This window comes from Pseudorasbora parva, chromosome 4, assembly GCF_024679245.1.
Source record: "Pseudorasbora parva isolate DD20220531a chromosome 4, ASM2467924v1, whole genome shotgun sequence".
Lineage (NCBI taxonomy): Eukaryota > Metazoa > Chordata > Actinopteri > Cypriniformes > Gobionidae > Pseudorasbora > Pseudorasbora parva.
Genome location: NC_090175.1, coordinates 3,081,524 through 3,134,607, shown reverse-complemented (window position 1 = coordinate 3,134,607; position 53,084 = coordinate 3,081,524). Strand labels below are relative to the sequence as shown.

Below are 53,084 nucleotides of genomic sequence, written 5' to 3'. Positions count from 1 at the left end.
AAAGCATTGGACTTCAGTTTCTTGAGGGAAAGGGCTTTCTTATGACTTTTGAAGCATTGAAAATATTATAAAAATGTATTATCGGATACTGTAGTGTATAATAGACAATGAATATTAACACAACAACATTGATATGAGTAAAGAGTAGTTTCAAATACAACATGTGAGGCTATAGGGATTTTCTGACATCTGTTTAATATTCTTCTCTGTTACAGGTATGAAGAAAACCTAGAGGGGTGGGGAAAAAGGGTGGGGGCCCAAAACAAGCCCAACTTTATCCACCAAGTTATTGACATGAACTTGACACAAGCAGGAGAATATGTGAGTGGGAATGTACTGAATGCCAATGGAGTGCAACGACATTAGGGAGAGTAATTAATGAAATAATTTTCATTTGTGGGTGAACTAACCCTTTCTGTGATTTTCTAGAGATCCTGAAGACCTTGATTAGCTTGTTCAGGTGTGTTTGATCAGGATTGGAGCTAAACTCTGCAGGGCAGTGGCCCTCCAGGACTGGACTTGAGGAACCCTGCCCTACGTTATGTGAACAAAATGTCCCCACAAAAATGGCAGTATCAGAAGTCCTTGTTGGGACATTGTTTTGGTCATAGGAGACTTCAGTGAGTCAAAGGTGTTGGTTTGTAGAAACACTCCTTCTTTGGTGTGATCTTATAAAATCTGCTCTAGATGTTGTCACTGTCTCAAAGGATCCACAGGCTCAGTTTCATCATGTTGGATTGTCATAAACTGTTACTGTTTGGTCAGTGTGTTTTCTCGCTCCATTCAATATGTTAGGCAGATGAAATCGGTATAAAATATGTACTGTTTTGAATGAGGTTTCAAACTTTTTTCTTAGCACTTGTGCGCTTGTTCTTGTGTTATTGCCTCCATAAGATGAATTGTTTGTTGTATTCTTCATGTGTAAGTCATTTTAGATAAAAGTGTCTGCTACATGAATAAATGTAAATGTGGACAGAAGTCATTCTCACACACTGTCTGATCTCTTCAATTCTTGCGTCTGTTTTATTTCTTCATCTTCAATGGTTCCTCTCTCATGTCCTGAATGGATGGAGTCGCTGTCTCTATGAGTCTGTGTGTCCAGGACATCCATCTCTCTGTGGGACATGGCCAGAGTCTGTCCCTATTCTGTCTGGATCATCTGATCGCTGTGAGCCGTGAGTGAAAGACCATTGACACATGAAGAACACCGAGCTTTAAGTATATATGGTATATTATAATTTCTAATGAGTGTGTTTGTAGTTTGTTCATGTAAGCTGCATGCTCTCATTCTTGTTGTGTTCTTCTGAGCATATTGGCCAGTAGGTGGCAGTAGAGGTTTGAGTTAGGGTATGTTGAAAGAAGAGAATAAGAAGCCAGAGTGAAACCACCTACTATTGCATGCGCTTTACGGCTATACTACCTGCTGTGGTTAAAATAAAGTGTTCTTGATTTTCGAATGCCTCCTCATTACTTCGTATCAAGGATATAACATGTTGCATGTTCTTTAGTGTAATTGTGTCATTTAGATTCAAACTCTCCAGACTGAGACACAGACTCAGTTCTGAGGGAAACATGAATACACTGATTGAGTTCATTTCTAGCACCATCAAGGCGACTGAAGAAGAGATAAAGATTAATGATAGAGATTGTCACACATTGTTAAATAAATATAAATAAAACTTTGCAACTCCCTAGTAACAGTCAAAACATCCACCCAGAATGTCTTAGTAACTGCATAGCTAGCCACATCTAGCAACCCTATTACCTATAACCACATCTTTTATCTATTTTATCTAGAGCAACCGTCGTCTATCTATCCTGATTTTTGGATGTTGTCCTATAATATGAGAGTGTAAACAGAAGCCAGAGAAGCTGTTTGGGTATCTGAATAATTTCCCTGATCATGTGACCAATATGAAATTCATTGTGGAAGATGATGTTGATGGTCGTCACCTATAGTGAGTGTGTGTGTGTGTGTGTGTGTGTGTGTGTGTGTGTGTGTGTGTGTGTGTGTGTGTGTGTGTGTGTGTGTGTGTGTGTGTGTGTGAGTGTGTGAGAGAGAGAGAGAGAGAGAGAGAGAGAGAGAGAGAGAGAGAGAGAGAGAGAGAGAGAGAGAGCGTAAAACATAAAGTATATGTTCATATATTAATAAGGATTAATCTCTGTCTTAGTTTGTAGTGTCTGTCATTCTGGATCCCAGCACTGCATTATCTTCCCTGTGGATTTCTCCTGGTATTAATCGAGGAGTGCCAGCCTTTTCTTCTCATAATGTGCCTGTTTGGAAAACACTTGATGAACACTTGAAGGGACAGATGCCACATCTTTTTAATCTCTTTATCTCTTCATGTTGCTTCCCCTTCCCGTAGCGTCCTTCTGTGATTGGATTTCACCAGAAACAAAAGTGAAAGAAGAAGAAGAAGGTAAAGGGGATTCTGAAGCTTTAAACCTGTTAACACTGCATTGGACAGCTGCATATTCTGTGGTAAGTTCATAAATTAATCTTCATGTAAACATGTTGTCATATACAATTATTAGTATTAGTTAGTTTTGTTTTTTGCTTTTCTTTACTTGGGATTTTAAAATGGATCATTACATTTTTGTCATTTTTCCTCAGATCTTTGCTATATAATACCTTATAAAGATAATTATTAAAAACATCATGTATAATTGTTTTATATACATATACTTCTAGATACTGTGATGTTAAGTGAAACTGTAGTGGGTTTAACTTGTATTGCACTAAACTTTAGCTTGAGCTTTCTTGATGTTAAATTGTACCAGATGACTTTTTTTTGTTTGTCTTTTTGTCAATAGCATATAACCTATATATATATATATATATATATATATATATATATATATATATATATATATATATATATATATATATATATATATATATATAAGGTTCCAAACACCATGATTTGAAATATCTAAATAGAAATGTAATGATGCTATAAAGAACATTTTTACATCAGTTTTCTTATATTAACATTACTTTTTATCTCTCTTTTTTTTAAATTCCAAATTAGAATGACATATCTGAACAATAATCTTTAGTTTTTTCATTGCCCATCGCCCATGTGACTGTATCACTTCCTCTTTGCAGATGATATGGTTTTGTCATATGATTGTCTGTCTGAGCTAAAATACACAATTGAGGTCAAAGTCTAACATTTAAGTAAAATCCCTTAAAAAAAAAAATCCCTTATTTTCTTGACTCCACCTCCAAATCATGAAGTGAAACGCACAGAAAAGTGCAAAGGGGAAATGGTATCACGAGCACACACTTGACTGAAACACAGAATAAAAGAAATGTTGCAAATTAACTAAATCAATATCTTTGATAAAATAGGATCAAAGTTCTTAAGCTTCTTTTACTCCTGTCATTGTTTTTTGCAATTAATTATATATTTATTTTTGCAATACTTTATTTTATTTTGCAAATCTATGTGTTATAGTTTTGATTCCATTGAGTAGGATCAATCACAGAACTTTTTTTGTGAAAAGGAAGTGGGAGGGACCGTGCCTTTAAAATGAGTCTCCATGTCAAGGAAGATGGTGATGGTGCTGCCTCTAAAAGGAGTTCTTCATCTCCTGTATCAAGCTGTGTGTCTCTGAAGAGTAATCAGTCCATGGAGACTAATCCTCCTTACCTCAGTGATGAAACAGTGACCTCTGACCCGAGGTAAGGAAATATTTTTGCATTTATCAGACGTTTTAATCCAAAGTGACATTCCAGAAGCCTTGTTTTTGTTGAGTGACGCTTGATGTTCATCACAAAGAAGCACAAAATCACTTTCCTGAACTTTCACTGTCTCACCAGTGGAATGAACTTCTCAATCTTCCTAAAAAAATGTACCTTGGAATTTGCAAAAACTGATATTTTATATTATGATATACTATTTATTTACTCAAAAGGAAAGACACTACACTACAGAGTTAATTGACATATATATGAAAATTTAGTTAATTAACTACCCTGGTTTTGTTCTAAAGCCATATGCCCTTTCTTTTTCAGACTGTTTGTGACATTATAGGGCATATAATTATTTTGAGTATTTAATTAATTAGTTCCCTTCAAAATAAAAATGTCCATATCATTTTCTCACCCCCATGCCATTCAATATGTTCATGATTTTCTTTAGTCATAAAGAAATTCGATTTTTGAGGGAAACATTTCAGGATTTTATTTCATATAATGGTCTTCAACGGCAAAGTTTGTTTGCCCTTCCATTGTGCACCTGTAACTCATCTGTAATTCACTGTAGTCTTGCTAGGATTTTTTTTTTTTTTTTGGTGTCAACAGGGCACAAAGATCAGAGACTCCAGAGCCCAGTGATGTGCATTTGAAGAGCAACAGATCCATGCAGCAGTCATTAAAATTCAGTGAAAGAACAGTGACCTCTGACTTTTTGTTAGTAAATACAAGTAGTTGCTGTACTTAACAAAAAAAAGTACTGTACAGGGGTGCAGTTTGAAGAGAAGCACCAAAATAATATCTGGTAACTGATATATTTCTGAAGCACTCGGACAGTCATTGTAATTTTGTATTGCTCTTTTCTTTGTAATCTCTGCAGGAGAGATACAAAAGGGCTGATCAGATCTGTGCCGTCCTCAACACCCCACTCTCAGACTCCCATCAGCCTGATCAAAACCGAAGCAGTCCTGCAAACACACACATTGGAGACTGGAGAACTGCAGAGAGTCAAAAACCAGCACAAAACCAGCATGAAGGACAAGTATGAGAGATTATTTGAGGGAAACAAACTCCAAGACAATGAAACCCTCCTGAACAGGATTTAGACACAGCTCTACATCATAGACGGAGAGAGGGAATTAGTGAATGAAGAACATGAGGTTTTACAGATGGAGAAAACAGCCAGAACACAACACTCACAAGACACTCCAATCTACTGCAATGACATCTTTAAAGCCTCACCTGAACCAGGATGTGAGGAGAAAGACCAAATCAAGACTGTTCTTACTCAAGGCATCGCTGGAATCGGAAAAACCATCTCTGTGCAGAAGTTCATTCTGGACTGGGCCGAGGGAAAAGCCAATGAGGAAATAGATTTCATGTTTGTGCTTCCATTTCGAGAGCTGAACTTGATCCAAGATCATCAGTACAGTCTTCACAGACTTCTGCTGGACTTTCATCCTGAACTTCAAGATCTGGACTCAAAGATTTATAAAGAATGTAAAGTTTTGTTCATCTTTGATGGTCTGGATGAAAGCAGAATCACACTGATGTTTTCAGATGCTCCGAAAATTTCTGATGTGACTGAGACTTCATCAGTGGGTGTGTTGATGTCAAATCTCATAAAAGGAGACTTGCTTCCCTCTGCTCTCATCTGGATCACCTCCAGACCAGCAGCAGCCAATCAGATCCCCTTCAAATATATCAACCATTTGACAGAAATTCGAGGATTCAATGAGCCTCAGAAGGAGGAGTATTTCAGGAAGAGAATCAGTGATGAGCATCAAGCCAGCAGAATCATCTCACACATCAGAAGAACAAGAAGCCTCCACATCATGTGCCACATACCCGTATTCTGCTGGATCTCATCCACTGTGCTTCAAAAGCTCTTGGAAGAAGATCTGAGTGCAGAAATCACTCAAACTCTGACTGAAATGTACATCCACTTCCTGCTGATTCAGATCAACATGAGGAATCAGAAGTATGAAGAGAGAGATCCAGAGAAACTCCTGCAGTCCAACAGAGAAGTGATTGTGAAACTTGCTGAAGTGGCTTTCAAACAGCTGATGAAGGGCAATGTGATGTTCTATGAGGAGGACCTGAGAGAGAGCGGTATAGACATCACTGATGCCTCAGTGTATTCTGGGATTTGCACTGAGATTTTTAAGGAGGAATCTGTGATTCATCAGAGCAAAGTCTACAGCTTCATTCATCTGAGCGTCCAGGAGTTTCTTGCAGCTTTCTTTGTTTTTCACTACAATTCTTGCCCAATTATGGAGACACTAACCTTTTTTGAGCTGCATAATTTGCTTACAGGAGCAGTAGATGCAGCCATAAAAAGTGAGAATGGTCAGCTGGACCTGTTCCTGCGGTTCCTGCTGGGCATCTCACTGGAGTCCAATCAGAGACTCTTACAGGATCTACTGACACACACAGAGAATAGCTCAGAGAGCATCAGGAGAACCACACAGTACATTAAAGAGAAGATCAAATATGGACATGGACTCTCCACTGAAAGATCCATCAATCTGTTCCTCTGTCTGCTGGAAGTGAAAGATCAGACTCTGTCCAAAGAGATTCAGGAGTTTGTGAAATCAGACAAACACTCAGAGAAGAAACTCTCTCCTACTCACTGCTCAACAATCGCCTACATGCTTCAGATCTCAGAGGAGGTGCTGGATGAGCTGGACCTCAAGAAATACAACACATCAGATGAGGGGAGAAGAAGACTGATACCAGCTGTGATCAACTGCAGGAAAGCTCTGTGAGTGATTAATTATGAATAAATATTCTGGTTAAAACATTGAATTACCATCTTATTTCACTATATCCCACAGACTTGCTTGCTGTAATCTCCCAAATAAGGATTGTGAAATTGTGTCATCAGCTCTAATATCCTCAAACTGTGTCCTGAGAGAGCTGGATCTCAGTAACAATGACCTGCAGGATTCAGGAGTGAAGCTACTGTCGGGTGGACTGAAGAGTCCAAACTGTAAGCTGGAGATACTGAGGTGTGTAAAACATGTTAACACAACATTTTAATTATACATTGAATATTTAAAATATTAAAAAAATTAAAAAATAAAAAAATAAATAAGATCAAAACCTTCTACACCAATATGTGTTTGAATATGTGCATTTTTGACCATTTTAACAAAGAGAACTCAGTACCACGGTTGCAAATGAGAACCTGTTCTCAACTGATTAACCTGGTTAAATAAATGTAAAATAAAATAAATAAAACCACTGTCTTTGAGTTCTCTCGGGTCATATAACATGGTATTGATAAGGCTTACACCAAATAATGCTTAAACTAAATGTCAAAACACTAAAGCAATTTAAAGATTAACTAGAGTACAATTAAATGTAAATGGCATATAGACAATATAGCCAACTTTGTGAGAAAAAAAATCAGGCTTGTGCAATATTCCTAATTTCAGAATTGGCCTCCATTCAATTTAAGTAATTTTATTTAAGTAATTTTATGGGTGTTTTTTTTTTTTTGTGGAATCCACCTGAATACATTAAGTAAATATTCTAGATTATTTAGTTTTTAGCACATGCTGAAATTAATATTATTAGTGGAATGTGCTTTTTAAATTTAAGTTTAAAAAAGGGTATAAACAGAAATTACCAGTTTATATTTGACTTTGAGTTATGTTATACAATTAATAGACTGCTTGCTGCTAGCACAAGTAGAAACAAACTTGGTATTGCACTAGCATTAGCAAAGTTATTGTTCATTGAACAAAGCAACATGCTTCATAATAATGATACTTGCAGTTATTCACATATAATTTTATTTTTTTCTTCTTAATTTTATCATCTTATTTTGTTCTTCGAGTCATGATTGCTCACATTTCCTTAAAAAAATAGGAAAATGTATCTCTTGGTTTTATTAGTGAAATGTTCTCAATATTTTCTATACAACACTGAACTACAATTTTATTAAGAAAATATACACTCTATTTTTAAGTATCAACTTAAATAAGGATAAAGGTCAAATTCGTGAAATAAATTACCTCCTCAATGTTGTTTAATTTATTTTGTTACAATGTTATTTTTCAAAGAAATTATTGTAAATGCAGGTATTATTTATTCCAGTGCAAAACTCACTGAGCAACACTTGCATATAATTCTCAATAGCTCCTCAAATGTTTTATCATTGAGTCTTCAATGTTCTGGTCTGAAGATCTGCAACACAATAGATTCTCTCAACAGGTGCAGAGGAAGCTGCTATGGCAAGATGGACATGTATATGAATTACTTTGAATTTTTATTGAATTTAAATTCCTTTAATTTAAATTCAAATTGTAATTCAGGAGTCATTCTCAATTCAATTCTGAATTGTGCACAAGCCTGATATAGTTGCACTCCCTGACCAGTAGGTGACATTGTTACCTATTTGGGGGAAAAAGCGTTCTTGAGATATAAGCTCAAAACAACTTAAATGCATTTGGTTCCCTTTCAGTCGGTCACGTTCGACGTACGTCAGAACTGAACCGACGAATGGGATCTTACTTTAGAGACCAATCCTACTTCGAGCATCTAACAACGAGCCAATGAAATTTGGCATGCGATCACGCATTCCACGCTCCGCCCCGCAGCGCGGGTATAAATAGGAAGTGGAATGGTAGATCAGCGCTTTTCTACTTCGGAGCCGAGCAGTGCTTACTGTTTCCTACGAAGAGTGTCTGACTACGAGTCAAAGAGTGTTGAGTGAGAGAGTCTGCCAGTGCGGGTGATACGGCGCGTCAGTGAGAGACCGTCTGATCAGTGATCAAGCGATCTAAAGGAGCTTGTTGGTTCGCTGAGCGTTTCCCATACAAACTGTTGGTTCGCTGAGCGTTTCCCATACAAACTGTTGGTTCGCTGGGCGTTACACACACAAATACACATCACTGAGAGCTCACACAGGCTTGCAGAACGAACTGTGTGGAGCCGCGGTCATCTCCCTGAGTGCTTCAGCACACTAAAAGAGCAGCTTTCCATTCACAAAAGAGCAACACGGTTTGACCCTGCGTCTTTTTCAAGATGTCATTCAAACCGTGTATTCCTGGTATGCAACTGTTTCCTGTCCTCTTTGACGGCCACGAGCGCATGTGAGATTGCGATCGTGGGTGATTCATGTTCTGGTAAAGAACATGGTCACGTCGGCGCGTTGTTCGTCTCCCCCTTCTCATAAAGGGCTCGAGTGTTCAGCGCGCCGTGTGCCGTCGAGCGACCGGCTGACAGCGGTGGTTGTCACAACAACCGGCGCGCGTCAGTCGGCGCTCTAGATGCGCGGTCGAGACTATGAAACCTCAGATGGGGTCGAGTCCCTTCGCCTATCCCCCGATCTAGTTCATTTCTAGTGTTACTGGAAAAGGGCTACTTTGGCTGATAAGCGCTGGTGGCCTGAGGATTACAGTGGGGATTCCCCGCCGGGTAAATCCCCTCGGGCCCCCACTCCTCTATCGCATCAAAAGCATGCTGAGACTCTGTTCGTGGGTGGTACGGATTCTCTCATGAGAACACGACCACGTCAGGGCATTGTTCGCCTTGCCTTCTTCATAGAGGCTTGAGCGCTCAGTGCGCTGTGTGCCGTTCTGACGGCCACGTTCACTGTCTCGCATGCCTGCTGGTAGTTGAAGGTGGAATCGCTGATCCTAAAGAGAAAAGGGCTTAGCGTTTCATTTTTGGCTCTGGCAGAGGACAGATGTCAATTGCTGCATCGGAGAGAGGGAAATATGGAGGGTCAAAAGGGCCAAAAATGAGACAAAAAAAAAAAAAAAAAAAAAAAAAGTGTCATTGGTTTCCCTCTCTCACTGCCCTCTGCCCTGCACGCACGAGGGTAGTCCCAGCCCAGGGGTTGTGCAGGAACTGCGTGCGGTGTTGGACCTCGCCCTATGGGCGGCGAAAATCACTGCACGCTCCCTGGGTCAGGCGGTGTCCACACTAGTGGTCCAGGAATAGGGGGCTAACCTGGCAGATATGCGCAAGAAAAGCCTGTCTGTCGGGCTGGCCTCCTCGGCGGCACCATCGAGAACTTTGCCCAGCAGTTCTTGGTGGCCCTAGAGCAGACGGAGGCGTTGCACCAGGGTGCCGACGACCAGCTGCTCGGTCGTCGGTCGCAGCGCCTCTGCCGGCTCGCCGCCGAGGGCATCCCCTCCTGCGTCCGCCTCCACCCTGCTAGAGCCGAGCAGCAGCCTCCACTGGAGGAGCAGGGTGCCGGACGCGAGGGACGCCCAACCCGTCCAGGGCCCGCTAACCGGCAGGCAAGCGCAAGGGGACGCGGCCCTGAGACGGGCCGGCTAGGGAGAACAGGAGCTGCTCGGGGGAGACGATGTTCGCATCCCTCCCCCACCCCCCCGGAGGAGGACCGGGGGGCCCTGACTGGTTTCGGTTCTGCCACTGGCTCTCCGGAGTCCAGCGGTACCCACATTTTAAGAGCAGTTTCCTCTCTCTCTGGGCCCCAAGAGGGTCAGGTTGGCAGTGTGCGACGCCCACGGGCCTTGTCACTCCTTTCCTACCCTCCCGTCGCCAGGGGGCAGTTGTGTGGGCCTCGAGGACGCCCCCGGGCCTTCTCACCCACACACTTCCTCTCTCGTGAGCACTCAGTCAACACTCCGGGCCGCCCACGGGCCTCCCGGGTCGGGGCTGAGTGCTTCACTTCCCTGCCTCCGGGCAGTGGGCAGCAGAGTGGGCTCCGAGGACGCCTCCGGGCCTTCTCACCCACTCTCTGTCCAAACCAGGAATGCTCAGGCAACACTTCGGGCCGCCTCCGGGCCTCCCGAGTCGGGCCAGAGTACTCCGCTTCGCTGCCCCACCCCGGGCACGTCTGTGGTGCGGTTGGTCCCGCTTGCACGGTCTCTGGGGGCCTGGCTAGGTCTCCCCGGGCCGTCTCGCTGGCTCATCCGTACCATCAGACTCGGCTACGCGATTCAGTTCGCACGCCGGCCGCCCAAGTACGGGGGCATCCTCTTCACCTCTGTGCGAAGCAGCGATGCTCAGGTCTTGAGGTCAGAGATCGAGGTCCTACTGGCGAAGGACGCGATCGAGCCGGTTCCTCCAGCCGATATGAAGACGGGGTTCACAGCCCCTACTTCATTGTGCCCAAGAAGGGGGTGGGTTATGACCAATCCTGGACCTGCGAGTTCTGAATCGGGCCCTGCACAAGCTCCCGTTCAGGGTGTTGACGCAGAAACGCATTTCCAATGCATCCGTCCCCAGGATTGGTTTGCAGCGATCGACCTGAAGGATGCGTACTTCCGTGTGTCTTTCTCCCTCAACACAGACCGTTCCTACGTTTGGCGTTCGAGGGGAAAGCATATCAGTACAAGGTCCTGCCCTTCGGGCTGTCCCTGTCGCCCCGCGTCTTTACGAAGGTCGCGGAGGCAGCCATTGTTCCACTCAGAGAACGCGGCGTTCGGATTCTCAACTACCTCGACGATTGGCTGATCCTAGCCCAGTCGAAGGACCAGTTGTGCGAACACAGGGACCTGGTGCTCAGTCACCTCAGCCAGTTGGGCCTTCGGGTCAACCGAGAGAAGAGCAAACTCTGTCCCACACAGAGGATCTCTTATCTCGGTATGGAGCTGGACTCGGTCAACCGGACGGCGCGCCTCACCGAGGAGCGAGTCCAGTCGGTGTTGAACTGCTTGAATATGTTCAAGAGCAGGACAGCGGTCCCACTGAAATTCTTTCAGAGGCTCCTGGGGCATATGGCATCTGCAGCCGCGGTCACGCCGCTCGGATTGCTTCATATGAGACCGCTTCAACGCTGGCTCAATGGCCGAGTCCCGAGGTGGGCGTGGCAGAGCGGTCAGTACCGGGTCCCAGTGACTCCTTACTGCCGCCAAACCTTCAGCCCGTGGTCCAGCACTTCGTTTCTCCGGGCCGGGGTGCCCCTAGAACAAGTGTCCAGGCATGCTGTGCTGTTCACGGATGCCTCCACCACAGGCTGGGGGGCCACGTACAACGGGCATGCAGTTGCTGGTCTGTGGACGGGGCCGCAATTGCATTGGCATATCAATTGCCTCGAGTTACTGGCAGTACATCTGGCACTCCGCCGCCTCAAGGGGCCGCTATGTGGCAAGCATGTACTGGTCCGTACGGACAGCACCACGGCCGTTGCGTACATCAACCGTCAGGGTGGTCTACGCTCCCGTCGTCTGCTCCAACTCGCCCGCCACCTCCTCCTGTGGAGTCAGAAGCAGCTGAGGTCGCTTCGGGCCATTCATGTCCCTGGTGTGCTGAACCAGACAGCCGACGAGCTCTCTCGTCAGCCGACACCTCCGGGAGAGTGGCGACTCCACCCCCAGGCGGTCCAGCTGATATGGGACCAGTTCGGGGCCGCACAGGTCGACCTGTTGCCTCTCCGGACTCGACCCATTGCCAGTGGTACTATTCCCTAACCGGGGGTACCCTCGGCACAGATGCACTGGCGCACAGCTGGCCCCGGGACCTACGCAAGTATGCGTTTCCCCCAGTGAGCCTTCTTGCACAGACTCTGTGCAAGGTCAGGGAGGACGAGGAGCAGGTCTTGTTAGTTGCGCCGTATTGGCCCAACCGGACCTGGTTCCCAGAACTCACACTCCTCGCGACAGCCCCTCCTTGGCCGATTCCCCTGAGGAAGGACCTTCTTTCTCAGGGACGGGGCACGTTATGGCACCCGCGTCCAGACCTCTGGAATCTTCATGTCTGGTCCCTGGACGGGACGCGGAGGTTCTAGATGGACTACCACAAGCTGTCGTAGATACCATCGCTTCAGCTAGAGCCCCCTCTACGAGGCGCCTCTATGCTCTGAAGTGGAACCTGTTCGTTGAGTGGTGCGCTTCCCGCCGGGAAGACCCCCGAAGGTGTTCGATCAGTGTCGTGCTTTCCTTCCTGCAAGAATGGGTTGGAGAGAAGGCTGTCTCCCTCCACCCTCAAGGTATATGCTGCAGCAATAGCAGCGTACCATGATGTAGTAGAAGGTAAGTCCGTGGGGAAGCACGACCTAATCGTCAGGTTCCTCAGAGGTGCGAGGAGACTAAATCCTCCTCGTCCATCCTCGATACCCTCTTGGGACTTAGCTCTAGTGCTCCGAGCACTACAGAGCCCTCCCTTCGAGCCTTTGGCGTCTTGTGAGTTGAAAATCTTGTCAATGAAGACAGTGCTCCTGACGGCATTGGCCTCGATCAAGAGGGTAGGGGACCTGCATGCACTTTCGGTCAACGAATCGTGCCTAGAGTTCGGGCCGGGTAACTCTCACGTTGTCCTGAGACCCCGGCCCGGATATGTGCCCAAGGTTCCTACCACTCCCTTCCGGGATCAGGTGGTGAACCTGCAAGCGCTGCCTTCGGAGGAGGCAGACCCAGCCCTGGCTTTGCTGTGTCCGGTCCGCGCTCTTCGCGCTTACGTTGACCGGACCCAAAGCCTTCGGACCTCAGAGCAACTCTTCGTCTGTTACGGAGGCCAGCAGAAGGGAAAGGCTGTCTCCAAGCAGAGGTTAGCCCACTGGATAGTGGATGCTATAGTCTTGGCCTACCAGTCCCAAGACGTGCCTTGCCCGTTCGGTGTAAGAGCTCACTCCACTCGGAGTGTTGCTTCTTCCTGGGCGCTGGCTCAAGGCGCCTCGCTGACAGACATATGTAGAGCTGCGGGCTGGGCGACACCTAACACGTTGGCTAGATTCTATAGCTTACGTGTAGAGCCGGTATCTTCCCGCATCCTCGCCCCCAGGGGCCAGGAGCGCTAAGTGCCCGTTCTAAGTGTCGGCTTGCGAAACGCCACTCCCGCCCTCTGGGCCGGATACGTGCGTCTATTGTCTCCAGTTGTGTTCCCCGGGAAACCGGCTAACCCTGTCGAGCTCCTCCGTCACCCCTCCGGTGTCAGACGTTGCGGACCGTCTGACGCCAGGCCTGCACCCGTATGCTTGTGAAACGTGGCTGTAGGCTGGGTCCCATATGTAGCGGTTCCCTCACGGCAACCCCATATGTGTATTCTTCCACGGTTCCAGCTACCCTTCGGGCTAGCCCCGTGTCTTTCCCTCGACAGAGCCCGCTCTGTCGTCTCTGGGCGTGTTCTTTCCCCCCTTCAATCAGGCTGGAACCACCCCAGAGACTGCCATATGTTGCACTACCCTGCCAGGTTAGTCCTTATGTGTATTCTGCCACCTCTCCTTCCCTGAAGGACGTGGCCCCGCAGCGTACCCTCTCTCTCTCGAGGTAGGCACGCTTTCCCAGCGTTATCCAATAGTCATTCTGAGTGGGTCTTGCAGAAACAGCAGTGACTGTACTCCCTGCTTGGAGCCCTGACTTCCGTACCATACTAGACGGTGCAGTGCGCTCAAGCAGGACGCTGGAAGGGCCAGCATCCTGGCGTTTTCCATAAGGGATCCCATTCGTCGGTTCAGTTCTGACGTACGTCGAACGTGACCGACTGAAAGGGAACGTCTCGGTTACGTATGTAACCCTCGTTCCCTGAAGGAGGGAACGGAGACGTACGTCCCGTCGCCAGATGCTGTGCTTCCGCTGGGAGTCCGGTCACCTTTCGGCTCCTCAGCAGAAAAAGCGCTGATCTACCATTCCACTTCCTATTTATACCCGCGCTGCGGGGCGGAGCGTGGAATGCGTGATCGCATGCCAAATTTCATTGGCTCGTTGTTAGATGCTCGAAGTAGGATTGGTCTCTAAAGTAAGATCCCATTCGTCGGTTCAGTTCTGACGTACGTCTCCGTTCCCTCCTTCAGGGAACGAGGGTTACATACGTAACCGAGACGTTCACAAGAGAAACCAGAAGGCAAAATTGTCTCTACACTCTAAAAAGAGATGACGTTTTGTCAGTTTCAACACATGTAGTGAGTGTGCTCAGGGACAACACAGCCGACTTGCGGCAAAAGAGTAACCCTTGACCCTTAAACTCCTTTTATTATAATTACATACACAGATATCATTTTGAAAATAAGGCAAAATGGACAGATATTAAAAATATTAACCATTTAATCAATAGATGAGTACAGAATGCATGTACACAAAGTACAAGACAATGTTTCAAACTCAATGACTGTACTGTACATTATTCAATTATTCACACTTCAACACCTCCACAATGATGCTACTTTTGAGAAAAGTTCATGAAGAGATAAGATTAAGAGATAAACCAAGTTTGCACTTTGTAAAGTGTTTATTAAATTAAAATGTAGCAACTGATAAAACAATGTATATGAATAACTTTTATTTACACAGGCCTGTTTGTTTGAATATAACACAATTCTGACCTCTGATTTAATTTCCCTCTATGTAGGTTGTCTGGCTGTATGGTAACAGAGGAAGGCTGTGGTTATGTGTCTTCAGCTCTGAGTTCAAACCCATTACACCTGAAAGAGCTGGATATGAGCTACAATCACCCTGGAGATTCAGGAATGAAACTACTCTCGGACAAACTGAAGGATCCAAACTGCTCACTGCAAATACTCAAGTATGTTTGGCAGTCTAATACTTTAATTTGTGTGACAGAAGTTTTCAAATCATTTTATTATGTTTTCAGAGGGATATAATTCCTCCTTTTTAATTAAAACATTGGCCATTATTATTTATGTTTGTTACAATCCTTATTTACATATCAAATATTTTTTTTAAATTTTGTGCAGCATACAATAACATTTTTTTGTTATATCTCATATTCATTTTATAACTTGAACTTATGTAGAAGATTTGCACTAATATATTATGTATTACTAAATAATCATAATTAGGCATTTGTAATTGCATATTTGTCTCTTTCTAGATTGGATCATGGAGGCCATTTCAGAATTACACCTGGTCTGAAAAAATGTAGGTCCTGTTTATCAATCTGTCTCTCACAAATGTAATAGTGTTGTGAATTATTTTTTGAGACATTTCTTGCGTTCAGATGCCTGTAATCTCACACTGGATCCAAACACGGCAAACTCTTACATCATTCTGTCTGAGGGAAACAGGAAGGCAACATATGTGGAAGAGCCGCAGCCATATTCTTATCATCCAGAGAGATTTGATGGTGGTGAACGGATTCTGTGTCGAGAGAGCCTGATTGGACGCTGTTACTGGGAGGTTGAATGGAGTGGATGGGGTCATGCAGCAGTTACTTATAAAGGAATCAGCAGGGAAGGTGGGAGTCGTTGTAGGTTTGGATACAATGATAAATCCTGGAGTCTGGATTGCTCTGATAACAGATTCACTTTCTGGCATGATAAAAAGCGTACTGACTTATCAGTTCCTTCACCACTGTCTAAAAGAGTAGGAGTGTATCTGGACTGGTCGTCTGGCACTCTGTCCTTCTACAGTGTCTCTGACACACACACACTCACACACTTACACACAATCAACACCACATTCACTGAACCCCTCTATGCTGGATTCCGGGTTTATGAAACTGAACTGTTTTTGTGTCAGATAACACAACAAAACAAGACTAACTAACGTATATCTACTTTATTAACAAATCACGTGCACATTTTCTATTGTATGTTAAACTCTGGTGTGATTTTTTTTTAATTTTATATAGAACCTTTCTTATAATATTGTTTATGTGGCAGAGTATCTAGTGCATTAGATAAAGCTCTTGTCCCTAGTTGTTTATATATATATATATATATATATATATATATACATATATATATATATATATATATATATATATATATAATTCAAAATCCCTAGTGTTAGATTAACTCTCATCATTTTGATGAACATGATTCCCAAATATTTACATTCACGATTTTATAGTATTTGTACATATTTTACATTTTTATTTCAATGCTGTAATTTAATGTTTAATTCAATTTGAAGCAGATTTGTTACATGACAGTATTAATTGAAGTTTCTTAATGGTCAAGATCAAATTATCTGCATCTCTTGTGCTACATCAAGCCATCCCATAATATCCATCATCATTCAAAATAATGCACGATGGAAAGCACAACATGTGTAAATCTCCAGTGCAACTATAAAGTAATTATTCCATCACAAATAAATACGCACATTTTACACAGCATTATACTATTATTTTCAAATAAACTTTTATATTATTATTATTATTATTATTATTATTATTATTTAAAGTTATTATTGCCCCTGGTTCAGTAAGGAACTCTTTTAATAAAGTAGCAGTGGCTGGGACAATTTTAAGTCTCACTTTAGGATGCAATTTAATCCTGTTTACATGAAATATGCTGCTCTCAAGCAGGTTTAAGCTTACCGACCTGTTGCTATGACATCACGTCCAGGATTGTATTCCAGAGCGCAAGGTTAACTTACCGTCACATATACCGCAAACTCTCGGTTGATTAACCCAAACCTTGGTTACTCGAGGTCACGGAGTAAGTTCAGAAAACTCAGAGTGTTCCTGGTTAACACACAAGACATTGTCAACACAGCAACAAATCAATGATTCACCATGGAAACAGACGCTAAGAAAGAGCGCGCCATTCTACTTCTTCTTTTGTTTAATGGCGATTTACATAACAGTGCATATTGTCACCTATTGTGTAATCTTTTTTTTTTCAATGTTTTCTTTTAATAAGTAATCTTTATTCACTGAGAATAAGGATTATATTGTTTATTTGAAGCAAATTAATTGAGTGTAGATCCATGTTTGAGATGACAATAAAATAAATATATTTGAAATGCATTAACATTTAAGCTTTTATTTTTATTATTTTATTATAATGCTTTAGAATTAATATATAATATTGCATATTATATAACAAACACATTTGGTTATATTAATAACTATATTAATTATATAAAACACAGTGAAATAATAACAAAATTATTTAACTTATATTATATTTGTTATTTTATATAAACAAAATAACCCTGGATCATTAACTGCTCTGTGTTACAATTACAACAATCAAATCCAGCTAAGTAATGGGTCCTGCACACTGTGCGATTTTTCAAAATCCTTTGCGAATGTCCCTTGTCCCACTGTACAAACATGATCCCCGATGTAAGCCATGTCACACTGTAAGATCTCAGCTGCCATTAATGTAAGACTGCACGATAGTGAATCCTTGCTAAAAACAGACGCACAAGAAAACTCGTCCGGAGTTTTATATCATCAATGAATGACGCATTTGGTGACAGTAAGCTCCATTACACATGGGACTGAAATGCTGGCTACAAAGAAATCTCTAGCTCTCGCTTTGGTCATAGTTTGTCTTGAAAAACCGAGATATTTGACTGTCGTCGTAGAAGTCACACTGCAGGATTGTGTGACACTGGCAGAATTTCGTCTGAGGTAAAATTTGATCGCAGTGCTCATTAATCGGCTGCCGGTGAACATGTCAAACTAACGACCAAAGACGTCAGATTTTAGCCTAGGATCAGAGAAATCTTTTAGGATTTGCTAAATTTGTCTCAGACGGCCAAATCGTGGGCAAAATCGCACAGTGTGCACCTGGCTTAAGTTAACGACGTATTGAGAACAGACCACGGCTCTCCTTTGGCTCCTCCCACTCTCCACTCTCTCAGGTAGCCTGATTGCTTTCCCAGCTGTACCTGCTTACCAACGGGAGGGAAGCAGCACAAAAACAGAGCACATCTCTCAGCTGATGAGAATCTCTAGACTAGAGGTATCATCGGTCTCAATCAGTGCCCTGGCTTCCAAGGTCATGACGAGTATGTCGTCTTTATGGTTTCAGACACTGGTAAGGACAGTAATGACACTGGCTCATTATTGGAACACTGTTGACTGTTTTTCCAGAGACATGACAACTTTCTCACTGTACAACATCCCTACTGGTATTCTTTTGACTTTTTATTTTATTTTTATTTTTTTTAATTTTTAAAGCTTGTTATATATAGATTATGTTCATTACCTTTCTGGCAATGTATGTTTATCCAGACATATACTTGAATAATGGTTTGCATAGTGTACAAACGTTTCAGTGCGCTGGAATGATTTTGGCCTCAAGAGCCCTTAAAATGGCTGACTCCCTGATCAGTGCCCTGATACTGAACTATGGACCTGATTGAGATGCACCCTTAGTTCAATTCATGGAGCTCTCACCTAATGAGCTGATGATCTGAATTATGTGTGTTAGATAAGGGAGACATTCAAAGTGTGCAGAGCTGTGTATTTTGAAGACTCCTCTTTGAGCACACTTTTTTTTGTGCGTCTGTTGAGTTCTTCCCATGATCATAACTTTTTATCACAAGCAATTGTGATATATGTAATCTCACCCCTTTAAAAAAAAAAAATAAATAAAAATAATACTCACTAAAACTGTACAATTAAATCCCAGCTCATTTCAAAATTAGGAAACTATTAAATCCCCTTTCAAGCTTACACAAATCTCTTCATCTGTTTGATTGCAGCACAATTTTCTCTCTGACATGCATTTCTTGTTTCTCTGAAACTGAATCTTTAATGGTTTTCAGCATTGGAGCAGTGACTCATTAAACCTTTCTGTGTTTGGTATTGCACTTTCAAGTTCTTAGTTTTATTCATAAATATTTGAAATATTTATTTTTTTGGTTCTCTTTTGATCGGTAGTCCTCAGATTATAATTCTGTTGGAGATGAGAAATATTTGAGCAAATAGACAATGATAATGTAGATAATCTTTCAGTCTTTATCTCAGTTTCTCTACACTAAACTGTGAATGGAACATGACAAAACACCCATTATCATTATTATTAGTAATCACTTTAACAACACTCTCAAAAACACTAATAATTATAATGTTGGAAAAAAAACACTTATTTATTTATTTTTATTTTTTATTTTTTTTAAAGCTTGTTAGTTCTGTTCTTAATGGAATATTGTTGCAGTCATTGTGATTTGACTATAGTAAAATGTGCCGAAATATTGATGTTGAGTTGAATATTGTCAGATTCTCATTATACCCATTATTAAACACTAGATGGACGTCATTGTTAAATGTCCTATTCAACGTTCGAGTAGTCTGAACAACAACTTTTTGAGTGCACTCCACTCATATTCATTCAAATGATACACACGATTCTTTGGCATTACCCAAACGGTCACGAGATGCACAAGAGCCAATGGCATTTTACAATCAAAGCTGATGTAATGATGAAATTGGTCACAAGACATATGAGAGCCAATGCTGTCAAATCTGACCTGACGTTTCTTCCGACGGCAATATTTGAAATGTGTTAATGATCTTCGGCAGATTGACTCTGCTGCTGATCGCTTTTGGGAATTTTCTTCACACAAATCAATCATTTGGCCTCGGAAAACTTGGAATATTTGTACTTTCTGAATAAATTGTGCCTGCAGTCGCATCTGCCTGTTATATCCTGTTTTTATAATACACAAATGGGTAGGTTTAGGGAAGCGTTTGAGTTGCGTGTTCAAACATGTCTGAATACCGTAAATAAAAAAAATAAAATAAATGTAAATATGCTGGCTGATTAAATCGAGAATCACACTCCATGTCACAATGGCAAAATCATAGTTTCAATCATAGTCCAATATATAGTTTCATCATGATGATAATCTCGTCTGTATACTGTCTTTGACTTGCATAGGCATCCCTTCCGTGGACTCACGTGGACTTCTGTGAGACCAGGTTGAAATGTATTGTGACATAAAAACATTTCTGTTTAAAATACAGAGGGCTGCTTAACCAAACCTCACAAGATCATTTCTCAGTTCTTCTTCTATATCTCCTGTTGTTGTTTTGAGCTTACCTTCACTTCAGGTGAAAGGCTTGATGAATATTTCTCTTAGATGTTTAGCAACTCTCCATGGGTCTTGTTTCTCTTTGTGGTATCTGAATAGCAGTTAACATATATAAATATTTTATTTCATCTTAAGAACAAGAAAACCGAAGTGTGTTTATATAAGTGGTGCAATAATCTCAAAATGCTTTTATGATGCAAAAATGTATGTAAAAACATTCAGTAGAGAGGACAACCCACATATTATATTTCAAAAGATATATAAGGTGTTGCGTTTTGGGAATTAATAAAAAAAAAAAAAAAAAAAAGTCCCTGGATGAGATTTTCCATGCGTAGATGCTAAGCTTTCGATCTCTAAACTCTGAGATGAGACAGCCATTGGTCCTTGAATAACAGGAGGTGGGTGACTTTTAGTAAAACACTAGTGATGGTTCAAGGAACAAAAAGCAAACATTTTCTTTTCTTTTTGGCAGAACATTATTTTTTTTGTACTCTTTCTCATCCTACTACTGGAAGGACAGACCACACCCCTAAACCAAGATGGCAGCAAGTCTTTTGTCTGTTTAGTGTCTGTATGTGTTTTACTGTTTTTAAAGGTTTTCTATAACATTTTTTTACCTCCTGAATATGGCACTCAGTTATTATAAGACAAAAAAAAGTGAATTGTGGATGTTCTTGAAATTGAAGACTGCAGCCTCCTGTTGCTAACAGGCCTAAGCTGCCTTCTGCCTTCTTCTGGGGCCCTGAGCCTGCTGCCTTCTCCTGGGGCCCTGAGCCTGCTGCCTTCTCCTGGGGCCCTGAGCCGGCTGCCTTCTCCTGGGGCTAACAAGCCTGAGCCGGCTGCCTTCTCCTGGAGCTAACAAGCCTGAGCCGGCTGCCTTCTCCTGGAGTTAATCAGCTTGACTACCTGCTAAGTGTTTTCCATTCTGAGGTCTGTACTCTTCACTTCCCTTATATGCTAAAAGTAGAGGATGATGGCATTAATTACTATTTTTATATCCCTTTTGGGCTTTTGGGATCTTGGAACAAGAGATTATTGATTGTCTTACTTCTGCTCTTGTCTGGAAATGTGCATCCAAACCCTGGCCCTGAGCTGCAATGCTCACAGACTCCTTCTGATTTTAAATCTTTATCTGGTCTTAAATATATACATCTTGATGTGCGCAGTTTACTCCCTAAATTTTGGGTTAAATCAACTGGGGCAGATGTTATAATTTCTGAAACTTGGCTGAGTAAATCCATTACTAATAAGGACATTAATATACTTGCACTTTTTAGCACTTTTTCAGTGCGAATTTTAATGTTTCAGAGAATACATTTTGGGAGCATATGGAGCTATTTCGAGCCTTGATCAAGTGTTAAATAATCAAAATTTAAACAAACTTTAACTAACACTCACCAATTAGCAGGTTACACATGCAATAACATGAGGGCTTTAAAACACAAGGGCTAATGACAAGGCAAGGGACACCTGTGAACAGTTATCAACTCCTAAACCAATGAAACCCTGACACAGGAACAGGAGGCAGGAACACATGAGGGCATAGACACATGACAAGGGAACACATGACAAAACCAGGAAGTGCATGACAAAACATGACAGTGAACATGAAAACCTTAAAACATGAAACCAACACCAAAACACCCTGTGACAGATTCCCCCCTCAGGTGGGGACATGGGTGTGGGTGGCCATGGCGGTAATGGCAGTTCAAGGGGCCACGGCGGCGTGGCCTTTGTGACCTCAGTGTGCCCTATATAAGATTTGGTCACAGTCGTTGCTACATTGCTGATGCCCAACTTAAAACTGCTGGCAATGGTGGTGAATGAATCGCCAGTGATCGGATACCTACAATTATATATACAAATATTATTTCATCAAAACTACTACAAATATTATATAGAATATTATTATTATATTATTATTAAATGTATTATATTACTATTATTATATATAAGCTATAATTGTAGCACACCAAGTCCCTATAGGCCGTGTGCGTGCGTGCGTGCGTGCGTGCGTGTGTGTGTGTGTTTATTTGTTTATTTATTTGGAACCCCATTAGCTTCCACGAGTGGTCGCTAATCTTCCTGGGGTCCATTTTACAATATCAAAACAATATACACAATCACATTACACTTTTTAAAATATGTTATCAAAAGACTACATACACTTCAATTTGAGTCATTACACTTAGTTATCGTTACAGATCATACATTTTTTAACATTTTTTTAAAATAAGATATGTTGCTTGTTTGTCTTATACACATTGAGAGTTGATTCCAAGCTACTGAGGATCTAAATAGTACAGTTCTTCTCATATAGTTTGATTGTGCAAAAGGAACAACTAAATCACCTGAGCTGACCTGCCGAGTAATATGTTGATGGCAATATCCACTGTACACCAATTTATCCACAAAAAATGTAGGCTTGTTTTTATAGATAGCGTTATGCATGTAACACAGAAGACTTATCTTTAATTTATCCTGTACCTTTAACCATACTAATATAGTGTGCATCTCATTCACACCGGTCCTGTACGAACAGCCAAGAGCAACTCTGGCTGCTCTATTCTGAGCAAGTTGAAGTTTTCTCAAGTGCTCTTGTGTAGCACTGGACCAAATAACTGAGCAGTACTCCAGCTGTGACAAAACCAAAGACTGTGGTCTATGTGTGTGCGCGCGCGGATCCATTAGACATACTGCCAGTCTGTGTTCAGGATCAACTGATTCATGGAAATTGGTGATCTTTTTCATATGTGGCTCCAGTATAGCTAACAAAACATCAAACTAAGCCACTGACATTCTAAAGTAAACTTTGAATCGGTCTGGATAATCCCGCACCTCCTTGATAAGGATTTTCTTTCCGTAACGCATTCATTAATACCCATCGGACTGAAGGTTGACAATGACAAGGACACACACACGCACACATTTACTTAACTATCTAAATGGGCCCATTGAAGAAACATACAATTGTTTTTACACACCTCCATCATTTATCTTTTCTTGTGTTCAGATGCCTGTAATCTCACACTGGATTCAAATACAGCAAACACTCAACTCATTCTGTCTGAAGGGAACAGGAAGGCGACATATGTCAATGATCATCAGGCGTATCCTGATCAATCACAATAATGTGAACAATAATTTACCAATCCCATCACCCTTTTCTAATAGAGTAGGAGTGTATCTGGACTAGACTGTCCGGCACTTTGTCCTTCTACAGTGTCTCTAACACACACATACACTCACACACTTACACACATTCAACATCACATTTACTGAACCGCTCTATGCTGGATTTGGTGTTTTTGATTCCTCACTTTCTCTGTGTCAGATTTAACCTTCCTCTGTGAGGAAACAACTGAGACATAAAGTTTGGTTGCTCATAATCTAACTTTTAGGGCATCTACTTGCTAGTGTACATCTAAATGTTAACCAAATATGTTTACACAAGATGCATTTAAAAAAATACTTCACGATACTGGAAATAAAAGTGTGTGTTTGTGTACATCCAAGGGTTTTGTATGTGCAAAAAAGCATGCACAATTGTCTGTGTTCTGATGAAGATACATTGCTAGGATGCCAGCATTAACTGAATGCTAGAGCTTGTTAGAGTAAAGCTCGAGTATCTTCATGAGATTGAGTTTTTACGGGACTCATGGGAGATCTGGTTTTAGAGGATCCACAGGCACAGTTTCATTATGTTGGATTGTCTCAAACTGTTACTGTTTGGTCATTGTGAGTTTTCTACTCCGTTCACTATATCATGATGGTTGAATCCCCTCTTAATTATTTAATTATAATCTTATTATAACTGATGAGAAAATGTTTTGCAGCACAAATTTATACATTTTATTTATAAATAGATTTTTTTTTATGTTTTGTTTTACAGTAAATTTAGTCTCACTCTGTTTAACATTATTCTCTTATTAAAATTCTTAGATATAACTACATTTCTAAGCATTTCAAATGGGTTTTTGTTGTTTTTGTTTTTGCAATATTGACATTTTATTATATCTTTTATATATTTTTGTGTGTATTGGATGACAAAATATTTTGCCCTGTAAGCTAAATATAGATACGCTTAATTCAAGTAAAAATAAATGTCAAAATATGAATGAATATGACTGAATTAAACTTATTCCATTAGGTTGTATTAGTGAAAGTGACTTTAGGTTGAGAATTGAATGTCTCTACAGCAATAAATCTTTGCACATTGTGAATCACATTCACTGTCTGTCACGTTACATCAGTTCAGATTCAGCACTGAGAGATTCAGACACTAAACATTGAGATGATGCAGTGATTTAGTGTGTGTTTAAAGCATGTGTCTGTGGACAGACGTCACACTCACACACTGTCTGCTGTCCTCCATTTCATGTGACTTTCTGATTTCCTAACTGACGAGATGTTTATCTATGTTTTCAACACATTTGTCACTATGGTAATACAGGTTTTTCTCCGCTTCATGCAATGCACTGCCCATGTTTTTATTTAAAACATTTTAATAGTTATCAATAGTTTAGCAGTTTATATTGAAATTTTTTTCAAAATTCTTAAAGTTTTTGTGGCATTAATGCTCCAAAAACAGCCTCAAGCAAATATTACAACAGGTTTAACAGGTCAGATTACAGTGGAGTGGCAACTGACAGCAAACAGCCATTATTTTCCTCATTAAACCACATGAAATGTGTTTACTTTCTACATTGTGTTTATTTTTTATTCATATTGATTCATGTCTAAAAAGATTTCTGAGATTCACCTAAGGGATGTCATGACATGATAGAGTTTTGCGTGATTGTTTTTTTTTTCCATATGGGTGGAGTTTAAGGTAAAAACAAGCCTCACCTTAACCAGGTAACTAGACACAAAAGTAAAAGAGGAAGAAAGGAAGACACGATTTTGCGGCTTTAAACCTTTTAACACTGGATACTTAAACAGCCACATATTTTGTAGTAAGTCCAAAAAATGTCATATAACCATGCTGTTAAAAATGAGCTGCTATTTGTGTTTTGTCTTCTTTATGTGAAATTTCAAACCCTAAATAACTCAATAGTTCTTTCAGAAATGTTGACATGTTTTATGTGAATGTTGATATGCATTCAGATTTATTTAGACCAATAGCCTATATGTTTATTTGATAAACACTGGTGTATATCCTGATATGTGTATATCCAGTGTTTTCTCTACTAAAATATTTCTCAGGACACTTATTAATGCTCAGTTGTATTGTATTGTAAAGTTGTATTGTACTTCTGCAATCATGAGTGAACCCTTATTGTTGTTTCTGTTTGTTACGACCCTCCTTTGACTGGTAACAATCTAGGGATTGGAGGAGGGGAACGTTCTGAATAAATGTCTGCAATGACCACTGTGTGTTATGAGGAAACGAGACCAAGGAAATAACTTCAAAAACAATCATTTAATTAATATTAAACCCAATAATTAACCACAATTAACTAAACCCATGACAAAGATAAAGAAAAACGAAAACATACATATAAATACGATCTGGGGAGAACCAAGGGAAAAGCTAGAGTGTGCCAAAGAAAATAATATAATCAAAAGAGTCTTACTAAATGGTTTCAAACTAATCCTAAGAAAAGAAAGAAAAGAAAATGTCTTCAGCGTCTATGACGCCTTAAACTTCCCTACTCTTACTGCCAAACAAAAATACAGGGTGTGGCACAATGCCACTAACCTAGTGTGACTAAACAATAAAAATTCACCTGCGTGTGCCTATGTATGTCACGTGATATCTTACCTCGCCCCTTGTCTCCATCCAGATTGAACTGCTCTTTAACATTAATCAAAACGACTTACAGTCTTACAGGATAGACAAGACAAAAGGCAAAATAACAACACAAGCTAAGTTCAAACAAAAGAGAACCAAAAACAAAGATAACAAATCATAATCAGAACACAAAGCAGTCTCTCGCTGTTCAGCAGCACGTCCCTTATGAAGGGTATTCCACAGGCGTTGAGTATCAGATGTGATGAGAAGAGCCCGCCCTCATGGCAGCACAGTCCCCAGGAATGATTGACAGGTCAAAGAGCCAATCAGCACCTGTTAGAGTGACAGCTCTGGAGACGGAAGGAAAAACCTAAAGAAAAAAAACAGAGAAGAAAAAAACCCCAAAATACTGCTATGTCCCTAGGGACGTAACACTGTTGCACAAACAAGGCAAGACAACAAGACTGAAAATACTTTTAGCAAAAGGAGACTTGAAGATACCAAATAATACCTGAACACGCAACCTGATCTCACAGATTTCCGTGAAATGAACACGGCCCCTGAACTCAAAAATCTGTGGTAGTTTCACGGAATCGCCGAAAATTCCGTGATGGGTTCACGGAAGGGATGCCTATGTAAGTCAATGACAGTCAGCATCCGTGGTCCACACAAGGATTCCCTGTTCCAACACCTTATATTCGTCAGTTTGATTCAGTCAGCATAATTTATTTACATTTATATTTCTTTTTATTCATGTTTTTGAACACGTAACTTAGCCTGACGTGGTCATACTCAATTCTAGTCAGAATATGAATCTGAAACTGCTCCATTGGGCTGTGATTATGGGGCGTGTTTCAACCGAAACCAAGAAAGACCTCAATTGGATAGAGCTACAACCAATCAGAGCAACGAAGCGACGTCAACAGAGCTCAACTGCACTGTGTTGCCAAGTCCGTGTTTTTTCCCCCGCGGGTTGTTTTCCATGTCTGCGGGTTGAAGTGACTCCCTGTCTGCACACACGCTGGAATAAACGATCTTTGCTGGTGTTGTAAAAAAATAAAATAATTTAATGATACACAGAGTACTTACCCAACATGATCATCATTTCAGAGAGAAATTGTGAAGGTGATGCAGATACAAACAATATAACCCAAGCCCCTTTGATGACGTGATGATTACGTTACTGTTGATCATCTGTCCGTCATCATCTAAAACCCCGCCCTGATGATTTCATTGGTCAGTTTCTGTTCAGAGATAATCACTCCTCTATGGAGCGAGGCCAGACCGAACTGCCTGACCAAAAAATGTGGGGGGCGGGGCTAAATTCGTCTGGCATCCAGGCTACACGTAACTCAATCCCTTCCCTAAACCTACCCATTTGTGTATTAAAAAAGAAAACAGGATATAACAGGCTGATACAAAGATACTGCAGGCACAAATTTTCAGAAACTACAAATATTCCAAACGAATGATTTGTGTGAAGAAAATCCCAAAAAAACGATCAGTAACGTCGAGTCAATCTGGCGAATATTAATACATTTCAAATATTGCTGCCTGGAAAAACGTCAGGTCAGGTTTGACAGCATTGGCTGTTGTATGTTGCGTGACCAATTGCGTCATTACGTCAGCTTTGATTGTAAAATGCCATTGGTTCTTGTGTGTCTCGTGACCGATCGCGTCATCATGCTGTCGTCTGTATCATTTGAATCATGAGAAATATGAACGAGTGCTTGTGTGAAGCGCGATCCTTATTTCAACAATTAAAACATTAAGTTCAACTACATGAAGATATCGTATGACTTCAGAAGACTTGGAATGCAACATGAGTTAATACTTCTGTTTCTGGTCCGTTTTTGTCAATAAGTACATGTGACTGTACATTTATTTGCCTGTTATGTGTTTTATATTGTTGACAGTGGGTAGGTTTAGGGTAGAAGTGGAGTTAGTTAGCCTGACAAGCCAGACCAACATCAAGATGTTTGGTCTGGAAACTCACCATAGACGGCTCAATCTGAGGGGCGGATAAACGGTTGTCTTTCAAACTCCCTCTGCACGCGATAGGATAGCGCTACACCAACCAGAGCAACGAAGGTGAAGCAGAGCTCGTTGACAGATTAAACATTCGCCGTATCCGGTCGCAAAACTCTGAACACATCTTCCCTTTTTAAGAATGACTTCAGTGCCGTTCTTTGTTCTTTTCTCAGAGAAAAGCTGAACTCAAGTATTCCAGAGTCGCGGTCAAAGCTGATTTGAAAGACCGCCGTTCGCCAGTTTCTGTATTTACTAGAAGCACGAAAACGCAACTCGGCCGTCATCATTATGGCCCCGCCCGCCGACTCTATACACGATGTGATTGGCCCAGCAAGAGTTAGGGGAATACAGCTCAGAAGGGTATTGAGAGTTCCTAGACGACACTCACGGGCAGATTAGATTTGCTGCCGCTAGGGTGCGTCTATATTTCTAGGCTAGGAGTTAGTTGCTCCGAAATAGAAAAGTAGGCTATAAATATTCATGAAATCATGTCTACTTTTACAAATGCAAATAATTAAATGTGTGTTGGGAATCCGTGTGTGGATCACGGATGCTGCCTGTCATTGAAATACATAGGCATCACTTCCATGAACCCATCATGGAATTTTGGCGATTCCGTGAAACTACCACGGATTTGAGTTAAGGGTCCGTGTTCATTTCACGGAATTCTGTGAGACCAGGTTGGAACACGAGTAACTCAAGATGTCTGAAATGGACCATTTACTGAGAAAATATTACAGAGGTCATATTTAGTGTAAATGTGCTGTTTAATGTAAACAGTCACACACATACAGTAAACACTTTGACCAGAAGAAGATTCTAGCAACTGCAGGTCTGTTCAATGTAAAAACTGCCATAGTTACCATGACAACAACTGTAGTTAAACAGTCTGGATAGTAACGTGTGAAGCTGGTAATGCTGTTTGTGGAGTTGTTTAATCCTCTGATGAGATCTTCAGAGATTTAATTGTCTTTTTTAATCTTCAGCTGATTTCATCTAAAGCTGTGGCTGAAGTCAGTTGTAGTTCTTGTGTTTCTGCTTGTCTCTTTTTCTGTTCTCTTGTTTCCTTCAGTGATTTTGCTTATTAAGGCTGAGATGACTCCATATTAATTATACACAGTCACACAGTGGCTTTTTTGTCTCAGATAAGGTCCAGTTCTGTTTTGTTGTTTTGTTTATTTGCTCTTGTCTGACATGTGGTATTGTTATTGCCTGCTTGTGGCCCAAATCTGGCAAACAGAAGCCACTCAAGGGCCGTCATTCATCGCAGCATGTGGGTCAGATCAGTATTACACATGTGCCAGATGTGGGATGAATCAGCCTGGTATCATTGTTAATACATAGGTATTAATATTTAACTTTCAAAGAGACAAAATGTCAGTTTTTATACGTTTGGAGAAGTGCTAAAACTTAGAATATGGACATATCGGCAACATTTAAACGCAGCATTAGGCTATTACGTTTTTACAGCTAAAAAAGTAAAATATTTATGAAATATTTAGAATACGACAGTGCTACAACACACCTGGTCTCCCCTAAATTAAAGGGTTAGTTCACCCAAAAATGAAAATTCTGTCATTAATTAGTCATAATAATATATATCCATATATCTACCTGCTGTGACATTTTGAATCATATAACTCTCGTTGAATCATAAAAATGAGACAGGAGAGACAGGCAAAAGGTTAATCCATGGAACGGGCACATAATCCAAAACCAAGAGACAAGAAACCAGGAAAAACACTCAAAAATGCAGTAATTGTGAGTTTCTTAAATAACCAAACTTCAAGGGCAGATCCCTAGAGTGTAGCTGATGATGCCTTGACACTTGAATGATCAAGAATAATCCAATGTAGAAGATTTCCTTTGGTTCCTCCATCCTCCATCTTCCCTTGCATCCTAACTTTTTTGTTTGTTTGTTTTGTGATAGGGCATGGTTATGTATAATCATAATAGTTATAAATTCTAAGAATATAGTTCCTAAATTCAATAGTTCTATTGTTTGTTTACAAGAAGATGAGAGAAGTGTCTTTTTTTAAAGAGCTCAATACACATGTTCTGTTAAAATATAAAGAGATCAGTGCAGTATAGTTGGTAGGATAGGGTAGGTTCAAATCTAATAACCGAATAATGTGTTACCAACGAACATGTAAAGAACCATGTTTTGAGATTACATTGAGCTATATTTCTTGTAAAATGGGGAAGGTAAAATTCTGCAAAATTCTTGCAAATTTAAACTGTACTTTTTATGAAGCAGTATCATTGTACCATAGAAAAATAAATTACCTGTCTTTCCACATGTAAGGTCTAAAAGAAGAAGAACACTAAAATGAATCTCGATAATGAGAGAGAAGTTGAGGACACTGCCTCTAAAAGGAGTTCTCCGTCTCCTGGATCAAGCTGTGCATTTATGAAGAGTGATCAATCCATGAAGAATCTCCCCTCTGGATCCAGTGACAAAACAGTGACCTCTGACCCCAAGTAAGACACTTACCATTTTAGCTTTGACAGATATTTTTATTCAAAAGTGATTTACAGCATATTCCAGAAGCCTGCAGTGGCTGAGTGGTGATACCATCACAGAGAAGCACAAAATCACTTTATTGATTTGTCACTGTCACTGAGCCTCACTGGAGGAACACAATATATGGTGCAGTTAAAGGGGCGGTCAAATGTTGTTTCATGCATACTGAGCTTTTTACACTGTTAAAGACTTGGATTCCCATCCTAAACATAGTCAAAGTTTTAATTCAAACTTTTAGAATTTTTAAAATTTAGTTCAAACTAATGTTAGATGTTTGATGGAGTATTTCTGTGTCAAAAATACTCCTTCCAGTTTCTCACAAGTTTCGGAGAGTTTTTTTCGAGTATGGCTCGGTTTGACGTTAATAGAGAGGAAGGTCCTTGTATGGGCCGTACGGGCTCTTCTCCCGGTAGGGTGCGCGTGTGATTAGAGCGAGAGAGGAAATGCACGCCCATAAACACTCTCTCAGCTGCAGATCCACTCGTCCGTGAACACTTCTGTCGTTATAGTATAGACTTCACCAAATCATACCAAAGAAGTGTGTTTTTGACGGAGCGGTCCCAGCGATAAAGGTTCGGTCCTGCTTTGGAAGCAGCCGGTGAGTAAAACTGCTTCAAATGTCTGTGCTGTTGGCTATCATCGCGTGAGTAAACATCAATAAACGACACGATCGCGTGCTTCGTCATTCAAATGCGCTAACGGTTACATTTCTCCATTGTTGTTCTATGTATAACGTTACACTAGTCTGACGTGCAAAACCGTTTTGCTTGCTACTACTAAGGTTTAGTCGCATACAATAGTCCATAAACCGAATCATGTCCTCATAAACTGCGAGTAAACACACACAAATGTTGACAGGCCACTAAATACAGTCCATACCACAGAGATGGACGTCCTGCTGTTGCTGTTTCTCCTGTTCAATTTATTTCAGCCTCCGAATTTGATTCTGGATCGATAGCCATGGGTTTCTCCACGATTGAGGACGTCACCGCTTTGTGCGCATTCTTTAGCTCCGCCCACACAATACGCCTCCAGGTGCTTGTTTTTTTTTCTGGAAAGACTCGGTACAGCCCATATTTCTTTTATAAATATAATAAAACTAAAGACTTTTTGGAGATATGAAGGATGCAATACTACTCTATAGGTCCTCAAGATTGACATGATATTGACTGAAACTGAGTGTTTCACCCCCCCTTTAAGTTATACAGTATAGCTAGTGCTCTACCATTTGTTGTTGTTGTTGTTTTTGTCTTTTGTCAGCATCAGCAGGAGGAAGACACAGAGATCAGAGTCTCCAGAACCCAGTGGTGTGTCTTTGAAGACTAACACATCCATGGACGGACCCATTGAATTCAGTGTTGGACCAGTGACCGCTGACCCTTTGTTAGTATAAACAGTTATTTGCTATATTACTGTAGAGCATTTTATATGAATAATTGCTTAAAGACTCAATTAAATAACATTAAATTAATCTATTTTCTATCATGCCCTCTGTACAATTGTTGAACCTTGTGTTGCATTCATTCACTTGTTACTGTCTCTATTAGATTAATGTCTTTTTATATATCTTATTTGACAAGCATCTGCTAAATGAATAACTATCTGTGAATCTATGGTGAATTCAAGTTATACAGCACTGGACAATCTAACAGATGTTCTAACTTTAACTTTACTTAATGCATTTACATAATTGTAAAAATCTAGTAGTCTGTACTATTCAGATATACTTTACCTTAATTAGTGAGAAAACCCAAGTTAAGATTGTTTGAATGGTTTGAGTGGCATTTTGTCAATGGAAAAAAAAGTTTTTGAGACAGGGGAATTCTTAATAGTCTTTTCCCTCATTTCCTTCACTTCTGCAGTTATTTTCCTCTAGTTGCATTCACACACGAAAATCTCTTGATCAATCACCTTGTTAAACTGTCAATACAACTGTAATTTTTAAAAACATCACGTAAGCTGACTTCATACATTTTCAAAAAAAAAATTTGTTTGAACTCACTATGATGGTGATCAGTGGTTGGGTGCTTTCCCATCATTTATTGATGTAGCGTTGCAACAAGAAAACACAGTTATTTGGTTTCGAAAATGATCTAGTGAAATCATTAATTAGTCTAATTAGTCTTCTTTTAAAATTGTATTGCTCACACTTATGTCATAAATACCTTGTGAAACTTTTATTTTGATTAATATAATCCCTCTCTATTGGAGTCAATATCTTGCAATTGAGCATGCTTGAGTCACACAAAGACTTCAACATTCAGCATCAAAACACAACAATGGTAACAATAATGGTAGCTATACTAAGTTAAGAGTAAATCTAAAGTAAATTATCAAGTACTCTCTCTATTTTATTGTTACTAGAACACTTTTGTAAGTGAATTAGACTACTAAGCATTTGTCAGCACAACATACTCTTCCTATTTCACTTTACTTAGTTGTTATCTAATTAGATTTTACAGTGTATAGCAAGTGCTCTAGAATTCGGTTTTGTTTGCTTGTTGTCAGCATCAGCAGGAGGAAGAGGCAGAGAGCAGAGTCTTTAGAACCCAGCACAGTGTCTCTGAAAAGCAACGCATCCATGAGGATTCAACCCCCTACACTCATTGATGGACCTGCGACCTTTGTCCCTTTGTTAGAATTAACAACTTATTATTATTATAATTACTACTACTATTATTATTATTATTATTAATTTGTATTATAATTATATTGTAATTTTAATAATGACTTAAAATTCCAAAACACACAACACATGCATGGCACAAGGGTTTAAATCAAAAAGGGACACTACATTTTTAATCTCTCTTTTTTTTTGCTGAATAGATCTGTCCATCCCTCTACACCCTATAATCAGACTCAGATCAGACAGGAAAAAAATGAAGCAGATCTGCAGAGAGTCAAAGACCAGCACAAAACCAGCATGACAAACAAATACCAGAGATTATTTGAAGGAATTAAACTCCAAGATAACCAAACCCTCCTGAACAGCATCTACACACAGCTCTACATCATAGAGGCGGAGAGAGAAGGAGTGAATGAAGAACATGAGGTTTTACAGATGGAGAAATCACCCAGAACACGACACTCACAAGACACTCCAATCTACTGCAATGACATCTTTAAAGCCTCACCTGAACCAGGATTTGAGGAGAAAGACCAAATCAAGACTGTTCTTACCAAAGGCATAGCTGGAATCGGAAAAACCGTCTCTGTGCAGAAGTTCATTCTGGACTGGGCCGAGGGAAAAGCCAATCAGGATGTAGATTTCATGTTTGTGCTTCCATTTCGAGAGCTTAACTTGATCCGAGATCATCAGTACAGTCTTCACAGACTTCTGCTGGACTTTCATCCTGAACTTCAAGATCTGGACTCAAAGATTTATGAGGAGTGTAAAGTTGTGTTTATCTTTGATGGTCTGGATGAAAGCAGAATCACACTGATGTTTTCAGACGCTCAGAAAGTTTCTGATGTGACTGAGACTTCATCAGTGGGTGTGTTGATGTCAAACCTCATGAAAGGAGAACTGCTTCCTTCGGCTCTCATCTGGATCACCTCCAGACCAGCAGCAGCCAATCAGATCCCCTCCAAATACATTAACCGTCTGACAGAGATTCAGGGATTCAATGAGCCTCAAAAAGAGGAATATTTCAAGAAGAGAATCAGTGACGAGCATCAAGCAGACAGAATCATCTCGCACATCAGAAGAACAAGAAGCCTCCACATCATGTGCCACATACCCGTCTTCTGCTGGATCTCATCCACTGTGCTTCAAAAGCTCCTGGAAGAAGATCTGAGTGCTGAAATCCCCCAAACTCTGACTGAAATGTACATCCACTTCCTGCTGATTCAGATCAACATGAGGAATCAGAAATATGAAGAGAGAGATCCAGAGAAACTCCTGCAGTCCAACAGAGAAGTGATTTTGAAACTTGCTGAAGTGGCTTTCAAACAGCTGATGAAGGGCAATGTGATGTTCTATGAGGAGGACCTGAGAGAGAGCGGCATAGACGCCACTGACGCCGCAGTGTATTCTGGGATTTGCACTGAGATCTTTAAGGAGGAATCTGTGATTCATCAGAGGAAAGTCTACACCTTCATTCATCTGAGCGTCCAGGAGTTTCTCGCTGCTTTCTATGTGTTTTACTATTATGTAATGATACATATTAACAAATTGCAATTTTTCGATGTTGTGCATAATCTGCAGAGGGAAATAATCAATAAAACCTTTGACAGTCAGAATGGACATCTGGATCTGTTCCTGCGGTTCCTGCTGGGCATCTCACTGGAGTCCAATCAGAGACTCTTACAGGATCTACTGTCACACACAGAGAACAGCTCAGAAAGCATCAGGAGAACCACAGAGTACATTAAAGAGAAGATCAAAGATGGACATGAACTCTCCACTGAAAGATCCATCAATCTGTTCCTCTGTCTGCTGGAAGTCAAAGATCAGACTCTGTCCAGAGAGATTCAGGAGTTTGTGAAATCAGACAAACACTCAGAGAAGAAACTCTCTCCTGCTCACTGCTCAACAATCGCCTACATGCTTCAGCTGTCAGATGAGGTGCTGGATGAGCTGGATCCTCTGAAATACAACACATCAGATGAGGGTAGAAGAAGACTGATACCAGCTGTGGTCAATTGTGCAAAAGCATTGTGAGTACATACACGGTTGAGAATAAATATAGTTTATATGTAGCTCTGGAAAAAAATTGAGACCACTTAACATTGTTTTTTCAATGTTAAGTGGTCTCTTAATTTATTTCCAGAGCAGTGAGCATATTGTGGCAGGAGGAGCAAATGACAGACACAGTAGGTGTGGTGTCAGCCCTTGAAGAGGCATTATTAACACAAAGAAACATAAAATGTTCAAAAAAGGGGACTAAATTAACAAACAAAACAGGGGAACTGGTGTCCTCGGTGTGACAGGGAATAGTGAAGGAAGGGTAGTGAACGGATAGGATGGGTCCAGGTAAGGGGCGGGATCTGGTGGTCACGCATGCTTCACTCTGGTCCGAGGCTTGAGGGGCGGCGGCTTTGATGCGGCGGCTTGTCCTCTTCAGTCATGGAAATTGAGGGGAATAGCGGCCTAGCATACTAGCCCGTCAGCGGCGTTATGTGTGCATTTCCATTCAGTTGTTCTGTCACATTATATATATATATATATATATATATATATATATATATATATATATACAGTCTTGTTCAAAATAATAGCAGTACAATGTGACTAACCAGAATAGTCAAGGTTTTTCGTATATTTTTTTATTGCTAAGTGGCAAACAAGTTACCAGTAGGTTCAGTAGATTCTCAGAAAACAAATGAGACCCAGCATTCATGATATGCACGCTCTTAAGGCTGTGCAATTGGGCAATTAGTTGAATTAGTTGAAAGGGGTGTGTTCAAAAAAATAGCAGTGTGGCATTCAATCACTGAGGTCATCAATTTTGTGAAACAGGTGTGAATCAGGTGGCCCCTATTTAAGGATGAAGCCAACACTTGTTGAACATGCATTTGAAAGCTGAGGAAAATGGGTCGTTCAAGACATTGTTCAGAAGAACAGCGTACTTTGATTAAAAAGTTGATTAGAGAGGGGAAAACCTATAAAGATGTGCAAAAAATGATAGGCTGTTCAGCTAAAATGATCTCCAATGCCTTAAAATGGAGAGCAAAACCAGAGAGACGTGGAAGAAAACGGAAGACAACCATCAAAATGGATAGAAGAATAACCAGAATGGCAAAGGCTCAGCCAATGATCACCTCCAGGATGATCAAAGACAGTCTGGAGTTACCTGTAAGTACTGTGACTGTTAGAAGACGTCTGTGTGAAGCTAATCTATTTTCAAGAATCCCCCGCAAAGTCCCTCTGTTAAAAAAAAGGCATGTGCAGAAGAGGTTACAATTTGCCAAAGAACACATCAACTGGCCTAAAGAGAAATGGAGGAACATTTTGTGGACTGATGAGAGTAAAATTGTTCTTTTTGGGTCCAAGGGCCACAGGCAGTTTGTGAGACGACCCCCAAACTCTGAATTCAAGCCACAGTACACAGTGAAGACAGTGAAGCATGGATGTGCAAGCATCATGATATGGGCATGTTTCTCCTACTATGGTGTTGGGCCTATTTATCGCATACCAGGGATCATGGATCAGTTTGCATATGTTAAAATACTTGAAGAGGTCATGTTGCCCTATGCTGAAGAGGACATGCCCTTGAAACGGTTGTTTCAACAAGACAATGACCCAAAACACACTAGTAAACGGGCAAAGTCTTGGTTCCAAACCAACAAAATTAATGTTATGGAGTGGCCAGCCCAATCTCCAGACCTTAATCCCATTGAGAACTTGTGGGGTGATATGAAAAATGCTGTTTCTGAAGCAAAACCAAGAAATGTGAATGAATTGTGGAATGTTGTTAAAGAATCATGGAGTGGAATAACAGCTGAGAGGTGCCACAAGTTGGTTGACTCCATGCCACACAGATGTCAAGCAGTTTTAAAAACTGTGGTCATACAACTAAATATTAGTTTAGTGATTCACAGGATTGCTAAATTGCTAAATATATATATATATATTTCTAGAAGGTATGTTGCTGTGCTAGGAAATAAACAACTTGAGTTAAATTTGTTAGAGAGGAGTATTGAGTGATTTATTTATTTGTTGTTATACTTTATTTATTGTATTTTTGTTAAACACAAAAAAACATACAACACACAAATTAACTCTATTCACTTACACATAAAACCCAAAAATAATTCCACCCTATCTAATAATAACACCTGCACACAAATATACATTAACAAAAAGGTAATAATAAATTATAAAATAAAATAAATATAATAGTTCCTCCTTGTTCAGAATTTTCAACGTGTCTTCTTCAATAACTTCTTCGAAAATTGCATATTGAATAATTTTGAACATTCACCATCACTTATTGGTAATATTTGAGACCAGACATTACTGTACACACAATATACAATATATGTTGTGTATCGGAAAGAAATAATGATAAATAAATATATGAAATAATAATAAATAAGTAAAACAATATACATAAATTAGGGGATGCCTTGAACTAAAAGATGCCTTCAAAATTAATTTATGCCTCTTCTTAGATTGAGAGTGATATATGACCGTCATAAAAATACCCGCCCCTCCTGCCGGACTGAACACATGTTTTGACCATCTGTTTTATTATTCACCCCCTACTATACCCCCTGACTCAAAAGAATTTATGACTGTTGGGGGCTTTGTGAATTTTTTTACGTGAAAATGTTCAAAAACGATCAAAAAATGTTCAAAAACTATATGCTTAAAACTTTTAAAATGGGTGATGTTGTGTTGGAAAAATAGTGACTTGTATAAGATCAGGGGGAGTGTTTTTATTAAACAGAGTTTGTTTTTTCACATACATATAAAGTTTGAAATAATAATATGATTGAAATAATTGAAATAATTAATACGATGTATGCTGTTAAATACAAAGGCATTATATGTTATCAGAAAATGTAAAAAACAAGTTAGACGAAGTTAGATTTTCCCTTTACTTTTTTTTAAAACCAACGTTCAGGAAAAAAAAGTCAGAGAATATACTTCAACATTCGGAAAAGTGTCAGTTTTTGGTCGATGCAAAGAGCAGAGAATAGACTGTGCACATGACTGATACTTATGGGACTTGCTTGATGTTAAAAAAAAGAGTTATTAAAAACAATAATTTGCAAAAAACAATAACTTGCAGTCTCGCGCTGTCTGATACCCAAACACACCGAAACGTGAATGATTTGTAATATCGTATCGTATATCGAATATCGCATTATTTAACAAGATATTGCATATCACATTTTTCTTCAATATCGCACAGCCCTACTGCTCGCTGTACACTCAAACCCTCACAGGGAAGGCAAGAGGAAGAGCATGTCAACGTGACCCTGTTCTCCTGAGAGAACATGGATCACCCATGAATGCAATCTCAACATTGTTATGCAAGAGGGCTCGTGGCTGTCAACAAGGACAGGAAACAACCACATCCAGAAACTCACAGTTGTAATGACGTCTTGAAAAAGACAGTTCTGCTCTTTTAGAGGACAATTTGCTCGACCGCGGCAAAACACAGGAGAGTAGTGCAGCCTGTGTATGCACTCACCATTGGGACGCCCTCACCTAAGCAACAGACCAAACAGTGCTGCGAAAACAGCATTTTATCACTGTATCAGTGAGCTGTATAAGTGAGTTTGCGACCGCCCCTGATCGTGCCTTCTCGCCCTGCACTCAGAGAAGTCTCTTCTTTCGTTCTCTCTCGCACTGCGGTGCGGAGCGCAAGATGCAAGTTTCACACTCCAATAGTCATTGGTCCGTTCTCTATATCTCGAAGATGATCCTTGGAACCTTATGTGGATTATTGTAACACAAAAGTTTATAAGAGCTACAGTTAGCATTAAGCTACATAACACAATTTAAAAGAATAAATTTACACTTTCACTCAAAATGTCACTTTAGACCACAATCAAGTGTTTGTATTAACCTCCTGTTGCGATATAATGGGGATTTCATTCACGTGGTGTTGTTAAAAGGTTATATTTAGCATTTTATATGGAGAGCTGGTTCTGTACAGCTCTGTTTCAGCTCTTCAGATCGGATAATTCAGTCATAAATTTGCTTGATTACTACTGTTTTGATATCTTGCATAACCATTTATGAATTCTGGTTTCAAGAAAGACCGTATTTGACATAAACCAGTTCCAGCTGCCGTAAAATTGTTGTGTTCTGCTCTCTTTCAGTCTTGCTCGCTGTAATCTCTCAGATCAGCATTGTGAAATTATATCATCAGCTCTCCAATCCTCTAAATCTGTCCTGACAGAGCTGGACCTTAGTAATAATGACCTACGTGATTCAGGAGTGAAGCTGCTCTCTGATGGACTGAAGAGTCTAAACTGTCAGCTGGAGATACTGAGGTGTGTAAGATTTGATCTATGATATATTATATGCTCAGTAAATGTAATTCAATGTGGTAATATTAACAACGTGAAAGTACTGAAATGTACATGAATAGTGCGGGAGATCAGTGATCGAGAGTGCGCTCAAGTTCTCTATGCATCAGTATAACAGACTCTCACGTGCTTACTGTACTTTACTGCGCTTACACTAAAATTGCACTCTTCAGAAACAATCACAATACACGACAGAGCTCATGTTTTAAAGCAAAGCACACACTTAACTGAACAATTCACTAAAATGCGCTGTGAGTCTCTGTTCTCTCTGATGTGTCTGATGTAGCCTAATCAGCCTGGCCTTCTTTATATTAGCACTGTTTATGACTGTACTGGATCACTGAACACTTTCCCAGAGTCTAATGGCTTAAACTCACAAACAGAGAATCGCAGTCATGATTGTAAAATCATAAACACAGAATCGGTTTAAATAGTTAGAATAGAAATTTCCTCCTACCAGGGTTACAGGTGCAGATGCTCAGTGTGATTGTGATAAACTTCCAACTTCTATGATCGACTGCATGATGCAAATGTTGTTAATGTCGTGGTTTCACATACTTCTGTAATTTATTTGCGTTAATTACGTTAAATTATTTCACGAATTAACGAATTATTTAACAAATTTAAATTTAATTTAATTTAAAATCACATGCCCTAATGTATGTGTGTGTGTATATATATATATATATATATATATATATATATATATATATATATATATATATATATATATATATACACATACACTCACCTAAAGAATTATTAGGAACACCTGTTCAATTTCATTCAGTTTGGAGTTCAGGAGTCCTGGTCAAGACAAACTCCTCAACTCCAAACTGTATGTCAGAATGGGCAAGAAATGTGATTTAAGCAATTGTGAGCATGGCATGTTTGTTGGTGCCAAACGGGCCAGTCTGAGTATTGCACAATCTGCTCAGTTACTATGATTTTCACACACAAGCATTTCTAGGGTTTACAAAGAATGGTGTGAAAAGGGAAAAACTTCAAGTATTCGGCAGTCCTGTGGGTAAAAATGCCTTGTTGATGCTAGAGGTCAGAGGAGAATGGGCCGACTGATTCAAGCTGATAGAAGAGCAACTTTGACTGAAATAGCCCCTTGTTACAACCGAGGTATGTAGCAAAGCATTTGTGAAGCCACAACACACACAACCTTGAGGCGGATGGGCTACAACAGCAGACCCCCCACTCATCTCCACTACTAATAGGAAAAATAGGCTACAATTTACACAAGCTCACCAAAATTGGACAGTTTAAGACTGGAAAAATGTTGTCTGGTTTGATGAGTCTCAATTTCTGTTGAGACATTCAGATGGTAGAGTCAGAATTTGGTGTACACAGAATGAAAACATGGATCCATCATGCCTTGTTACCACTGTGCAGGCTGCTGGTGGTGGTGTAATGGTGTGGGGATGTTTTCTTGCCATACTTTAGGCCCCTTAGTGCCAATTGGGCATCGTTTAAATGCCACGGCCTACCTGAGCATTGTTTCTGACCATGTCCATCCCTTTATGACCACCATGTTCCCATCCTCTGATGGCTACTTCCAGCAGGATAATGCACCATGTCACAAAGCTCAAATAATTTCAAATTGGTTTCTTGAACATGACAATGAATTCACTGTACTAAAATGGCCCCCACTGTCACAAGATCTCAACCCTATAGAGCATCTTTGGGATGCGGTGGAACGGAAGCTTCATGCCCTGGATGTGCGTCCCACAAATCTCCATCAACAGCAAGATATTAATATGGGCCAACATTTCTAAAGAATGCTTTCAGCACCTTGATGAATCAATGCCACGTAGAATTCAGGCAGTTCTGAAGGTGAAAGGGGGTCAAACACAGTATTAGAAGTAGTAATATATATATATATATTACTATATTAGTAGTGGCATGGTACAACCAAAAAAAACCTTGTCTCGGTTCGGAGCGTGTGCGTTGCATGGTTCGACACATGCACAATGTAGCCTTGTGCCCGTACATTACCTCAGACAGTGGGTGTACTTTTCACACAAAATAAGAGGTGTGTGTGGACATACAGTAAAAGAAGTTAAGGAAAGTAAAAGGGCAGTGCTGCAGGTCAAGACACATTTAGAAGGGGCAGGTGGGAGAGATAAGGAAGGCTGGTCGGAGTTGGAGGATGACCCACCATTGTATAACGTCAGCTTTACACCGCACCCACAAACAGTGAGTTGGCAGGGTAGAAGAAGTGTATACGGAGAGTGGGAGCCACGCATGCTCGTTGTGCTTCACACTGCCAGCGTTTGTGTCATGCAGCTTAAACGCAGCATGTGTATTGCTAATACAGACGAATATCATCCATTCTGTCACCTTTACTACTGTTCTCTTCTGTCACCTGTCATTCTTGTGCTTTGATTTTTGATGGGCAGCATATATCTGCTGCAAAAAAAAAAAAAAAAAAAAAAAAAAAATATATATATATATATATATATATATATATATATATATATATATATATATATATGTTTTTAAATAATAAAAATAGATTGTATTTATAATGCACAATCTTAAAGTGCTACAAATGTGACCGTGTTCCTCTCTGTCCCAAACACACATGCATATAACAAGAAGTATATAAGATACGTATAGTTCACATGATAAATGTAACAAAGTTAAGTTAAGCTTCTAGTTTTAATAATTTAAACAGGCCTTTGAAGCTTGGGCAAAAAGCTGCTCACACTGAATTAAAGCTACAGTGCATTGTTCTGATCAAAATTTACATGATTACATGAAAAATGTTATACCAATGTATTGGAAAGCGTAAGCAGGAGACAGCCAGTTAGGAAACAACTTCTACATTATATAACTTTAAAAAAAAATACTGTATCCTAAATTGTCGATAATTAAACTATATATGCTGAACTACATTTCTAGGGTGTTAACCAATAAAAAACAACAAGAAGAACCGTACAGAACCTAAAACTGTGACCCTAAAACCATGATATGAACTGAACCATGGGTTTTGTGAACTGTGCCACCCCTAAATGTATAATCTATTATATATATATATATATATATATATATATATATATATATATATATATATATATATATATATATATATATATATATATAATTATTATTTATTTTTTTAAAATACCGAAAAATGAAAAAGAAAAATGAGAAAGAAGCGTTTTTTTTTTCAAATTATGTGATTTTCGCTTTTTTGCAGAATCTGTTAGTTGAAATCACAAAGAAGCCTCTCCGTGTTTCAGATGGCATTAATTGTATATTTAAAAGTGTATATTTTGAGGTTGATATCGCCTTGTTTTGTCTGTGTGTATTTCCATACTGGCTTTTGTTATTGCCCCGCCCTCCAAGGTACGCGTGGCTATTTATTTATGCAGCGCTCTCCGGCTGTAGAGCTGATCAAAGTGACGATGAAAGCGGCATAATAAGACTGCATAATACCCTAATCTACAACTGAGCGAAGATGAAGAAGAGGAAGAATGTATCAAACTGGCGTCAGACGAGTTGGACAGTAAGAAATCAGAGGCTATAGCGATAGTAACATTTGACGGGGATAAAGACAGAAAAATGGGTCAAATCATTAACCGTGGCTATAGTGTAGGGGTAAGGCGCATGTCATCAAGTTTTGACGCAACTCGATCAGAGGATCGAATCTGCCTTTTGCCACACTTTCTTTCTCCCTTTTCCCATCACATATCAGATCGGAAGGGCATTTATTTTCAAAAAGAATTAAGAAAATATTAGAAAAGTGTAAATAAAGCATCTAACAAGTGTTTATTAATAAGTGATTCTCGGTTAGAGTGTGGCAAAAGGCGCAATCAACACCACTGATCGATTTGCGTCAAAACTTAATGACATGCGCCTTACCCCTACACTACAGCCACGGTTAAGGACTGTACACATTTCTCTGTCTTTATCCCCTTCGAACAGACGCACAGTACATCCACTAAGAAGACCCCGGCAAACAGAAAGTGTGCCCGAACGACTTATTACATTGGAGGCAACAAGATTTGCAAGAATACTTTTCTGTTTCTTATGGAGTGCGTTTCCATAAACAACAAAGTTTGTCGTTTTGTGTTCATTCTAAGAACAGACACACATTATCTCATGTTTAGACCTTCCCATACCTACCTATTGTTCGGAACTGTCGTTTTAATTGTAATCGTTAGCATCGTATCACTTGCTAAAAAAAAAACATTACTATAATGGGCTTTTAGATAGATGGTAATGTTAGCATCTTTATTATTAGTAGTATGTGGTCCGTTTTTTCCCGTTGCATCTGTCGTTACTAGCAACCATGCAGCTTTACAGGGGGTATGGCTTATCTAAATGAGATGTAAATGTGCCCTATTGTCACTCCCAGCAGGTGAGAACAGGTGAGAACTGCAAAACTTTAGAGGCTGTTTTCTTTCGTTTACACTTTTCTAAAGGCATACATTCAGATGGCCACAACTTCTTCAAATATTATCAGATTTCCACGTGTTACACATCGTTGGAAAGCTTGGAGACTACACTTTCAGAATATGTGAATAATTCAAAATGCCCCAGAACCGACTTGTGTCACTACTTTCCGTGGTCACATTTTCGTCCGTGAAATCATGGGTGAAATGGAACAAAAAAGGTTGTTTGGATCTAAAATTTAAGTAACTTTATATTAATTTATATTAATTTAAACTTGTGTTATTAACAATATCATAAATCACAAATATCAACAACTACAAAAAGCTCAGTTTTACCCCAGTATGTTTCTTCTGTGAGTTTATATTGCTGTTCACTTGTTTTGTTTTCTCCACGAATGTCTCTCACAATGAGAAAGGCAGCACGAGCCTCAACGCAACTTAACATATCAGAGGCAGAGAGACACTAATCAATTGCTGTTTACATTGAATATAATAAAAACAACAAAAAAATCTGAATCATTCTCGCGTTTCTGATTAGTTTTATATTTTATTTTTCCCAGACAAAGAATGTCAAGCCCTTGGCTTAGGCTACAGACAGCCCTGTATTCTCCTGTGACCAATGGTTTGTCTGTATGTATTTTCAGAGGCAGTGATCAATGGCCTTTCAATATAATAATAAATAACTACGTTAATGTGCGATAAATTAATTATTATAATAATTAATTAATGCGTTAACGCGATAATAACGTGTTAACTTGCCCAGCACTATTAATAACACAAGTCGACTTTGCAATCGTGAATTGTGTAGCATGAATGGTATAGTTCCATAAACAAGTAGCATAATTAATATTAAGTTACTTACATTTTTAGACCCAAAAAACTTTTTATGTTCTATTTCACCAATGATTTCACAGATGAAAATAGTTCCAAATGAAAGCAACACTCAGCGCAGTGTTTTGTTACTGAATGATTCAGCATTTTTAATGAATCATTTGAATGAACGACTCGATGACTCACTCAATAAGACGATCACTCGCTGCCCCCTATTGGCGGTTATGGTTCATGTTTAAAAGTATGATTGCATTTTTATTTAGAACATTAATCTTATAACATTATTTATTGCAGCTGTATTTTTTGTAGTTTAAATGATTTAATTTGATTGGTAACAGCCTATAGTGTTTTTACTATTATAACTGAATTTATTAATCAAATGTAAGAATTTATCATGAAAGATGATGCATACATTTAATAAGATTTAAAAAATGGCCTTCATAAAATTAAAGGTGCACTATGTAGTATTTTTGCAGTACGGCGGTCTGGGATAATCAAGCCTTAGAACAAGTCACGTACTCTCACTTCATTCAACGCTTACGCGCTGTTTTCGAGCATTCTGAAGGAGGATGGAGTGCGGGGGACCAATTGCTTGCATTACGTCAAGGGAACAGTACAGCTGTGGAATTCGCTCTCAACTTCCGCACGCTGTTGAAAACTGAACTACAGTCAGAACTCGCTTGCAGAGACGAAGATAAAGCCCTAGATCAGTTCATTGAGCTGGCTATCCGCATCAACAATCTCATTCGTTCACGCCGATGTCCAGGAAATTCCCAATTTAATGGTTCATCAACCAATAACGAGGAACCCATGCAGGTCAGAAACTCTCACCTATCCATGGAGGAGCAGGATCACCGTGTCAATAATAACCTCTGTCTGTATTGTGGTCTCGATAGAAACTTGAAATCCAACTGCCCGAGCTGACCTCCACAGACACAAGCCCGAAGGGTGAGTTTACTGATTTCTGCCATCTCTCAGAACAACTGTTTTGATCTACCCATTACCTTGACATATGAGACTAAGATGATACACACCAAAGCATTAGTCGATTCTGGGGCCTCAGGCAATTCCATTGATGAACAGCTGGCATGGCAATATGGCATTCCTCTAACCCCCTGTAACTCTCCCTTGGCAGTGGCAGCGCTAGATGGGCGCCCTCTGGGGTCTGGTCATGTGCAATACACCACTACCGAACTCAAGCTCCAAGTGGGCGTTCTTCACTCCGAACTCATCCGTCTCTACGTCATTCATTCTCCACACAACCCGGTAATTCTGGGTTTCCCATGGCTTCAAGAACACGACCCGCAGATATCCTGGCAAGAAAAACAGATCACCCGTTGGAGCATCACCTGCCATGCCAAATGTCTACGCTCAATGCAACCACAACCCAGCAAAGCCACGGCCCTGATTAACACCGTAAACACCATTCCAGGAGTCCCACTGGAGTATGCCGATCTCATCGAGGCTCTCAGTAAGCATCACAACTCCCACCGCATCGCAACAATGACTGTGCCATAGATCTCCTGCCAGGAACCATGCCACCTAGAGGACGCATCTTTCCACTTTCTGAGCCTGAGGATCAAGCCATGAAAGACTACATCAAGAAAGAGCTAGCAAAGGGTTTCATTCGACCATCCACGTCACCGGCTGCAGCCAGCTTCTTCTTCGTGGGAAAGAAGGATGGAGGTCTGAGACCTTGCATTGACTATCGTGGCCTTAATGATATTACAGTTAAATTCAGATACCCGCTACCTCTGGTCCCAGCGAGTCTAGAACAGTTGAGAACTGCCCGATTCTTCACCAAGCTCGATCTCCACTCCGCCTACAATCTAATTCGTATCCGGGAGGGGGACGAGTGGAAGACAGCCTTCTCCACAAGCAATGGGCACTAGGAGTACCTCGTCATGCCCTTCGGGCTGTCCAATAGTCCTTCAGTGTTCCAATCCTTCATCAACGACATCTTCAGAGACATGCTCAATCAGTGCTTGGTGGTGTACATCGATGACATACTGATCTACTTAGACACCATGGAGGAACATGTTCAACAGGTCCGCACCATACTGCAGCGTCTGATTAATCATCAGCTCTATGCCAAAGTTGAGAAATGTGAGTTACATCAGTCATCTGTGTCATTTCTTGGGTACATCATCAGTCTGGAAGGAGTGGCGATGGACGAGAAGAGGGTTCAGGCAGTCCTGGGTTGGCCTCAATCTGCTACACTGAAGGAGCTTCAAAGGTTCCTGGGGTTCACCAACTTCTACAGGAGATTCATCAGGAACTTCAGTTAAGTCGCTGCACCGTGAAACCACTGAACACCTGCTCCACTACGTATTCCGTTACTATGGACTTCCGGAGGACATTGTGTCAGATCGAGGATCCCAATTCACGTCAAGGGTATGGTCTGCTTTCTTTCGATTATTAAATGTGAATATAAGTCTCACCTCTGGCTATCACCCACAGTCCAATGGACAAACCGAGCAACTCTGGACTGATTACTGCACACCTGTTCATAATCATCATGCCTACATTAACTCTGCTCAAACACACATTCATTGCGAAGTCTCATTTGCCCCGTCTACATTTCTGAGCGTTATTCCCATTGTTTATTCCTGCCTGTGTTTGACTCTGCTTTGGATTACTGTTTAAGACCCTGTTCTGCCTGCCCTTGATCTTTGTTTGCCTGGACTCTGATTCTTACCTGTTTGCTGTCTGCCCTGACCATTTGCCTGTTATGACCATGATTGATGCCCTGTCTCTGATATTCCTGTTTGCCCTGGTTTATCGACCCACGCCTGCTTGTACTGTGAGTTTGTATTATTTTAATAAACTGCACATGGATCCCAATCTGCCTTGTTACACAAGAGTCCTTGTTACACATTGCAGCTTTATTGTCTAATGATTTTTTTTTCCCCTAATAATTTGTTTATAGTCATATGCATCTGGTGCAGTATGAGGGTGCGTGAATGATGAGAACTTAAATTTTTAGGTGGTTAACTATTAAAGGGGGGGTGAAACACTCAGTTTCAGTCAGTGTCATGTCAATCTTGAGTACCTATAGAGTAGCATTGCATCCTGCATATCTCCGAAAAGTCTTTATTTTTTTTATAATTATATAAGAAAGATGCGCTGTTCCGAGTCTTTCCGAAAAAAGCCGAGCGGGTGGGGGCGTGTCATGTGAGCGGAGCTAAATAATGACGTGTGCAGCAGCGCGCTGCAGTGAGGAAAGTGAGTCGCTCTGCGAGGAAAGTGATTCGCTCTGTGAGGAAAGTGATTCGCTCAGTGAGGAAAGTGATTCGCCCGCCGCGTGAGGAAAGTGAGTCGCTCTGTGAGGAAAGTGATTCGCTCAGTGAGGAAAGTGATTCGCCCGCCGCGTGAGGAAAGTGAGTCGCTCTGTGAGGAAAGTGATTCGCTCAGTGAGGAAAGTGATTCGCCTGCCGCGTGAGGAAAGTGAGTCGCTCTGTGAGGAAAGTGATTCGCCCGTCGCGTGAGGAAAGTGAGTCGCTCTGTGAGGAAAGTGATTCGCTCAGTGAGGAAAGTGATTCGCCCGCCGCGTGAGGAAAGTGAGTCGCTCTGTGAGGAAAGTGATTCGCTCAGTGAGGAAAGTGATTCGCCTGCCGCGTGAGGAAAGTGAGTCGCTCTGTGAGGAAAGTGATTCGCCCGTCGCGTGAGGAAAGTGCTAATACAGATCGACCGCCGGCCTATCAGTGGGTAAGTCAGTAGCTACTGGTTATATCACCTGTTTAGCATCCTACAAGCCAGCGCTTTGATGGGGGTAGCCTGTTGCTTTCGCTCTCTCCCTCGCTCTCTCACGCGCTTCCGGTAGAATTGTCCGTAAGGCCCATACAAGGAAATTCCGCCCCCATTAACGTCAAAGGGGACGCATGATCTCAAAAAACTTGCCGAAACTTATGACTAACCGGAAGTAGTATTTTTGACAAAGAAATACTCCCATCAAACGTCCACCTTAACTTTTGAAACTTTGTCTATGTTTAGTATGGGATTCCAAGTCTTTAACAGTGTAAAAAGATCAGTATGCATGAAACAGCATTTCACCCCCCCTTTAACTACCAAAGACAAGAACTCTCTGAAACCGATAATTAATAACCAACATTGTTGAAACATAGAAACCAGGTGTTCCTTGTATATTTAAAAATGTCTTAACAGACATGTGTAGTTTTACCTTCTTAATGCTTGATTTTCACAATTTCTTAATGCTTTTTTAGTTTCCAGATTCTGACTTTGTATGTCTGTAGGTTGTCAGGTTGTATGCTGACAGAGGAAGGCTGTGGTTATTTGTCTTCAGCTCTGAGTTCAAACCCCTCACACCTGAGAGAGCTAGATCTGAGCTACAATCACCCAGGACAGTCAGGAGTGGAGCTAAAGATTAAATTGAATGAATCTAATTTCAACCTGAAGAAACTCAAGTATGTGGGGTAGCTGTGATAATTTATTTGGCAAATTACATGTTTTTTTTCTCTGATATTTATGAATAATTGAATAATTATAATATACAAATATGAAGATAAAAATTATATATATATACAGCCTAGGAGTATATTTGGTGTGTTATTTGGTGTATATATATATGTGTGTGTGTGAGTGTGTTCAATCTTCTTGGAGAAGTTGCCAAAGTTCTTTTGAAGTTAATCTATCAATTTAGACTAAACTGATAGATGGACTTGATGATAGTGAGATCATGTATCTGTGTGGGCCAGAGTATATGTTGTGTGACTCCTCAATAATATAAAAATCTTATTTGATTGTTACAGTGGGTAAAATTAATCTCAAATGGATATTTCCCATGTAACACATTCAATAAATATAAATACTGTATAAAAATAACCGTCTTAGAGCAAATGTTTGGTAAATCATACAATACTGGCCACACACTTGAAGATTTTAAGCCCAATTTTGAGCCTGATTCGAGGCTTGGCGAAAACTTGATGTAATGCCAATGAAAGCAAGCAAGCAAGCTTCACCAATCGGATGTTGCATGCTTCTATAGCTGAAACTTGGCAGCAGTGTTGTGTAAGTTACTCTAAACAAAGTAATTAATTACTTTTTAGTAATTAACTGTGTAGTCATGCAAACCTGAATGAATCTTCTAGTGTGTGGATTCAGAGAATTATAATATAAAAAATCTGCTGAAACTGCTCTTATGTTTTAAAATCAGTTAAGATTTGAAAATCATCTATCGTGTCCCAGACCTAAAACATTCTACTACATAATATAGTCTCACCAAAATGAAAAAAGTTTGTTAAAAAAAAAATTGCATCTGGTTTGTTTTGGTTGAAATTGAGCTTCCATATAAATGAGATGAAAATACTCACTCTGCTCCACACCAGTGGACAAACCATTATGAATGCTGTGCACATTTTACTTATTAGTGCCAATTCGGGGGTGGCAATTGCTTGAAATGTGGGTTCACTACTATTCTTAATTAAAACCAAATCAACTAGAAAAACACAACTAACCCTTGGTCACATTGTTTTTTCAGTCAGCTCCTCACTCTCATTATAAATTAAGACTCCTTCTGCTGATTTGTGCTGCGACGGCCAGAGTTTAGAACCCTTTGAGCTTAACTGGCTCTAATCATGTGTACCTATTAGAATTTTCGATGTGTTCTTTTTTTGAGTGACTTTGCTTGAGAAACTGTTTAAAGTTTTAAAGTGCTTACTGTTATTTCAGATGCCTCTTGCAAACTTTAGTAAACATAAATCATGTGTGGTTTCTATTTCTCTCTCTCTCTCTCTAGTTTGGATAATGGAGGCCATTTTAGAATTAGTCCAGGACTGACAAAATGTAGGTATTCTCTCTCTCTCTCTCTCTCTCTCTCTCTCTCTCTCTCTCTCTCTCTCTCTCTCTCTCTCTCTCTCTCTCTCTCTCTCACACACACACACACACACTCACACTCACACTCACACACACAATGTTTGATAGGGGCATTCCATTGACAAAATATTTTTTTTTTTTACTGTATAAACTTTACTTTATATCCCCTTTAAACTGAATTTACCCCAAAACCTACCCATCACAGGAAACATTCTGAAATGTTACATTTTCCACACAAATTAATATTCAAATATAGCCATCTTTGTGGGGAAATTTTGTCCCCATAACATAGGATTTATCTTGCCTGACAAGCCAGACCTACATCAAGATGTTTGGTCTGGAAACTCACCATTGACAGCTCAATCCGAGGGGCGGATAAACGGCTGTCTTTCAACCTCCCTCTGCACGGTGTGCACGCATTTGGATAGCGCTACAACCAACCAAAGCTAGTTGAAAGATTAAAATTTCGCCGTATCCGGTCGGCAAAACTCAGAACACATCTTCCCTTTTTAAGAATGACTTCAGTGGCGTTCTTTGTTCTGTTCTCAGAGAAAAACTTAACTCCAAGTCTTCCAGAGTCGCGGTCAAAGCCATTCGCCAGTTTCTGTGTTTACTAGTAACATGCAAGCGCAATTTGGCCGGCATTATGTTAAGCCCCGCCCACCGACTCTATACATGATGTGATTGGCCCGACCAGAGTTTGGCGATTACAGCTCAGAAGGGTATTGAAAGTTGCTAGACGACACTCGCGGCAGATTAGATTTGCTGCCGCTAGGGTGCGTCTAGATTTCTAGGCTAGGATTTACCAGGAACACACACAAACATGTACTTATATGATAACTTTCCATAGACTTAAAGGGTTTTATATTGAGCTAATCATATTCTATTCCCTTACTCCTGTGTTCAGATGCCTGCGATCTCACAATGGATCCAAACACAGCACACGCTCAACTTATGTTGTCTGATGGTAACAAAAAAATAACACCAGTCAAAGAGGATCAGCACTATCCTGCTCGTCCAGAGAGATTTGAGCACCATGAGCAGGTTCTGAGTCAAGAAATTCTGACTGGACGCTGTTACTGGGAGATTGAATGTAGTGGCTGGAGTCATATAGCAGTGACATATAAAGGAATCGACAGGAGTAACTGTTGGTTTGGATACAATGACAAATCTTGGAGTCTGTTCTGTTCTGCTAATGTATTCACTGCCTGGCACAATAATGTGAGCTTTAATATACCAGCTCCTTCACCCCTGTCTGATAGAGTAGGAGTCTATCTGGATGAATCAGCCGGCACTCTGTCCTTCTACAGCGTCTCTGACACACACACACTCACACACATACACACATTCAAAACCACATTCACTGAACCGCTCTATGCTGGATTCAGGGCTTATGATTCTTCAGTGTCTCTCTGTCAGATTTAACAATCCACTGTGAGAAACAACTAAGACACACAAAAAAGCAGTGAATTTTCCAAGCAATTGCATGTATTCCTCTCATTAAAAAAAATATATATATATTTTTTTTTAATTAAGCAAATAGAACTAATGCAGTGGTTGCTCTTGCATGGTTTCTTCTTAAAGAAATATTGGATGTCCTGCTGCTGTGTTTGGCACTGTCCTCCTTTCATTCCGAAGTTTTTTTGTTTGTTTTTTAACTAAAGGCCAATTACAGGAATGGTTCACTTCAGTTCAGTTTCAGTTGATTGTCCCCTAAGGGAAACTTGTCTTACAGCCAGGTAAACACACAGGTAGCACAACAGGTAAACACTACATGCACATACACATACAAATAACAATACAAACTATTAATTAAAAACACTGTTACACTACTACTCATCTAGATCAAGAATTATGCAAGTTTAGCCACCTAATTGCACTTGGTATAAAAGAGTTCTTTGTCCTATTGGATTTAAAACGAGGGACTCTGAATCTCCGGCCTAAGGAGAGGACCTCAAAAGAACAATGAAGGGGGTGATTTACACAATATGGCATCTGCTTTCCTCATAACCTGCCTCTCATAAATATTTGTCAAGGTAACCTGTGGGCAGCCTATTAACTTACCAGACACTTTTACAATATAGCTGAGGTTATTTTTCTCCCTCAGGCTGATGCCCCCATACCAGGCAATAAAAGCAAAAGTAAGGACAGATTTAGGACAAAAGGACAAAAGATTTATAAAATAAAGACAGGATAACATTATCAACATTAAGAGTTAAGCTTCCTTTGGAAGTAAAATCGTTGTTGTCCCTTTTTACAGATCATCTCTGCATTTATGTTAAATTTAAGATGGATTTAAGATGGAGAAAAGACCTGTCGCACCAACTTACAAACTCATCGACCACTGGCCCATACTGAGATTCATGTTTCTGCAGTA

At 40.3% G+C, this 53,084-nt stretch overlaps 1 protein-coding gene and 1 pseudogene across 2 annotated transcripts; both read left to right on the top strand.

The window, feature by feature from the left end:
* The first annotated feature begins 2,444 nt into the window (after nucleotides 1–2,444).
* Nucleotides 2,445–16,140, top strand: LOC137072662 (NLR family CARD domain-containing protein 3-like; annotated as a pseudogene).
* Nucleotides 16,141–25,228: 9,088 nt separating this feature from the next.
* LOC137072656 (NLR family CARD domain-containing protein 3-like) lies at nucleotides 25,229–52,235 on the top strand. Of its 2 annotated transcripts, XM_067440559.1 has the most exons (9): nucleotides 25,229–25,313; nucleotides 30,429–30,604; nucleotides 31,908–32,030; nucleotides 33,156–33,281; nucleotides 33,474–35,306; nucleotides 39,426–39,599; nucleotides 49,129–49,299; nucleotides 50,631–50,677; nucleotides 51,615–52,235. In XM_067440559.1, exons 2-9 carry the CDS (start codon nucleotides 30,453–30,455, stop codon nucleotides 52,130–52,132), a joined length of 3,144 nt encoding a protein of 1,047 aa, XP_067296660.1. In that variant the 5' UTR covers nucleotides 25,229–25,313; nucleotides 30,429–30,452; the 3' UTR covers nucleotides 52,133–52,235. The 2 variants fall into 2 exon arrangements, with proteins under 2 accessions (XP_067296660.1, XP_067296661.1); XM_067440560.1 differs by lacking the exon at nucleotides 33,156–33,281.
* The last annotated feature ends 849 nt before the right edge of the window (nucleotides 52,236–53,084 follow it).

Bases quoted from the DNA above. Each gene is read 5' to 3' on its own strand.
- LOC137072656 (XM_067440559.1), top strand. From the start codon at position 30,453: ATGAATCTCGATAATGAGAGAGAAGTTGAGGACACTGCCTCTAAAAGG. The intron at 30,605-31,907 runs GTAAGACACTTA...GTCTTTTGTCAG, and splicing joins ACAGTGACCTCTGACCCCAA to CATCAGCAGGAGGAAGACAC. The intron at 49,300-50,630 runs GTATGTGGGGTA...CTCTCTCTCTAG, and splicing joins TTCAACCTGAAGAAACTCAA to TTTGGATAATGGAGGCCATT.